This window comes from Dermacentor albipictus, chromosome 4 (genome assembly GCF_038994185.2).
Source record: "Dermacentor albipictus isolate Rhodes 1998 colony chromosome 4, USDA_Dalb.pri_finalv2, whole genome shotgun sequence".
Lineage (NCBI taxonomy): Eukaryota > Metazoa > Arthropoda > Arachnida > Ixodida > Ixodidae > Dermacentor > Dermacentor albipictus.
This window is the reverse complement of record NC_091824.1, coordinates 77286122-77358210: the sequence shown is the minus strand read 5'-3', so window position 1 is coordinate 77358210 and position 72089 is coordinate 77286122. Positions and strand designations below refer to the sequence as shown.

Below are 72089 nucleotides of genomic sequence, written 5' to 3'. Positions count from 1 at the left end.
CAATAACCGCCGATCAGAAGCATTTGCTAGACCCAATTTTTATTTTGGTTATTTACCTATCATGACTTACTATTCCGTACTGGAGTGCAAGTTTTAACTGGCTGCTACATGTTATAGTTACACCAAGTTACGGCATGTACCAAAGGACAAACGGAACGAACACCGCACCGTCCGTTAATTTAGCGTTTTCTGTGCGTAATCATAATCTTGGACAAACAGCAATTCATTAAACTATTCAGTGATCTTGTTAACAAACTACGTTCTTTTTTTTCAGGCATACCATACTACAGCGGCTCTTTCGCTGCTTCCGGCGAATTTCAGCGAACAAATTTCGTAGTGAACGGGATACACAGAAGCTCCGAATTCTCAGTTTTTGAAGAAGTGTACGACAGCACTGAGAAGAGAGCGGCCTTTAGAGTGGTGAAGAATGGGGACGTCATGACCTACATTCAAGACTTTCGCACTAAGCGCAACTACCTGATACGCACTTACGGTGAGACGCGATTTCTCATCAATCTACAGCGTTTGATATTTAGTTGTCTTTATAGAAGCCGCGCGGTGCAAGCAATTACAGATTGTCTTACTTCGAGGTCATTGTCGGTGGGGCTAAACAGTTTAGCTATTAAATGTGCCTAACTAAATATGACAAGAAAACAGACAATGAAGTCAGATTTATCCCCTTATTCTTTTCACTCCATTACAAATGAGCGACGGAAGCACTGGAAGGCGCAGCGCAAGCTCACTCAGAATTATGTCCAGTGGACGTGGTAGAAACAAGCTCGCAGGAATGCTTGCATAATTACGCGTGCTTTTATTATTTTTCAATGCGGCTTATTTTCTTCTAAGGTGTATTTATGTACGTTAATTAGACGATTAAGTAATTAATTAACTAATTGATTAATTAGCACTTGCAGGATAGTAGCACTTAATTAATTAATTAATTAATTAATTAATTAATTAATTAATTAATTAATTAATTAATTACTTAATTATTAAGTAATTATTTAATTACCTAATCAATTAATAAATACATAGATTAATTTGCACTTTAAGTATAGTGTTAATTCATTAATTAATTGCTTGAATAGTTGCTTGATTAATTGAATAGTTGATTGATTGATTGATTGATTGATTGATTGATTGATTGATTGATTGATTGATTGATTGATTGATTGATTGATTGATTGATTGATTGATTGATTGATTGATTGATTGATTACCCGCCGTGGTTGCTGAGTGGCTATGGTGTTGGGCTGCTGAGCACGAGGTCGCGGGATCGATTCCCGGCCACGGCGGCCGCATTTCGATGGGGGCGAAATGCGAAGACACCCGTGTGCTTAGATTTAGGGGCACGTTAAAGAACCCCAGGTGGCCAAAATTTCCGGAGTCCTCCACTACGGCGTGCCTCATAATCAGAAAGTGGTTTTGGAACGTAAAACCCCAAATATTATTGATTGATTGATTGATTGATTGATTGATTGATTGATTGATTGATTGATTGATTGATTGATTGATTGATTGATTGATTGATTGATTGATTGATTGATTGATTGATTGATTGATTGATTGATTGCGCGCAAGCTGGAAAGCATGTTATTTCAGCGATGTTAGAAGCTGATGGCTCCTTGCGCAACATTTAGAAGTCTCGCCAACGCTTTGATATACAAAAAAAAGAACAATCGTTTTTTTTAATGCCCCGCAAATCTCAAGCATATTTTGGCAAACGTACACACATGCGCTTGCACAATTATACCGGGTGTTTTATTTTGACGTTAAGAGAATTTAAAGAACGCCTCTGACATTTAGCACAAACGTACTTGTTGAGCTGGAATACTAGAACATATTTGCATTGCTTACATTAGTAATGAATATTTACGACTGAATAATTAAAAAATATTTAGTAAACTTCAACTAATTAATTAGCGCGCATATCACAATACACGAGTTGATAGCGATGTTACAAGGCGCATCCACTTGTAACCAATTTTGGAAGTGGCACCAGTTTAGAGATAGGCGCAGTCGTACTTGCGCAACAATATACCGCCGTTCCAGTTACTTTTTCAACAAAACGCCTTTCTATGCCTTGGAACTCAAAGGTTAGCCTAACTCATTTAGTCGTTAACTATGAGAGATGTATATTATGAGAGAAAGGCCGAGAGGTCGGCCTGAATCAATGTTCTCACCTGCTACTTGTCGTTGGGGGAAAGGGAATGGGTGTAAAAAGAAAGAGCAGGGAAGACGTTGATTATGAGGATGAAGATGACGCTGAAAAACTTGCACGGTCCAAGACTCTCAAGGTCTCTCGTCCAGTCCGCTCTCTTGCGAGGGTTTGTTGAGAGCCTTCAGGCTATCAGGCTGATGACGAGGATCAGGCGAAGGTCCCAATAGAACCGTTTCAGTCAGTGGTGCAACGACAACTTTCGACAAGATTTCTGTCAGCGATCTTCGCAGTACATCAAATCGCTAACTAGATAGGAGGGCATATCTCGAAACTGATGTCATCCTCAGAATTGTTTCCAAGTGGATATCTCATTGAATGTTGCTTGCTGCAATCTTTAATTCGCAATATCCTTCATAAAGTAGTTAGTGTAAAAGTGAATTAGCAAAAAAGTGTCAATTTTTGGAGCATTCACTTTCATTTTTTGTGCCAATAATGTGTGCCTTTGAGAGTGATTCAGCTAAAGAAGTAGACTTGTGCTACATGTCACGGGTGATTTTTGAAAATTCTTTCCCAATCAAATAAAACGTCTGGCATATATTGGCCTGACTAACTCATAGCCAGCGAGCGAATGAAAGTCAGATCCTAATTAGGCGTAGAAATATAAACTGATAAAAAAATCGCGGTGCGATGCACTGATGTACGAACTTAGCAGTGCCGTATGCAGACCTGTTACGGCGTGGTATAGAACGAAAACATGCGGCCTGAAAAGCAGCAGCTTACCACGACAAAGAAAGGAAACTATAGCGTGCTATTTTGGCATTATCGGGTAGGGGAGTAACATCACCCCGATAATTGGTGACATCTGAGTCGTGCAATATGCCGCTCTATCCCCTGACGCAGATCGACTTGCGTAAGGCAATCGCTCAATTTCCCACGGCAGCTTACCTTGCTTTAACTAAAATTAAGTGTATTTATTGTTTATTGCGGAAGTAGGGGTGGCGAAACAAGCTATATATAAGAGCAGTGGGTTCATACGCCGCTAAAGCTGTATGAACGCAACGGAGCCAATTGATCACGACTTGAGGTTGCGGATTGTGCGTCGCTACCATACCTCACCATACGTCACACGTTTCTGCTGCGCTCACACGATCCGCGTGATGATATTCGCAGTACGCGGGAAAGCCCCAAATCAGCTTAGAGATTTTCAGAAAGAAATACCGAGACATGTGATCCCGAAATGCCTTGGTTGCGCAACAACAATCTTCAGTTCGGTGCGAGTCGGTCGTTGAAACTTTCGCTACCAACTCGTTATCTCGCCTTGTTAGCTAAATTTTCGCGAGTGAATGTGCGGAACGGTCCAACGCTTTGGGGAGAGAAGTAGGGCTTGCTCGTGCGCGTTGACGTCTTTTTTGTCCGCTGTCGTGTGAATGCTATCTGCAAAGTGATGCGATGAACGTCATAATACATGTGATTGATTTCTCCGCTATTAAACAGGAGGGTGTTCGTAAGCCTCCTTGTTAATGCTACTCGATTGAGGAGCTTTGGAAAATACGATTTTTTTTTTCACCTTTGGCTCCGCTCTCAGAAATTATGACGTAGTTCGAGTTGGTTAATTCTTCCACGCCTTGTGCTAGAGCTCAGTGGTTGCAGCCTCGCGAATGAATCCGCTTCTGCTCTGTGTTGTGTGCATGTATACTTTCTGATCCTCAACTCTCGTCGTTCGCCACATCCTTCGCCACATCGTTAAGGAATTTGAGTATCTCAATTAGTACTCTCTTTTCAGTTATCCCCACGTCAGTGCAAATTAATAAAACAAGGTAATCCAGAAATATTCTGAATTTCAAATTTCGACCATTCAGCCCTAAGACTTAATAGTAAAATATTCGGCTTGCTACAAGAAAGTTTGAAGCATTTGCGCGCCCCTCAATTTCAGTCATGCCCTGCCATTGCTTTCCGATATTTATTTTTGTGAAAAGAGCGCACTGTCGTTTTTTTGTCCCACTTAGCGCCCACCATAATTGCCATTGCCTGCATGAGCACAGTGTGTCTCATTAATCTCTTTTGCACTCCTAGTACTCCGCAAGGCGCGCATCAGCGTACCAGAGACATAATCCGTCATTGAATTCATAATGCCGGTGACGCAGTATTTCCGGACGCACAACGGCACGTAATTACTCTTCCACCTACCTTTATGCGCACAGAAATGAACTATATAGCTTCACTTATAGAAAAAAAAAGAGAGAGAGAGAAAGACACAACAGCGCTGGTTTAGAGACATTCACCCTCGGCCTTTCAAATCGCGGTAACTATAGGCTCAAACGAGAAAGGGCAGTGCAATAGTAACTAATGATGTTTATGCAGCACGTGCAATGTGAGCACTCCCTTTCAGGCTTCCTCAGAGACGCTGTCCTTAGTGAGATACATTAATTGGGTTCTATGCACGGTGGCATGGTTTGCTTTCTGTATGTTGTGTGTAGGTGATGTGCACTGTCTCATTGTCTCGTCATACGTATTATCCGGAGTAACACAGGCGTACCGGAGGTAAGCCTCTTCAGGACTCATTAGGCACCCCTCTATCCTTTGTCTGTCCTTATAGGCAATCATAAAGTGTGTATTCATTCCAACTAAACCGGGTGCACCATGCCTACTGCATTTCAGAGGGAATCACAACGTGTGTGGACGCCCCCGAGGCGAATTTCACGCGGAGGGAGTTCCTGACTCTTGTATCGGCGCCGGACGAAAGGACCTACTTTTTTCTCCGAGATCTCCTTGTGCTGAAGTCTTACGCGAAAGTGCAGACCCGGGTAGACGACCTTGTGCGCGGTCAGTTTTGTCGCATACGCGGATTGCACACAACCGACCACAAGATCAGAGGCACCGTGACGTGGACTCGTAAGTAAATCCACCTGTGTCCCTAAATCCACGTATACTCCCTCCTAGAATGGCAATACAAGTTGTCTTGAGGATAGTTTTAGAAATTGTAGGTGACAGGCAGTGTGGCGAAGTTGTCTGTCCGTTTGATTTTCATTTTTGCGCATTTAAGTGGCAGCGTACACAAACTACGTAAGTTTGCAACTGCGTGGTTCATTTTTCCACCATGCCGTGCTTTTATTTAGCAAGCCATTGTTGTGCGCACGTTGGCAGCGCCCACACTTCTTGCAAACGTGTTGAATTTGCCCGTAATCGGCAAATCATTTCATAAAACTGCAACAGGACAAGTGTATAGAAGTGTAGCTAAATTTGCTTCTGTTCCTTTCATTAAAGTATTAATTTTAGAGCGACAGTTTGTAGATGTTTTCATCACTATATAGATATTGCTCATTTTATTAGCGCGAAAGCCTTAGACGTCTCATGGGACCGAAATCCGATGTCAGGCGTTACACCGTCCGGCTTCATGGCACCAAAATTGATGGTGCCACCCACGACCATTGGTGTTAATTAAGGCAAAGCTTATTAAGGCACTCAAACCCTCGACCTTTGGTGGAACCAAAATTCAATGGCACCAAAATTGATGGTGTCACAACCGAGCCGTTCACCCTCAAGCCAGGGAATCTAGAGATCATTTAATAACATACAATGACATTACCAAACACTACTATTTAGGACGCAGGCAATTCCCATTGCCACATTCAAAACTGAACAGGGCTCAAGCAGTCTCACTGCGCTTATTGCAAACGGGTACATATCCCACACCGTACACCATTAATAAAATGTATCCAGAGAGGGAGATTAAGATGGAATGCTATGATTGTAATGGCATCATTGGAATCAGACATATGCTGGCAGGGTGTCCCGCGACTCTCCCCAACCTCGTTGAAGAATGGACACAGTGGGAGAAAAGGATTCAAAGCCCATTGTTTCAGGGCCAACTAAGGGCCGTCCAGAGGGCCCATGATGTCGCTGAAAGGCTTGGCCTGACAGTGCCAACGTGGGAGCGGCCCGCCTTGGCTTAAGAAGCCGATCCTCCGGACCTCATTACAATAAATGTTTTCACACACACACACACACCATTGATGATCGAACCGACGACCACTGGTGTTAATTAAGGCGAACTTATTTAGGCACAGTTAATCAAGATATAGTTAATTAAGGCCCTCAAACCCACGATATTTGATGTTAATGAAGACGACGTTAATTAAGGTACCGTTAGTTATGAAATAGTTAATGAAGGCACTCGAACCTACGACATTTGGTGAGAGAAATCACGTAATAGAAAATAACAACAAACGCATTCGAATGAGAATTTCTTGTGATTTATTAAATTTCTCGTGAGCACTCGGGCTGTAGCCTTCATCATCTTTATTTAGCACATGCTAAAGTGACTGTCAACTTTTTTTATGTCCGTGTGATAAGAAATAGTAATCGCCACCATATGGCGTCAAGCCATCTCTACTTGTTTTAATCCAAATTAAAGAGAGTAAGGTAACTTTATTGCTTCCCCAAAAATATGGGATGTTGAGCACGCAGTGTAACACTGCTATCAGCTTTCAGGGAGAGGTAGACAATAATCAGCAAGTTACGCAACAGCCACGATTTACCACGTACCCGTACCTGTTTGATGCGTATTTTATTTCGTGAGGTTCATGTTTATGCTGTTCCTCTATGGCGTTCCAAATACGTTATTGGCTTAATATGTTTCACGTAATTGGAGCTCAGAACCACGCCCGCGATAACAATCGTTGCAAAACGTGGTACGAGGACTTCCGCGGCATTCTTCCGGCGTGTATACCTTGAGGCTCGTGGCCCTGTGGGTACGAAATCAAACGATACCAATCACCGAGCTTATTTTACATAGAGCCTAAACGACAAACATTTATTCCAATTACCCTTTTCAATATACCCTAAGGCTTCTCCTAGAGTGAGACCCAGGAGGCTCTCTTTCAGAGGTGAAGTGAGGGCAAGCCCTGGCTTCACCTTTTTCGGTGAGAAGCCGAGGGGCTGCCACTCCGGTAATGTTGTTTAACGTTCTTGGTTAAGACATATATAATAATAATAACCGGGCTGAAGATTTGTAAAAGGTGGGCCGCTTTTTATGTTTTTTTTTTTTATTTTTGAGCAAAGCTTTCTTTCCTTCCCGCTTTTGCTGACCATGTCTTGCCGAATAGCTCAACACAGGACAACACATACGCATAGCGAATCGGCTTATAGAGCCATCTGCGCTACCTCTACAGTTGATCCGCTGACTGACCCTGTTCTTAGGTGGTCAATAAATGTCTCCTAAATATTCTTACTGCTGCAAACATATGCCAGCGCATGATCCCTTGTTAAAACGAAGTTTTACTTTTCTTCCTTCCCGGCAAGAAAAAGCTTGATGAACCACCGATAGACCAACCGGGTGCTACACCAAAAAGCCATAATCAACCGAACGCGTCTGCTCGGCTGGTCCATCGTCGAGTAAAGTGTGTTGTATGTGTGTGTGTGTGGGGGGGGGGGGAGGAGGGGGGTGATCCCGGTAGTGCCTTATTTTGTTATAGCGCAAGCTTGACAAGGACAACAGAAGGCACATCTGACACACACAGCGCTACTTTAAACAACAGATTTATTTCTCGTTCTCGTCACTATATATACACCCTCGACCCGTCATACACCACGTGTAACATTTTTGATGGGTCGAGGGTGTATATATAGCGACGAGAATGAGAAATAAATCTGTTGTTTAAAGTAGCGCTGTGTGTGTCAGATGTGCCTTCTGTTGTCCTTGTCAAGCTTGCGCTATATCAAAATAAGATATGCCGTACCAACAAGCCCCTATTGCTATCCTCATCGACTCCCGGTAGTGCATATTGCAAATCTAGAAGGCCTTAAAAACCGTGGTTGAACGCAATTGGCTGAAACGCCACCGGCGACGCTCGATGCCCTTGCAACCGCTGCGACAGTACGCCGCGCCGCCTAACGCATTTTGCGCTAACCTATACCCAACCTAACCTAACCTAGCCTATCATAGGCGACAGGCAGAGGCAATAATTCTCACGGCGTGATGTCAGAGCGTCGTCGGCGATGTTTCAGCCAATCGCGCACAACCGCGGTTGCGTAGGCGCTGTGCCTTCTAGATTTTCAATATATTCAAGCGCGTATTTGGAAATAAAATATTGTACGCACCATGTGTAGGTTGGCATAGCCTTCAAGCGAAACGTTTGTGCTATAACTCGGCAGTTACAGCCTCACGAATCACACCGCATCCGCTAAGCATTTCTGAATATTTACGACAAGTGCGTCGAACCAACCGTTTTTTTTTATTATTCATTTGATCAAGCAGTTGGCACCATAGAGCAGCCTGTTTAAGTATTTTTTGACCCATTTGTGTTACGAAACACTTTGTGCGCATGTAGCAGAAGGTGTTCGATGCACATCTAATAAAATTCTTGTTGCGATCTTCACAGTGAACAATACGACTATGCGCGATCTGAAGAGACCTCCTGCAAGAATAACAGGTATTGAAACTGTTACGGTGAGATACAATAATTAATTCACTTATGACTTTTGTGCTGTAGCCGCAACACATTGAAATGTTCTACACTAAAGTAAGTACGTAAATGAGAGTGAATAAACGCGTAAACGCAACTAGTCTGTGACCGTTTCATGTAAGCTCTTTCTAGAAGTGTCTATCCTGTCTGCTGTTATTCGACGTCTGTAACAATCACTGTTGCTTTTTAACGTCAATCAATTGGTTGATTTCATTTTCAAAGAGCAGAGGGCATAGAAAGTAAATGTTCTACAGAGCTTGACTAATATTGCTCGGTAGTCTACAACTACTAGGAAATTACCACCAAAACTCCTGCAATCGACATCACGCTGCGGGTACGATCGGCTAGCTTCTCTTCACAGCAGTAATTCTTTCACTCATTACCGTGTTGTAACTTCTTGCGATCTAAGCTACAGCTGTGAAGTGCACATCGCTTCCATTAAAAGCGTCCTTAATTTTTCAGGTTTATCAGATGCGATGAAGCTTCCAAGAAATTCGACGTTAGAGGTACCTTTGCAAGGGCATTTTATTTTTCATGGTGACTGGTTCGGCGATGAGAGCATAACCATGAATATTCTGAACTTTGACTTCATTGGGACGACCTTTCGGAACGATCTCCTTGAGGTGGGTCAATGGCTTTTGCAAAAATATATATATTTTAAATAAAATAAAATCAAAGTTTATTCAAAATCAAATGCATGTGAGTGCAGGAAGTGGGCGCGCCGAAGTAAAGAGCTGACCTAAATAGCTTTACTAGCATTCGACTAACCCATTTTCAAAGCAGAAGTAGTGGTGCACGAGAGCGCTGCTTAGAATAGGTCCAATAAGTGGTTACCAAATTAATGGCATAGCAGTAAATGCGAAGGCGGGTATATTTTCTTCGTGATACCGAGAAATCGTCAATGAAGTTCTGAATTGTGGTTTCTTCTAAAGGTGCGTTTGAGGTTAGCATTTTGGTGAGTAAATAATCTTTGCTTTCGGTAGCTTGTTCGTGAGTATTGCACATGTCGTTGTTCCGGGTACCACATTGCGCGAATCGTTGCCCTTTTTTTTCCTCCTGTGTCTTAGTTCTAGTTCTTAGAATATCTGTTAAGTATTTAAGCTCGCACATGCTTAACTTTTTGTGAGCAAAATGTTTTCACCAGAAGAAAATATTTGCGTTGGGCTTGACTGTGCTTTTTACAGCGAAGTCTATAGAGCGACTAAAAGCGCTCAAAACTGTCGTAAGCCTGTTTTCACATTTTCCTAAAAAACAATATAATAAATACAAAATAGATAACTCACAAAGTGAGGTTTTAAGAAAATTGGGGCACTGTTGAAGGTGATTTGCAGGCAAATTTCGAAATGTGGGGTTTATTTGGGGGAGAAATGAAAATAGCTAAACCATCGTTTATGGCCTGCTTAGATGCGTTGTAGGAAATGTTTACAAAATTTCACCGCTTCCCTTGAAGGATCAAGATGGCGGCAATTTCACATTTAGCGAAAATGGGGGCCATACACTGCGTAATATATGCCAATAGCTTCAAGTATGTTGGTAAATAATTTCTTTCAATATAATTGCTAAATATACGTTCTCTCTTAATGCAATGTGTGGAGAAACTTTAATTTTACAGGCTTGATTAAAAATGTCTCAAATAATTACTGAACTCTCTTTTTTTCTCCTATTTTCATGGGTTATGCGAGGTTCTTAGTTGGCTTGCACGGTGTCCTCAGTGAACTAAACAAGGTATTTTTTTAAAATATTCGGAAAAAAAATGAAGGGGCATGGTATGAATAATGTTGAGGCAACGTTTAACGTGTGTGTGTTAATGTTGGCTTTGCAAAAAAAAAAATATGCTTATGCAAACATCCCGGAGCGTTATAAGTGTGTTTCACAAACGGCGCAGAATTTAACCCGCTTCTATGATACAACCATAAACGCCACCATGGTCACGTTTGGTGAAAAGGAAGGGCACATTATGGCCAATGTTCTCGCGCAGTAAAAGGAAATACTGTTTTCATAAAAAAATTTTTAACAAGTGCTCAAAAGCGCTACGTGCGGGCAAGATTTCAAGTGCGCTGAGTAATATGCGCGCAACGTCTAAAGCATGTGATTCAATTCCTGAAATTTTTTTGAAGTGCGTGTGTGAGAAAGAGAAAGAGATAAATGAGATGTGAAAGACGGACAGGTTAACCGGAATGTAAACGTCCTGTTTACTACTCTGCATTGGGGAAGGGGAGGCAGAGAGTGGAAAAGCGCACGTAAAAAAGAGAGAGAGAGAGAAAACACACGAAAATGAACATTGGAAAAAGAACGCGGGAGTGTCAGAGTTTTTCCAACTAGGTCGTTTGAACGGAAGAACCTAGGTAGCGCCGTCGTCTCCCTAAGGTGTGAGGACCACATAAGCCAATATTCCGAGATCATCTGCTCAAAGTGGCCGGTCACCGGGGCTTGTCAGCACTGTAGCGAGTGACTATCTCTGGGTGCTGCAGCGAAGGCAATGACAGATGACATGCTAGATGATTTCACAAGCAGCCATTGCAGCCATTCTGATGCCGCAAGCAAAAGCTGCTTGAAAGGTACACCAAAGCACAGTCGGCAGAGAGCAGTTGTCTCGGTTCGAGAGGGTCCAGATAAAAATACAGTGTTGGAGGGATGGGTCTAGTTGGTGAGATCTCGTGCTTAACAGCACAACACCGTAGGTGGTAAGCCACAACGGCGGTTAGTTTATGGTACAGCTGTTTTATTTCATGCCCTAATGGGTGTTGTGGTCCATGCCGTAGAGCGGATAGCGTTGCAGGGCTGTCTTAGTATCGGTAAAGACGTCACAACTGCTCAAAATTCTTATTGCAACTGCTCGAAAGAAACAGCCCGGCTGGAAATGGGGTTGTGGTTTGGCAAAGTCACACCAGTCTGGCTGTTATTTTTGTTGTATGCTGAGCCTGTTGAAAAAAGTTCCCATCATTTGTTGTTACAACGTGAAAATTTGCAAAACTAGTATATTAGGAATAAATAAATAAAGAGACAAGTCAAGTACCAAGAACACGCCTCTGAATCCTCGCCGATTTTAATTTATGAGTTGGGAAGCACGAAGTGTTACATCATGTGAAAGCTTCTAAAAAAATTTTTTTTTTTTTGCTGCGGAAGTGAATCTAGCTCTTTTCTTACTTGAGTTGTTTGATTCATGCCGCCTGTGGCGCTCATCTTCCTCTAATATTCTGCATTTTACTGTCTTGATGTGCGAACAAGAGATGGCTACATACCGTTGTTCTCTCCTGCCAAGCGGGACGGTATCACAAAACAAATTTATCCCCTTTGATTGCCTTATCCCTATTCAGAAATGCTGAGTTGGCACGTCGTCGTGAAACCATGATAATCGGCTGGTTTGATTGGTAGTAGTAATAGTACTAAATGACTTTATTGGGGTCCTGAGGAGCTAGGCAGGGGGCCTGCTAGGTAGGTCCCTACCCAGCCGTTGGCTGGTCCCATGTCGGAGCAGAGAGGTCATGCCTCTCCGCTCAATCGCGGGTCCCCTGGACAGCCATCAGCTGGACGTATTGTGATCGGTTAGACAAAAATATGAGACCCTGAGTAGAATGCTTGCTTGTGTTCGCATTCGGGCTCATCTATAGCATAGAACGACGGCCTAGGGCCACGCACGTGAAGCTACGGCAGGAAAGCCTCATTATTCGCGAGGCTCGTTTCCCCATTTGACCGGTCTACATAATGTGCCAGAATTGCACTACAGGGTAGCCAGCGGATATATTACCAATCAGTAACCAAAACACGCCAGAAAAGCGCCGTCAACAGCCCTAATACGGGAATAATTTGCATGACGATTCAGTTGCCTGTACAGGCTGACGGCGGAAGGCAATTACACGACAATGACCTCGCCGATAATGATTGTGCCGTCAATAACCAATGCAATGAATGCACAATAAACGACAATCACATCGTCGGCTATTTTGTGCTACAATTACTGGTGCTGTGTAACTAACCTCGTCATTGAGATAACGCGAACAAACCTGGACACAAAGGAGGCACAAGTGCCCTCTGTTTTCTTTGTCTTTCTTTTCTTTCGTTCTCCACTCATCGTCATGTAGCGATAGGCTCAGAAAGTAAAGAGTGAGACCGAGCTGTCAACGTTTCTTTGATGACAAATCTCCCACTTCTGTGTGTCTGTGCTGGCATTCAAAATGTATTAGACCACAGGTGACTCGTGTGTCCTAACTATGGCATCGTGACATCTACGCGGATCGATGTTGTGGTTGCACACCATGCTTCTAGAAAACACTCCGACCTCAATAAATTATGCCCGTGCGTTTCATTAAAATGCGTGCATTAGAACCTAAGAATCTGGCATCACGACAGCAAGGCACACAGGTTTGAGTCATCTAGGAGTAGTGTCGCTTCAGTTGGGCCCCACGCCAACAGACACAACTGGCAACGACGTTATTGTAGCGACGTGGAAAGCCCTCGTTTCTTCCCCTTTCACGCAAAGTGGGTTTCCTTCCTTGCATTGATCACTTGCGCGTATAGGAGTTTTGTTCTCCATTATCTTTTATATGATTTCTTTTTATTTTGTATATAAGTGTCCCCACCCCCTTAGTGAACCGGCTTCTTGTGAGTCCAATTTGACGTGAACCAGCCTTCTCAAAGCTTTTACCTTCCGATCAGGTATCGCCATTGTCAGAAGAGGCGATAGACCCAACTTGGCCTGTCAGACTATTTTTGTTTCTCGTTCTTGCGCTTTCTTTTATGCTGTAGCTACTTCTTGCTACCCATGGCCAGAATCAACACATCGTTGCTTTCTTGGGACAATCACACAAGTAACATTGAAGCCTGTAATGCCCAAACACAGTTTCTCGTAAAGAAATATGGGAACTTTTTCACCTTCTTGTCATCATGCGTACAAAACTAATTAAATGGCATTTGAGTAATAGCTTAGTAGAGTAACTGATTATTAGTAAGTGGTTTGCTGAACCATACGCAAGTGGAAGCCTTCCTCAGCGTATCGAAAATACCACTATTGGCTGTACGATACGTTTCCCGTGCTTAATTCACTATTTTGAGATAACAAAATAGCGTGGCCGAATTGATACATTTGGCATTACAGGTTACACGAACAACTATTTACATTATACAATTATACACAACTCACTTGAACGTGCATAGTTTTCTCAATTTCGCGCACGCTGTCTTTTCGCTCATCGCACGCATAGCACGTACACCGTTTTCACGATATATTTTTCAGTCTTGTACATCTAGTCAGTGTACAATAAGTGAGAAAACTCACTCACTCACTCACTCACTCACTCACTCACTCACTCACTCACTCACTCACTCACTCACTCACTCACTCACTCACTCACTCACTCACTCACTCACTCACTCACTCACTCACTCACTCACTCACTCACTCACTCACTCACTCACTCACTCACTCACTCACTCACTCACTCACTCACTCACTCACTCACTCACTCACTGGCAAGAACGAACAAATCACTTGGCGGGTGCGGTTAGTCTTTCCCAAACCTCTTCTCGCGCTTTTCACTTTCCCGCACAGCCATAAATAAGAAAGGAGCGCCTCTTTAGTCCCCTATACGAAAACTTACAGCTGCCCACGAACATAGAAAAAGAAACTCGCCGTCCCGGCCCTGCGAAAGAGGATGTCCCGCGAAGATGTTGATAGCCACCATACAACTGCTGCGGGGGGGGGGGGGGGGGTCAATGTCACGTAAGCTTATACATTCCTTATATCGCCTATATAAGCTGGTATATTGCAACTGATGGTCCAACAGATGGTCCAACAGATGCAGCTTAGAAAACCTCAATATTTCTCTTTTTTTTTTGCGCGGAGTTACAGATTTGTATATTTGGAGCTTCAGTATTTTTTCCTCTTTAGAATTTTCGGCAATCTTTGTATGTAGATTTCGGGGCCCCAAATTGATGTTACGCTTTCGATTTGTAGAATGTAGCTTATGCTCTTAAATGTAACACATTTGATACGAATCTATGGAACGGTCGTCGAAGAAGAACACTTTTTTTGTTTTGCGTGTATTTGAACAGGCAAAATGAAGTTGGCCGCGAGCTAAAGCTTTCTCTTAGGATTGTGCCGAGGACAGAAATATGAAGCCTAAAGTCGTAGCCACTTTAGTGCTTCAGAGACATTGGCGCGTATGTGATGTTCAATTAGTTACTAGCGCGAATTTCCTCGGCTCTCTTTCACTGTGTTTGTGTTTAAGTCGATAATCAGCAGCATTCTGCAATGAACAAGCACGCTGAACCCTAACGTTACGCGTGGTGCTTTTCTTTTAGATCCCCGACGGAGTGCGATGCGAGGCCAACAGGAAGAGCGGCCTTTCGCATCCCGTGTATTACAACATGCGAGTGTTCAGCTACAGCGCCAGGGTCAAGAGTTCGACCTCGAAGCACCTTCACATTATAAACGTAAGCATAATTTTTTTTTTTTTTGCAAGAAACGTGCAGACAATGTTTTGCGAGTGGTTTCCAGCAGTCAATTTAATTGTTGTTCAGCGTGCTCAAATTACTCAACGAGTTTCTGGATACAATTCCTCCTTAACGGCAACAACCGCTGTGTAATGTGGTCCACTGATGCAGAAACGACATTAAGTTTACAACCTAGTTTACGACTCCGAATTTTGATATCTCAGACGTAATACACCAAAAAAAATTATAGTTACTTGCGCATTATCGAAACCACTGAAAAGTTGCTGGTGGTAGCTGTCGTTGAAGGAAACTGTCTAAGATTTTTTTGGCACAGCAGTTCTATATGCATTCTACATGTTGAATACGTTCTTCTAGATCAAACCGTCATGCGGATTGAAAATGTCCTGTTAATGACTTATTCATGCGCCTACTGCGGAACAGTGGGACTTACGGCTCACGTGGCGAGCGGCGCTTTCCGTGACAGCTTGATTCTCTGCAAGAGCTTCCGTCCAACTGGGCACGCGCAACGGTAATCGGCTGTATGCCGATACAACCACGCACACTAGTTTGAAGGTCACCGCAGTTTGAACATACCCGTGAAGATAACCTCAACTGCAAAGTATTGGCGGATCCCACGCATACATGGAATCAGCAGTAAACGAATATTTTTATTTGCTTAAATGTCCTTCGCTTCTTCGTTTCTGTATATCTCAACGCTCCTGGCTTAATCGACGTTCTGGCCCCGTCTGTCTTTCTGTTTGTCTGCTTGTGTGTTTCTTTCTTTGTTTGTTTGTTTGTCCTATGCTATTAGCTCATAAACGCTTTGGGATATTGACCCCTTTTGTTCACTGAGCTTCCTTCTCCGTGCTCGGCTGCTTCTGGTGCCAACTACTTCCTTTCCGTATATCCTACTTCTTCAAGTTCCTGTTTCCTACTTATTTGCTTTTTTACCTCTAGTTCTGCTTGTCTATTCGGGCATACACCCGTTCTGGAGGATTGGACAAGAAGGTTAACATGCCCAGTTGCCCCTTGCAAGTTGTTGCACAATCGACGAGGCAGCAGCAGCCAGCACCCACAAATGCAGAGAAGAGACAAAGAAGGCTTCGTTTTAAAATTGAGTGCGAACATAAACTACCTGCAAATATTACCCAGAGAATCTACATATGTGGTGCTGAAGAAATCGAGTAGTGTAAAGTCCCGGTTTGAAAACTGGGACCTCCCTCGGCATCATTCCGATGATGATGATGCGACACGTTTTAAATGTCATTACTGATGCGAAAGCGTCAAATGGCCCATTGAGCAATAGAGCCGGCGTCTGTAGGCTACAGCAGTGAAATGGCAATTGAAGTACCATTGGCTGCGACGCCACGTCATGAGCGCGACTCGACGGAGCAGAGCGGGCGAAAGGGAACACCTGCTGGGGTGATAGCGCGCCAGGTGTTGCGTGAGGGGAGAGGGCACCACCGCGACGCCACGTCACCCTCACTCTCGCTCTCGGAAGTCTGCGTTATACGCGCGTTCGTTGCCCATGCAACCTCTCGCCTGCGTTCTAGCTGCGTCTCGGTAAGGCCAATTCTAAACGCTCCAAACTCAAAAGTTATGACGCCACAACGCGTCATGACTCAAAGGACCGCTCAGCGGCGTTCAATTGGACATTGAAGCTTTCGCGTTCCCAACTCGCAAGAAGTGCGTAGGTGTCCTCTGAATTTTTTTTCGGCACGGCTTTTCCTTTTGATGTGATATACTGGTGTGAACAATTGTGCACATGGCGCCTGGAGACGCTATATGACTGTTCGACTCCATAAACAGTAATTTGTTTCTTTCGCAGGGTTTTATAGACGTTAATCGGAACTTGCACAGATTGGACTACAAGTCTTGGAACAGCACTTCGTCGATTGAAAGCACCGTAATTTTTTCTGGGAAGGAAGGGCTGGCCTACCACGTCCCGCGTTCAGGAGCGTGTTCTGCGGGAAACGTCACTGATGTCGTTTTCGACAAGCAGATGATTATACTTCCTCGATTCATGGAAAACCTTTCACCCAAAACATTTTTTGTGGGGAACAGTTCTGCGACCGTTGCCTACAAGAAAATCGTAAGTCCGTACATGTGCACATTTATTTCATGGACTGATTTTGATTTTGAGAAGCTGAGAATCAAATAAATAAGCGGCTTACGGCTACGGCGCTAAAGGCAATTTTGCGCCATAAGAACCACCATAACTATGTGCTAAAAACATAGTTCATTTTAGGGTTGAAGAGATCCTTTTTTTTTATTGCCTGTGACAGCCATGTTCCACATTTTTAGGTGTATTTCTGGTATCAGTCGGTATGTCCAGCTGGCCAATATAAAATATTTCTTGAAGCAAACTTTGACCAGCGCAACGAAACGAAACGAAAGACGAGGAACGCGATGAACACAGACTAGCGTAGACGTGTTCCTCGTCTTTCGTATTGTTTCCTAGACGCTGGTCAAAGCTTGCTTCAAGATCGCAAACCAACTAATTCGCACCAGGGCCCTGCTAAAATATGTCTTTAATACCGTTTTAATTATTCGCTGTAGGCCACATGTTGAAATTGCAAATTTGTGATCGAACATTATAAGAGTCATCTCTGTATAGAGAAACTACTAAATTAAGCACCACTTTCTAGACATACTTGCCCAAGATCTGCTAACGGTGCTGTGGCGTTCCAGTTACGACCCTCTAAACTGCTGGAGGGACCTATTGGCTTTTGGGAACCTGACTGAAACGACAGTACATTTCGTAGCATATTAAGGTGGATATCTCGTCGCTGGTGGCAGTCCTTCTTCTGAGCAGCCAAGAACGTTTCTCTGCTTGGTCTAAATTTAGCAATTGCAACGAGTGGCCTAAAGTGGCCAACGAGTGGTCATTGTCGAAACGAATCATAATCATCGTCAGCCTATTTTATGTCCACTGTTGGACGAAGGCCTCTCGCTTTCATCTCCAATTCACCATGTCCTGCGCCAACTGATTCCATCTTGCGCGTATCCTAATTTCATCACGCCGCCTATATTTCTGCCATCCTCAACTGCCTCGACCTGCCTGTAGTTGCAGCTTCTTTTGCAGGCTGTCAAAGGTGGAATTCCATGCCACGTCTGGGATGTCGTCCGTTTTGACTGGCCTTCGAACGGTTCGAAGACGATGTGGGAGTGGTGCTTCGTAGACAAGGTGAAAACACTACGATGGAAGTGCGCCGAGCTGCTTTGACTCTTCAATTTCCTTCTCTTGCTCTTTTTTTTACAAAATTGCTTCCGTTGATCGAAGTCACATTTCAAACCGCCTCTTGTCCCTTCAGCGAGAACACATTATCCCACTTTTTGAGATAGTCTATAACAGCGAACGCAAACCATGTGAGCAGCAACACTTCTAAAATCTGTAATAACTATTTGAATTGTTATTTCATCTTGTTATCTTAGCCCTGCTTATGTTTTTTCCCTTTTTTAATTTCTTTTCAGTCTTACTTTTCACCATCTTCTGAAGGTACTTCGTCCCATATTGTAAGCTTGGATGTACACGTTTTGGAGGTAAATCTTGCTTTGTAGTGGCATGTTAATAATTGCGGTGTCACGTTATACGCTGCATTCTACGAGTGTTTCTATTTTATTCGCTAGTGCACTCGAAGCCTTAAATATTATAGGCAACACACTTGTTTCTTCTTGTAAGGTTGTCTTGAGAAGTACTTGAAGTTCAACGAAAAGTTGACGTACGGAAGAATGACAGGACAATTGCCTTGTCCTGCAGTTCCTCTGTCTTTCGTGTTTTCGTTGTGCTTTAAATAGTTCTGAAGATCGATATCAACTAACGAGCCCATTTGTCCATCTTGCAGCAAGGTTGTCTTAACTGTTCTGAGCCTTACTGGATGGTATGTGCTAACAGAACGCTCCCAGGGCAGCAGCTTTGCAATTATGAGACTCCATTCTACATTGGCCGTTATAAAAAAAAGAGCAATAGCCAAAATGAAAAATGTAGGCATCACATAAATGTCCTGATTATTGGTGCTGGTCATTAGATAACAGGACTTACAGCAAATTAAGAAAATTTATTTCTTTTATTAGTAAACGATAAGAAGTTAGAAAATCAGATATGAGATCAATGGATCGTGTTTCGAAATCTGTTACTGTTACATTTCGTTTTATTGTATATAGAACCTGTTTCACAAAGTAACTATCTATCTTCGAAACAACGGTAATTTTAACGTATTTTTGCTATGCGCATCTAGTACGCAGTTTATATTGACAAGAGCCATGAAGACCAACTTCCTTCTCGTGCTTCAAAAAAAGAAAAAAAGCAAGCAATAAAGAAATACAAAAAGAAATAAACATAATAGATTAATGGGAGCTGCTAGACAATGAATGCAAGTCAAATTTCGCCGTTTTCGCTTTGGATCCAAAGAAACGTGTTACCAGGGCGTTCTCGCCGGAACGAAATTACAATAACCATCCAACCGTAACTACGTTACTGCGAACCCTCTGGCCCAGCGCCGAAGGAGTTATACCTTTAGAGTTCTTTCTTCTTTCTCACTTTATTGCTAGAAATCTTGTGGCGTTTAAAATGCGCCATAAACTTTATTTCTTTATTACAGCTGCCACCGGCGCCATTCTATGGCTTAACGTTAGGAGAAACGCTCTCATTCCAATTCTTCGACATCAATAAGGAAGCTTCTGAGCTGGTCGAACTTCATGGGTTTGACATTTCGCCCTGTTACCAAGAGAGCTCGTCTGTGAGAAAGTTGGTTCTTACGTTAGAAGGTACGTCGACATTGTCATCTTGTAGTTCTAACGTTGCACGGAGTTAGGCGTTTCGCAACCGCTCATTTTACTGCTGCTGTAGACTCACTCCCCTAGTTTCGAAGTCCACCGGTGTCCGCAACTGGAATTCCACCGTGCTTTCCCAAAATTTTATAAAGAAACAATATCGCAGTGATCTGCCAGAGCTCTAATTCTTCAACCACAGATTGCGAATTCGAAGATTCGACCTTTCATCCACTCTGCCGATGCTTCAGGCAGTTGGACAATCCTGTGCCTGGCTTCATGGAGCGCTAGCGCAAGTGCTTGTTTAACGCCACGCTTAACAGCTTAGCCCTAAACCAGCAAAGAGGCCAAAGAATATAAAGTCGGTGGAAAGAAGCAAAATACAGGATAGAAAAGACGAGAAGGAAAGAGATGGCGTCTCCCCGCTTCTCCGTCACCGAGGAGTGCCATTACCACAAACGTAGATGGCTCAGTCTAGAAATATCATCGATTAAACTTTATTCTTATTCTTCTTCAAAAAAGTAGGTTGCTCCCAAAGACCTGAAAACGATTACTCCAACTCAAAGTTTCACACAAAAATACTTACAACAGGAAACTTTCGCACTGCGACTGTTCAGCCGTCATAGGAATGATGGAAATTACAGGGATTTGTCTGATTTTCGCGTTTGTGGATATAAGCGCGCTTTTTTGTTTGTTTCGGATACCGACATATTTGCCTAATAAACTCTATTCCAGAAAGATAAAAATTTTAGAAAATAAGCCGCAAGTCTGTCACGATATATAACTGAAAATTGTAGCACCGGAAAGCGTATAAGGTACACTTGGTACGGGCCGTTGCAGAAGTTAGGACATGTGAACGCCAGCCCATGGTAATGCGTACCTGGTTCAGATTCGCAGTCGATTGGCAGTATAGTCTACGTGAGCTTCTCCAGGTTGATTTTGAAGGCGAAAGCCTTAAGTGGCTCATAACCCTCGATGGGCTGAAAAATGGCGACGTGCGGTACAGGTCACGTGAGCTCGTATCGCGCAGACACGCGCTCGTGCCACTGCTCGCGTGTTCGTCGTCGTCGTCTTCCACAGCTGGCTCCGACGCCACTCATCATGCCAAAACAAAAAAAAAGGCAGAGTCAATTAAGATAGGGTTCATTCAGGCACTCGAACCCACGACCTTCGGTGGGTGTCGAATCCTTGAAGTTATGTGTAAGTCGAGACCACGACCTTTGGCGTTCAGATGAAGTTAATTAAGGCACAATTAATTAATATAGAGTTGACTAAGGCATTCGAAACCACGACCTTTGATATTAATTATGGCGGAGTTAATTAAGGCGCAGGTAATTCAGGTAGCCTCCATTACGGCACTCGAACACACGACATTTGGTGGGAGAAAACAAGTAATAAAAAGTAACAACGCATTCGAATGAGAAGGTCAAGTATTTTAATGAATGTCTCTTGAGCGCGCAGGCTTTCGCCTTCACCCTCATTTGCGTATGCTAATGTGACTGTCAATTTTTTATTCACTACCGAAGATCCGTCATGCTGTCATCATCCATCTATAAATATTTTGCGAAGATTAGGACAAATATACCTGACTTTCGTTTTATTTTGAATAAGCTTACCTTAATTATATAGCAGGCAACACTGTCTTCGTCTTTTCCAGTTCATTGCTGAAAGTGGCAGATGTTAGTTACATGGCGAAGTGCAACAGTTAGTGAGCTGGTTGTGAAACCTGCACTAATGAACTTACCAATTATTTACATTAGTGCACGACTTGCAATGGCAGGTCGTATGGTATGTAAAATTCCATCGGCAGGCCTTCTCACGCATCAAATTTGCTCTAATCACAGTGGCTGACCTCCTGCTAGTTCCACAGTTGAATTGAGAAACTCCCTTTACGAGCTCATATAGAGGGAGGAAACTACGATGACAGGAAATGTCTCACCAGACCTTGCGTTGGCGCCTTATTCATGATTCCAGTCCAAGGCCCGTCACCTTGGTTCGAACAAGCGAGGTGTATTGACAATCGCACTTGTGGAATTTCGCATGTCATCTATTTAACAGAAGTACTCAGACTATGGCACCAGTTCGGAGACTGCTCCATTCAGTCCTCAAGCTCGTGTTGCACAGTGTGCTAGTAAAATGTTTCAAGTACCATAAATTGGAACGCCAACAATTTTTTTCACACTCCTGTCTATCCCTCCATGTTCTCTCCTGTCGGGATTCACCATTCCCATGCCCTTCTTGGGCATGTTCTCACGGTAACGTAACCTGTTAAAAGGAAGTCTGTGCTTTATGTTGTGTGCTCCTAGGCACATGCCAGAGTGGTGAAATTGCTTTGGTTGGCATCCTCCTAACCAATATTGTGAAGGGTGTGAAATATAATGGGGCAAAAAGGATATATCCACCAACATTTTGTCCAGAGATTTGTGATTTAGGGCATTGAGAGATTTTTTTTATTTCAGAATACAGTGGAAAAAAAGAAAGTTAGCAAGAACGTAACTCAGAAACTCAGAAACACACAGTTTTCATTGAATTTATTCGGACAATATAAAGCAGACAGAACTATACTCTATATTTGTCCGCGTTGCACGATTAGCACAAATACAGTTGGCGGAATTTTAATGCCATGTGTTTCTTTCCATTTACCGTCATTTATATATTTTAGATGGGAGGAGGGTACAGAACTTTATACTTCAATTTTGAAGTTTACCAATTTCCGCCGATCTTCCTAAATACATACCAGGTGATAAACTGAAGTTCTGCCTCAGCAGTCACTAGAAGTTTGTTTCTAAATACAACACATGCTGTTCAGATTGCTTCAGCTGTTGTCTAATGCGATAATTTCTGCATTTTATGCGTGTTTGAATATAAGAATAGGAACTGGCCCGAGTTATATTTTCCTCTTAACACCTCATCAATGAAGGAGGAGCTCAACACAGACTTTCAAGCAATCGCCACCAGTGATGGAACAGTGTACAGAACAAAACTATGATGGAACAGTGTACACCTAGTTTACCAGTGATTGGATTTTGTGAAGGCTGTAAATTAAATTCAAATAACTGCTATAAAGCTTGATCGAGTAGTAAACCACTACGCCTCAATTTAGTGAACATGCCTGATGACGTAACAGAAGCGGAAGCGGCTTTTATTGTTACGAAATAAATAAATAAATAAATAAAATTATTTGTTTATTAATAATTAATTAATTAATTATACAATTTTTGCATACTTATTAAACGCGTAGCAGAACTCGAAGAAACTGCATGCACACCGGTCAAGGCAATGACATAATCTGAGCGTTTTCAAGCACCGCCATAGCACCTTACAAGTTGGAACGATGGGCAGCTGTAACGCTAGTTAGAACCACGCAACAAAATGAACCCATAAAAGAGGCAAGGTACGGCAGAAGTTAAAAAACGACTTCGAACGTTACACGGAAGAACCAGCCTTACACTCAGGCTGACTTACTAGACATCTTGGGCCACAGTGCGTCTACATGGGATGCGAAGCAGAAGACACACGCGTTTCTCTGGAGCAAATAAAATGCTGTTCCAAAAAACACTTCGAGAAAAGCTTCGTCCCCCACGTAGAAGATTCAAGGCGTGTTATTCACACATCCAGTGGGCGTTTCCGAGTCGCAGGAATGCCTTTAGAACAACTCGAGCCAATCCTGCTATCCCAATGAAACCATATTTCCCAATCTCGACGCTTACAAGCACGCCGCATCCTCGCACTCGCAGTTAGAAGAGCGAGGGAGCTTCTCTAGAAACACCCAATAAAGACGCACCTTCGTAGGCCTCTGCAACACGATGATGCATTTTGCTTTTCTTTCTTTCTTCCTTTCTTTCTTTCTTTCTTTCTTTCTTTCTTTCTTTCTTTCTTTCTTTCTTTCTTTCTTTCTTTCTTTCTTTCTTTCTTTCTTTCTTTCTTTCTTTCTTTCTTTCTTTCTTTCTTTCTTTCTTTCTTTCTTTCTTTCTTTTTCTTATGGGATGCCGTAAGTTTGTAAATCAAGCAGCGTGGTCTTGTCCCAATTTATCTTGCGATTGTTTATTCTTGCGCTTTCGCTGCCAATTCGAATGGAGTAAGTAAGCAGCCAGCAGCGTATCATGAAGTCAAGTCTTCATTGAGACTCTTCGCAAACAGGTTTACGCGAAACTTTGAGCGGTTTCAGCTAGAGTACCTGTACCTTCAAGCAAAACGTATGAGGCAGGCTGACGTCGAAGTCCTTATGCCTGGAATAGCGCGATAGCGTGGGCTCAGTACGGAAGCCGCTGGTACGGCTATGCCATGTTTCACTACTGCTGTTACAGACGACGCAAACTCAGAGACAGCTCATTCAGACGGACCTTCGATCGAACGCAGCACCGCGATATATTTTTTTTTTATCTGTGGTAACTATTCTAATCTGGGATGCCGAGAAATACGTGTCATGACCAACGCCAAGTGTGAGGACATCGCAGCAAAACAACTATCTGATTTATTTAATTTTAATTTTTTTTTGTGTGTGTGTGTGTGGGGGGGGGGGGGTATCGGCATTGAAGACGTTGCCGTAGTTATTCCCGCCGTATCTCCGAAGCTACGGATCCACTCGTTTTTATTCGAACCAAAGACAAAAGCATGTAGCAGGATATCACTTGAAAGAAATTATGTTATTTTAGTTCGCAAATTTATTCAATAGATGTAACCGCGGCCGTATCCCATGTGAAACAAACGAAGGGGCGACTGGTGGCTTGCCCATTAACTGCATCTTCCTATGAATTATTCGTCCTTGTGTGCCTGCAGCATTCGGCAACGTGCCATCAGGCACTGGCATAATTTTCCTCAGACTTCTTGTTCCAATACGCCGTGCTTCCAAGTCAAGTGAGGGGGTTTTTCCTTCTTACCGACTGCCAAAATGACTTGAAATTACTAAATTTTCGCGCGAAAATTGCCAGTTTCGCCCGACGGGTAAAGACTTTTTACAGCGCTAGCGAGCGTGGCCTTTGTGCTTCCTCGTACCGCCTTGAAGAACACTCGGTGTCGACAAGTTGGCGCGAGCCAACACGAAAGGCAACAACAGCGGTTGGGCAACAAAAACAGCGCCCTGGCAGCTCATCACGCCAGTGCCCTGACGTGACGACAATCGCAGGAAGTGGCGCTGCCACGCGTCTCACCACGATGGCTCGCGATATGAGACACCGACGGAAAACCGTTGGCGTTTGTTGGTTTCCATGGAAATAATTTTAGGTGGCTTGAAGCTTGAGGTCTCTTCCGTTCGGGCCACTGTGTGCACACGACTGCGCAGCAGAAACGCTGAAGTGCGCATGCGCAGAACTGCCGTGCCTGTAGCTCCAAAGCAGAACGCCTATAATTTATCCGTATTACTTCCATCGCAATTATAAACGGTGCACTTATACTTGTCATGGCGGACTAATTTGATTTCGCAGCGTTTATCTTGCGCTTGCTATGCCGCATCTACATTTATCCGGTTGAGGACTTTACGCTTGCGAGAATAAGCGGGAGCGCTGCGTGAGCTGCAGCGCGTGCTTGCAACTCGTAGAAAGAGTTATGTAACAACCATGTATACAGGGCGTCCCAACTAACTTTAGCCAGAGTTTTAAAATATGCGAATTGCACTTAGCTGGACAGAATCAGGGTAACGTTGTTTGCCGTCGCATGGAGATACTCGTATTATATATTGCATTCGGCCTATATAACTACATAGTTAGTCCTAATTAAGTAATCAACTTCTCAAATATTATAGCTGGATGAAATGTGCCAATGAGAATATTGAGAAAAGAAGAGAACATAGAAAAGAAGCCCGCGAATGCATGCGAAATTGGCGCGCGACTGGCCGCTCGAGGCACTTTGCGTGTATTCGTGGGTTTCTTTCGCGCTCGGAAAAACACTTTTAGTAGCACCTATTGAGCAACAAAAAGCTGTGTCGGGAGTTTTTCAACAATTTTCTCATTGACACTTTTCATATAATTATAATATTTAAGAAGTTGATTAGTTAATAAGACTAACTATCTAATTAGGCTGATCGAAAAAATAATTTGAGTATGTCCAAACGACGGCAAAGAACATTACCTTGGTTCTGTCCAGCTACGCGGCATTCGAATATTTTAAACTCTGGCCAGAGTTAGCTGGGACACGCTTTATATCTGAAGGACAAATGGAAAAATTTAGGACGTGTATGCACATGAAGTCGATAGCGATAAAGAAAACAATGCATGCATTCTGTATAAAGACATTTATGTTTACTTTCATCTCTTGTGCAAATTTTAGCCTATTGAAAATAAAGTTAAAAAAGGTAATAAATTTGATAACCTGCATTTGACCATTCCAATCTGAATATAATATGACCTTCGTTTATGCACTGCGTCTAAGATCCATAACGCAAATATATTCGTGTTGCTGTACACGTAGTTTTCTGCATCAACTCCGTCTCTTTACCTCTGTACTACAGAGAAGGATGGTTCCAGAGCAGTGTACAAGAAACCATCTTTCATCTTTGCGACACAGAAAGCTGTCACATACGTTGCGAAACTACCTGTCCTTCATGTCAAAGTTGCCAAGAACGATCAGGTATGTTGGAAGCGCCTAATATAAGGTGGATTTTTTTTACAATACGCGGTAAGAATTATGCGCCGGTGGTTAAATCGCAGCATTCCACTCTAAAAGCTGCAATTCTTCTGAAACGTCATTCTGAATATTTTTGGTTCATCTATTTTAATTGAACGTAACCTTGATCGCAGTAGTGCATTGTCATTTTTTAAAGGTTATTCTTCTTCTTTCAAAAAGGCCTATTTTGTTACCTCTTAATCGCTTTTCTTTCCTCATTTACTGTGACGAGCGCTCTGGGTATACTAAAAGCTAAAAGTGCATAGTAACAATAATGCTTCAAGAAACAATAATCCTCCGTCCAGGCTGATCGAGGGGTCGCGTTACATTTAGGTTGTGTGCATCGTGATGTAAGTATTGTGCTGGATATGATATAGTGCCTATGTGGCAGGCAAACTGCACAGAAAAAAAAAGAAAAAAAAAGCTCAAAAAATGCTAGCAGAACCCACACTTGCGAGAGTATTTTTGTTCCAGGAGATTAAACTAATATTGCATATCAGCGCTGTGATCGTTTTCACTTGATTCGCATTGTTTCGCTTCATGATACGCTGTCCGCCCAGAAGTCTAAATCGCGTGATCAATCTGTAATGATAACCTGCCGCAATTTCTCAGTAGGTGTGGCGCTCTAATGCAGAGCGCAAGGTCGTGGGTTCGAGCTAGGCCACGACGGTCATGTTTCTATGGGGGCGAAATGAAAAAAAAATGTATACTCCAATATAAGGAAGGAAAAGGGAGGAGAAGGAAAGGCAGGGAGGTTAACCAGCTTAGCTCAACAGGTTTGCTACCCTGCACCATGGGAGCGGGATGGGGGAATGGAAGATGGGGAGGAGAGAGAGAGAGAGAGAGCACATAGCACAGCACACACATCATTATTTTGGAGTACCCCACTACGACGTGCCTCATAGTCAGATCGTGGTTTCCGCACGTAAAACACTAGGATTTTACTCAATATTTCTTTTTTTTCGCCACGGCGTCCCTGTTTGCCCACTGTGAAGTTGCGAGTTGGTAAAATCTCATGATCTTAACGCTAAGTGGAATGGTAAAATGAAAAGTGTTTCAGCTCTGACAAGGATGCAGGTAACGGCAACCCACTTCTTACGGGTCCCCGGGTCGATCCCCATCTCATTGACCTGGAAGTGTTTGAAGTCAAGTAAAATACTCTCGGTTACGCTGCCTACCAGACTGCGTAGCTCGAGCCTAATGTGGCTTTGGCAGGTCTGAATGTATAGTGTCTCTTTTCGAGCACTGTGCAATACGATGTATTATAATTTAATTTATTTATTTTAGCGAAATTTCGTTGACCACGAAAGGGTCTTGACGTTTACTCTCTTGGGAAGTACAAATGGGAGCCAAAGCATTGAACTGGACTCGGCGATTGGACTTCTACGGCGGGCCGTCTACAGGAAGTCATTGAAGGTGTTTCACGAAAAGGTAATCTGTGATGCAGCGAAAGGTGGCTTCTGTTTTCTTCAGTACCGAACTAACCTTGCCCTGTGTGTGCCTAGCTTGTTTTGTAAATGACGCAAAGAATCCCTTGAGGGAGAGCTCCCGCTCCAGAAAACATTGACACAGCCGGCACACACTTGCGCTTCTACATATTCACAGGAAGCACGCAACGCAGAGCTGCAGGGGGCGGCGGGGGGCGGCGGGGGGCGGCGGGGGGCGGCGGGGGGCGGCGGGGGGGTGGGGGTGCCTATTTTCAGCAACGCAAACTGCAACGGGCACTATAACTTGGCGCGCTTGACTCAGGTTTGTCATTAGGAACGCCATACCATTCCTGCTCGCATTAAGCGTGTTGTTTGCTCCGAAGCCATTTTTTCTCTATTTTATACTTGGCGCGAACTCGAGGTTAAAATTGCCTACATCTTGCAACTAGTCGCTGTGCAGAGCGTATGTGCAAACACGTTCGTCGGTGCTTTCGCAGTTTGTTTACTGTTCTGTTTAGCGTTTTGAGCATCCCAAAGCAAGCACTAGTGGTGGATGTTAGTCAAAAGAGTTTTATCACTTATCCCCAATTTTTTCTTCTCTCTTTTACTTCCAGGAATTCTACATGGTGGAGCGATTGTCTTTATTATGAAGCAGAACAAATCCTTCCGAACGAAGTTTCAAGAATACTTACGAATTAAAATTCTCAGAAACATTACCGACTTTTGAAAATAATGTCCGATGTATTTTATTTCCGTACTTAATCTTCTGAAACTTTGAATCGAAATGTACTTTCTATGTAGAGCACATTTCTGTTGCCATATTAATCCTCAAGTGAATGTTAGCCGGTGGCGTAGCCTATGATATTAAACAGATCTGCGCAAACATCTTGAAACAAGGAGGCATTTTAAACAATTCGTTTAACTGTCTGCCGTAAACGCCTTTGTTATTTGATTTCAGTTGTGTCGATTATGATTGTACTGGAGTTGTGCATATCTTCTTAGCTTACAAAAATATTTCCCTATAATTTTGTCAAACCTGTCAGCAGGTACTTCAGCTTCCAAATATTTAGTTTAAATGACGTGGTATTTTATACATCATCATCACCCCCGTCCTGGTCATCCTGTTTTATGCCAAGTGCCGGACGCAGTCACTCTCCCAGCAATCTGCAATAGGCGGTGTCTCAAACATGGTGTCTATGACGTATTTCCGGCTCTTAAATCACTTCCGGCGCATGCAGCCAGCAAAGGCATACCCTTTGAGATTGTTCTCTGTTACATGGAGGAAGCCGTCGCAGGTACGAGTATTTGGACACCACCCATTACCCCTGTTTTGCGTCAGCTGACTCCATCCAAAGCCTGTTTGGTTTGGAAGGGGGCTGAAATCAGATATTTTTTCTTGCATCCTCGATTATGCAAGAAGGGAAGGGATATTATGTACGACGTCATTAATGGAATTTCAAGCACACAACCAAACTAGAATGATCCACATTCCTCGTTATTACCACATCGGATGGTGTACAGTGATCTGAAGGCGAGGTTACGCAGTCGGGAAATTAAGTACAGGGGAAAGCCTGATAATACGACGGGCTGGGGCTGCCGCAGTAATTTCTCAGGCTGCTCAGGCAAGCACACCCCCTAGCGCAGTCCCATCTATTTAAATCTTAAGGTTGCATGCCGACTTACACAACGGGGAAGACTTATGCTGCCGCATATTGCAGCATCCGCGTCCTAATTAGCTGATATGTGACCCGAACGAAAAAAAGTCAAATATATTTGAACGTGTACAATGCTGGCCGACCATCGGCCCCATTTATTGTGCTACTTGGGTTGTTGAACACTTGGAGTTTTCTTAGAATTGTTTATTGCTCCATGAATTCTACGAATACAGACGCCGGCGGTAACTTAGTTATTGTTTCAGTCGCTAAGCCCTGCTTACGTTACTTCAATACCGTTGACACCAAACAAGTGAGAAACAAAAATGCAACATTGAACACCTGACCTTTGCCACTGCAACCCATGATGAAAATGTTCCATTTCTCGGCGACAAGGTCGAGCCACAAGCGCTTGTAGCGGTGAGCGCCAAGGCCTGTGACAGAAGGAAGGTCAGTAAGACGCTTTTGCTATATTATTTAAGCCAACCCTGGGAAATATATCAAAAGTTGGTGAGCGAAAGCAATTCTACGTGGCATCGGGGGGCAATGTGAACTGCAGAACGGGAAGACAGCGCGCAAACCCATTGAGTAAGTCTTTCATGGGGTGACTGTTGTCGTTACAATGAAATGTTGCTCCCAGAGATACACTAAACAACAATTCTTGATAATTACGTGCCAATGGCGATGAACGACAAAAAAAAAATAGAATGTGAAGCGCAAGCTCCTCAAAACTTTACATTTTGCTCGTGGCCGCGCAAGTACGGCGGAAAATATATTTCTGTAAATGCATGCGCAGTAATACCGATGGACTACAAGCACATCTTTCATGCTGGAGTCGATGGTGGTCCACAGGACACAAGAAGAACTAAGTTTGTTGTATTTTGTTTTACTCAGAGGAAAATAAATATGGTTATAACCCCAATGCACCACTATGTCTATCTCTCTGTCTATCTCTTTATCTATCTCTATCTATATGACTGAACGTGCATCATCTTTCAAGAATGTAGGCGTTGTTCTTGCTCTACTGCATTAATTTCCAGGAACGCGTAGGCCGACTGCGTGGGCGCTGTCGTCTTCGAACACGTCATCGAGCCGCCATTGAGTGCCTTTTGGCTTCCATTGCCCGATAGCGGGCGACGTGCTCAGTAAATGATGCAAGGCGCTGTTTCCGCTTTCTGGATGACTTATTATTCTCCGAGGATGCAACGCTATCAGCCGAAAGCGCTAACCGAACGTTAGTGCCGATGATCATTCACACAGGGACACTCTTTAGCTTTAGATACTGTTGAGCAATTACTCCAAGTCGGCGTGTGTGCGTGTTGTAATGAAACAATAGCAGATTGCACGAACTTCCTTCCGTTTTCTCGTAACAGCAGATAGCTCTCGTCCCCTCAGTAGTGCGTTATCCGTTGTATTGGTGGGTGTGTGCGAGCATTCTGCTGATAACATCTTCTTCAATGCCATTAAAGATGTATTTACTATCTTCACTGCCTCTCGCAACCATCGGTACTTCTGAAGATCCATGGAGATGTTTAACTAGCGATAAAATTTGAAGTTATATATCCTAAGCTACGCTATCACTGCGTCAGCTTATCGGTCACCGAACTGGTTATTCGGATACAAAAAAATGGGAGTAATTGAATTCCGGCGCTCAAGGTACCCTGTTGTTTTGAGCGACGACGAAACTGTAGTCCGTTAAGGATGTTTTATTATGCATTACGCGCACAGAACGCAATTTGCTGCCAAGGTTTGCTGCTAAGCTATCAAAGTACGCCAGTTCCTGTTGCGACATATGTAATTGAAGGCTGGTGAAGGCAGTCCACATCTTTGATTTTTACGTGAGGAGCTTCAACTACTAACCTCGTGTACTAATCCTTACGTTTAGACAGAATGCAAGTTTTAGCGAACTAATGTGAGCTTTATATTAGTTCTCTACATATCTACAAGATCTCCATGTTACTTTGAGTACGTGCGTCAATAAGTCTGTCTAGATTCTTGGATATTAACTTGAAAGCTCTCGTAATACCTGGATAAGTACGTTTACTGTATTCTTGATCTCGGGCGGAGGGATTTGGCTTCATTAGAAATAAGGGTTTAGGAAGAGTCAAATCTCGAAAATAGAGCTTAATAAGCACGAACAATTTATTCTTCAAAACAGACCTCAAAAGCTCTGCTGCGACTTTTTCAGCTTACCGGACTGAGTGACCGTATGTAATATAGAGCAGAGAACTGTTACTACGTCGGTGATATCAAAGGCTGGCTTTCTTTTCCTCTCTTAATATTTCCCTCCTCCTTCTCACTCCCCCAGTGCAGGGTAGCCAACCGGATTCAGACCTGGTTAACCTCCCTACATTCCATTTGTTCATCTCTCTCTCTCTCTCTCTCTCTCTCTCTCTCTCCCTTAAATCAACAACCGGCTACATATTTGCTCTTTGAGCGCACGTCTGCGTTAAACATTAAGGAAAATGTTTGAACAAAAGCCATGTAAAAGGTGAGCGAGTACTTCCGCAATTTATAATTTTTTGTACTTGTAATGTATAGGTGCACTCGATTACATTTTCGTCTGAATTAGTTGTAAGCATGATGTGTTAGTTTTTACGCTAAGCATTTATAGCCGGCCACAATATCTTTCGGAACATGAGTTCCGCCACTTATATACGTTAATTTCTACTAGGTTGAGGCACAATGCTTCTCACATGAGTTTGCTGCTGTGGCTACTAATGGCTTCATCTGCCCAATTCTGATTGCAGGCCGTCTCGCGGTATTAACTTTTCAGCCGCCTCCTAAAAATTTAACATATTTGGTCTATGTATTGGGAATACGTTTATGCTAATAAACTTGAAACTTGAAACCACCAATGTAATGGATCACTGCGTACATCTCCAAGGTCACTACGCGCAAAAATTTTGAGTACGAGGCTATATGTCAATTTTGTGCATTTGCAAATCTCGTGTCCCGTAAAGTTTTGGGGCTGACCGCACATCGCTGTTGCTTGTCCCGCAAGTGAGCACGCCGTCATTGAATGCATATACTGTTTAAACCTGGATGACCTCACTGCGGGCCAGGACGGGCTGGGCCATCGTTTTTCTAGGATTGAAAAGCAAACACTTTGCCTTTCGTTCATGGCAGAGTCACACACGTGTAATTTGCTTTGTTGAATGGTTTCCTAAACATAAAGCACGTTACTTAACCCTTCTGTGTCGTTCAGGTTTTGCGAGAATACGTTGTTTATTTGTTAAGCTACCTGACAGGTGACACTTGGGTGACATCTTCAGCACGTGTCAAGGAAACCATCAACAGTGACCTTTGCTTTACTATTCAAGACGGCAGATCCGTGTTTTATAACGATTGTATCGCACTCTGGTCATGTGTCACAGACTGAAGGAGAAAGTAACAAGATAGCTTTCTCCCTTGTTTACTCTAGCCACTTTCACAGTCATCCTGAATGCCGAGCTTTTCGGGTAACGCCCTTGTTTTCTCCATCCCGCTTAAGTTGGACGTTAGTGATTATAGCTTGCGTGGTAACGTACGCTACTTGAAAGCATGTAAAGGTCGCGTTCAGCTTTTGAACGTTGCATTGTAATCTCATTGTTTACGGACTTTGCTCCATATTGTTCTAGTCTTTTGTGTTCCAGGTGAAATTAGAACATTGCTGCCTTTAATCAAACTTAAAGCCTTTCATTTATTTTGTCTCCTGCTACATTACCTTAAACATTCGATGCTTTTCAATCGCCCGAAGAGAAGCTAAACACTTACAGCCAGAATAGCGCAAACAACTTCAACGACCTGCGCAAAGCGAACTTCCCGCATCAAAGTCCACTTTTTTTTTCGTACGCTTCTCAAGTCGCGCAATGAAGAAATCAAAAGCCGTCGGAGATAAAGATGCGCGTACAATGCCCTTGCGTGCTCCCGTTAACAAAGTCTGCGATGAAATAGCCGTTCGCTCACTCTTATCACGCTTATCGATGCTTCGTTCTAGTGCCGGCGTTATTGGGAAACATGAGCTGTGCCACATTCTCGGCGATGCGGAGAGAAATGCTGTGACGCCCCTGTGCAGTCGGGAGGAAAACGGGTGCTACCGTGTGTTTACTCGACGGATATGCACACGTCAAGATGACGTCCACCTTTCTTATTACCGTTCTCCTAGGGGCTGGCTTATTTTTGCTTTCCTCCACAAGGGCCGAACGAGTACTTGGTGAGTGGATTTCACAAGTGCGAGAGCATCGGTAATGTGCGCTGGCCTGCATGCTTGGTGTTCCATAGCAACTCTCGGTGAGGCGTGGCTCACGCTACAGGAGAGAAATCTGGAGGCATTATAGGTTGTTCATAAATAATACAAAAAAAGAAATATCGAACATCTGCTCAGTCGCCGAAGCGTGTTTTATTGGCAGATTTATGTTACGAGTTGTAATTTGTAACTCCTGTACGATATCGATCAATGCGGGGCCTCTGCTTAGCCATACACAATCTCATTCCACGTAAGTTCCACTAAGCAAGTTTAATGTTTCTGCGTTAATATGCTACACTAACTTAGCGGAACCTAAGCTGAACAATAATATCATGCTTTACTGACTTAGCACAACATATGCGAAACCAAATTGAGTGTTCCATAGTAGTTGCGTAAAGAAGCTCAACCGAAGGGGGAGCCAACGCTCAAGCAGGAGTGTCGTTCCGAGAAGTAAATCTAGAAAAATTTGACCGGATCTCGTTTAGCATTGTTTGGAAAATTACCACAAGGACTGAGCTTACAAACATGCGTTAGTGAAGTAAGGTAACCATTAGCATAACTTCCAACGTAAATTTTATATATATATATATATATATATATATATATATATATATATATATATATATATATATATATATATATATATATATATATATATATATATATATATATATATATATAATTTTTGATAGGGTACGAAAGATGACGGCTTCTAGTAAAAGGATGGTGGTGCTCTGAAAAAAAGAATAATCGGTACATGATGGAGGCGATTCGAGTCATAAAGCGTTGCCTTTCCGGGCACTACTTAGACCACTATTTCTCACTTGCTCTAAACAGTGTCATTATATGGGGAGATAATTTTTAAGTTTTCCGGAATTTTTTTTAAATCGCCTGTGGGACTTAGCATAATGCTTGCCCTTGAGCTGGATTACTTGCAGAGGCGTACACAACCGGCGCTGTCCTCTAATGCGTTTGCCAACACTTGGCCAGTATCCGCGCTGCGTAGTAGTCTGTCACATTGCACAACAACGTTGAGAACATCAGTGGTATTACTTATCTTGACAGCGATGGAAACGAAAAAGAGGGGCAGGCTTAGCCAAGATGTGCTTGGCTAAGCCTGCTGATGTCTGATGTCCGTGGGATGGGGATACAATAGGTACGAGGTCCTCCGAGGTATGTGGAAAGGGGTAATGGTTCCAGGACTTACTTTTGCAAATGCGGTTGTTTGCTTTAAATCAGGGGTACAATCAGGACTCGACGGGAACCAAAGGTCAGTGGGTCGCCTCGCATTGGGCGCTCACGGGAAGACTACAAATGAAGCTGTGCAAGGGGATATGGGCTGGACTAGTTTTGAAGTGAGGGAAGCTCGCAGTAAAATTGAGTATGAAGAACGGCTCAGGAATATGGAGGAAAGTAAATGGGCTGGGAGAGTGTTCAGGTATCTGTACAGGCAAAACATTGATTCACAGTGGAGGAAAAGAACTAGGAAGCTTACCAGCAAGTATGCGGCCTGTGGGGTGGGCAACACAGCCACAAAGAAGGTCAAGCGGAAAGTCAGAGAGGCTGAATTAATCTCATGGGTGGCGGCAATGGAAAAGAAACCTGCCATGAGTAACTACTTAAGGGGAAAAAAGGAAATTAGGAAAGAAACCATTTATGATAACTCAAAGGGAAGCTCATTACTTTTCGAAGCGAGATCGGGATGCCTTAGAACACGCACGTATAAAGCGAGATATAAGAAGGAAGAAGAAGCATGTGCTTGCTGCGGTAAAGCTAGGGAAACGACGGAGCATATTTTATTAGAATGTGAAGACATCTATCCAGCGGTCGATTTAGGCACCACTGGCCTCCTTGAAGCCCTTGGGTTCAGCGGGAGCAGTGGTAAAGCAAACAGGTCCGCAATAGACATCAGTAAGAGGCGATTGGAGGATTGGTGGAAGAAAAGTAGGGAAACGACAAAGGACGGAGACGTACAAAAGCACAGTTCGCAATACGGTATCAGAAAATTTGGACGTGGTAGTTCATAGTGTGTTTTTTTTTCTCATGGGTTAACCTAGGTAGGATATTAGGCAGCATAGTAGCAAGAGCTTGGTGGCGCAAGCCACCGCCCCGTTCCAAAGGGGACGCTCATAACATCCATCCATCCATGCGGCCGTGTTCCTTTTTTTTCCCCTCGGAACAGCTTTTTTTCCCGCTGCATACCTGGCAAAGATGCTTGCAACTGCAGCTTTTTCTTTTATTTTCTTTCACTAAGATATAATAATGTACAATGACGTATTCGTGATTGTTCTTCGAAATTCAACTGTCCCGCGGGTAGCGTGACCTGTTTGGTGACCTTGTAAAACATTATTCCTTTGCGCGTGACCTATATTGATATGTTACGTAATGCTCCTTAATCTGTGGAGGCTACGCCCTAAAAAAGTTGCACTCACGCGTGCGCGCGCGTTTGTGTTGTGCGTGTGCGTGTTGTGCTCGTTAGTGTGCAGGTGTGCATTAAGCGTGTGTGTTTCGAAATCCGTCTGTTTCGCGCAGGGCTATCTCCCCCGTTTTACAATGGTTCGTTTCGGGCGCTCGGCGAGATCATCAGGATGAGTGAGGACTCCACCGTCAAAGAAATAATGATTTTCGAGGAGCTCTACGACAGCTCGAATCTCAGAGCGGCGCTCAGAATTCGCTCAGCTAACAAGACGTTCACCTACTTTCAAGACATCGAGACCAGACAGACCTTTCTTCATACGTCATCAGGTAAGAATATACCGGGTTTATTTCTTTCAGAGTCGACTAAGTGAGTCAATTCATATTACGTGCTCACTTCCTCGACGCAGACAAAAATGCATTTTCTTGGCGACGATTTGATAGTCTCGGTTTTCTGGCATGTCTCAGATTCTACGACCGTCCATGTGACGGGTGTGCTCCTATTTCAAGGAGAAGAGAGCAGTTATCGTGAGAATAGATCCAACCGAAACCGACAGAATTTCGTTGTTGTCTCTCGAAAAGGTCATATTGGCTTGGTCATTCCCTTTTCACAGGAAACATTTACCAAATAATATTTGTGAAGTTAGTAAAGCATTTTACGTAAAGGCTCCTACAAAGCGACCCTGTGGATCAGCAGCAACTAAAACCAACGTTGCTACTACAGACATTGCAGCATTGATTAGGAAAACTTAAGCCCAGATTTTAGATTATGTGGTTACCTGTGCAACATTGTCTCATGGGAACTCAGGTATGAAAGCAAAGAACTGCACCTCACTATCAAACGTTCTCCTGCAAGGAGGCACTTTAACAGCCTTTTTGAATGTGGCTGTGCATGACTGTTAGGAGTGTTTGTATCTTATAACAAGTGAATTTCCAACGAGAGCTATAGCGTGGGTGGCAAACCAAGGAACATGATTATTGGGGCATCAACGAATTAACTTCTTTTCAACCATGGATGCATATCAAGAAGGAAAACAATAGCGCTTTGATATCGCCACATTGATACGTTGTAGGGATAGATAGCATTGACGCGCATGCTTCACCTAATGATCTGAGATTGGCAGATGTAAAGCTTGTAATGCACTTGCTGAATGCTTATTAGCCAATAAGTGAGGCAGTGATAGGAAATTTGATGTATATATTGAGAACACGGAATTACTAGAACAGCGAAAAGAGTTAATTACTGCCCTTGTACGTGAGATTTCAGGATCGCCGATACCACTCTGTTGTTCCAAACAACGCTCTTTGAAGCTATAAGGTGATGCCATCCGGCAGCCACCAGCAAAGATCTTCTGTTCATGATGGATTATTATTGATGGGGTATTTGCGGGTTGGGAGCACAGCCTGAGGTGAAAGTTTATAGTTTACATGAGCCGCAAAAAGGAACTTCGTTGTTCAGGATTTAGAAAATGATACTTGAAATCATGACTGCGTCCTAATTTCATGTACAAACGTAAGACACTTGTAAATTTGAGGTTCTTGGCCCAACAGTTTCCGAAGAAAGGCACTATTTTCGCAAATTTTCGCTTCTGACTAGACGCATACATACATACATACATACATACATACATACATACATACATACATACATACATACATACATACATACATACATACATACATACATACATACATACATACATACATACATACATACATACATACATACATACACACACACACACACACACACACACACACACACACACACACACACACACACACACACATACATACATACATACATACATACATACATACATACATACATACATACATACATACATACATACATACATACATACATACATACATACATACATACATACATACATACATACATACATACATACATACATACATACATACATACATACATACATACATACATACATACATACATACATACATAGTGTTTCAGCGAACACACAATTTTTGGCAGCTAGATAGCTCAATTATAGTTTATGAGCCGGTCTACTCGAAGCCGTGCACACTATACTCCACAAAAGAGTGAAATGCAAAAGCGACTAATTAACAAGAACTCGCTAATTAACTTTTTAGCTAATTATTATATGACCCATATTGCAATTGACAAATTCTAGCAGTGGAGTTCGCAAGGCGGATCCACTTGGAACGAATTCTCAGGACGACACCAGTTTCGAGATTTAAATTCCCAAACTTTGCGGAGAAAGGCATTGGTGTTCCAGTTACCTGTGTGCTTCAGTGCATGAAACGACGTTTTGTTAATAAATTCCTGCTTAGTTGTCGTATGAACTGATAAATGCTTTGAAGCATAAAGACTGTGTGCACGGAAAGGTGAATGCTCACAAGATAATAAGTGGTGACAGCAATTTCGACTCTTTAGAGCTCTTTGCAAACGTCGCTACAAGCGAGATCGCGATTCGTATAGCGATCCTGAAAAAGGGCACCTCTAAATGGCTGTCTGATATTTAGATATATATCTGGAATCGCTTCAGTAAACGCGGAGAGTGTTTTCCTCTGCTTCACTCAAATGGTGTAGAATTCTCAGCGGTGGTTGACTGTTGTGATGCTCATTTTTCTTCAGTGTAAATAAAGCTTTTGATATCAACAATAGTACCTGTCAGCCGCAGGCTTCAATTAAGTTGCCTAATACAGTACTGTTCGATGAGAAGCTCATCCATAAATGCATCCGACGTTTGAAACCCTCATTATATTGTGATTCAAGTGGCATTCTCTCGGCCCTTTTAAAAGGTAATGGCAACATATCTGCGCCGGTATTTATACTCTTTTAATAACTGTCTCAATATTTCCACTTTTTCACGCACTTGGAAAACTGCTCGTGTTTTCAACTATATGTAAGTCTATTTCCGAAACATGTCTTGAACAACAGGCCCATTTCACTCCTCAGTGCCAGATTCGTGATTTTTGAGCTTGCCCTTCATACCGTAGTGTCGTCTAGTGTAAAGAGCTTGTTAACTGCAAACCAACACGTATTTCTCTGTGGTCGCTCAACAGTCACCAATCTCGCGAGCCTCATGGCACAGACCTCTGCTCCGGTATTTCAAATGGCGCAAGTTGGTGCCGTGTACTGCGACCTCAGCAAAGAAAGCTTTTAATGTGGTCAGCCATCCAATGCTCCTCGCAAAGCCTACCCGTCATGGTGCTGATTCTTCAGTTGTTGCTATCCTTCGCAGCTATCTTCTGGAGAGGTCCTGCTACGTTATCGTCAATGAACAGTCATCATCCCTAAAGGCTCCGTATTAGGACCACTTTTGTTCCTGGTATTCATCAACAATGTTTCTTCCGTTATTACTATGATTATTATTACTATTGATGACTGTCGAATTCTTCAGTCTAACCTGTTGTAGTCTGCAGAGCGATTGAAAAATAATTGTCTCAGCCTACACTTCTCAGACAAAAATTATGACATTTACTCGCAAAATTGAAAGTTTTGCGTTTTCTTATTGTGTGGACTCTTCTCCGCTGAGTAGGGTTGCTGAGGGCGGTGATCTCGGTGTACTGGTTAATGCCTCGTTAAGCTTTCCATCTCGTACTGAACGCCTCGCTTTACGGGGTCTGCGTTCTCTAGTATGCCGCCCCTCACGCCAATTGATATCTCACACTACTTTCCTAATGCCGTATGAAGCTCTATGTCTATATGTTTCCCCCACCCCAAATACGCATCGGTGGTGTGTAATGGCTCTTCCAAATTCCACAGCGATAAACTAGAAAGAGTGCAGGAAAAGTGCGTAACAATTTCTTCAATTCAATCGTTCTTGTGCTGGCATTGGTCAATCCTGCAAGTCTTGCACTTCTATGGGTCGCTCGCGCAGACCTTCCATTTTTGTACAAGCTCCTTCACGGAGATCTGAACTGCGCTGAGCTACTTACTTCGAATTCCACAAAAGGTCACAAAGGAGCACCGACCATTCTTCGTTCGTGCTTGCCACAGAAAACATTCTGCTGTGTATAGAATTCAAAATCTGTACAATACCTATCTCGCTGATCTTTGATTTTTTTTTTTTCATCACCCGCTTTCGTCGTTCTGTTCACAACTTCTTACGGTCGTGTGCCAGTTTTTCTCCGTATACGTACGTGCTCGCTTTCGACGTGTGATTTAGTACTTCAGTTTGCCTGGCGATATGTGTGATGTTAAAGAGGCATTTTTGTTTTTCTTTTTCTTCTCGTACATTTAATGTCATCAGTGCATTGCATTTACATGTATTTAAAATTAATCGTTTCCCCTTTATTCACTTACAGCGGTAGTTTCCTGTTCTTGTCGTCTTTCATTGTACTTTCTCACTAAATTTCTGTTCATTTTCGGTTTGCCTTTGCCAATAGATAGGAGCTTGTTTTAGCAATTTTTCGTGTTCTTGGCTGTGTGCCAGTATTATGCCCAAATAGATTTTCAGTACATGCATCCTTTTCTTTTACCTTTATATCCTTTTTTAAGCTATACACTATCTTATCTTTAGATTGATGACGATTGGAGTTTATTGGCGCAAGGGTATCCGTAGATTTCCTGTGGGCCAGTTTTAGAACCTCACGATTTTTTTTTTTTCGGGCCACATAATCTAAAGGCTGGATTGATTACCTTATTTTTCTTGATTTTCACGCATAGTTCGTGTTTTCATCCATCGGTCTCCTATGAATTCACCTTGGCTTTTGCTGATTGTAGACGGTTCCTTTTCATAATTGTTGTTTTCTATTTCATGTTTTTTTACTGTGTTTGTATTTTTAAATTTTTTTTTACCGTACGCCAGCGCTCAAACCTTAGGGTTGTTCCTGGTCACGTTAAATAGCCAATTGATTGATTGATTGATTGATTGATTGATTGATTGATTGATTGTTTGATTGATTGATTTATTGATTGATTGATTGATTGATTGATTGATTGATTGATTGGTTGATTGATTGATTGATTGATTGATTGATTGATTGATTGATTGATTGATTGATTGATTGATTGTCATCTGCCATGACTTTCTTGTAGCGCACAATGCAACGTGTAACTTAATCGGGATGAAGCCGAAGGGCGACATCTTCGGTCCTCTGGTGACACAAGACGGATGGCACTACTTCTACCTCAAGGATCTACTATCGTCTATACTGTGGAAAACGACACCCGATCAAGCCCACTATCCCGCACGAAACATGTCCTGTGACGTGTGGGTCATAAACACCGAACACGCCGGGAAGCCTCTCATCATCGCCATGGCAGTAAACTGTAAGATGTCAATGTGAAGTTCAGGTTATCTTCCCGTTGCAATCTCGCTATACCTTTAGGAAGAGGGGCGTGCTAGAAACCCGCGTCTGTGAAATCAGATGCTTGGCCCATTATTTACTGCATCTTCGAGAGCCTTCGTTTCCCCCGTCAAGTACTAGTCTTGCAATAATGAAGGAAACGCTAAATCTTTCCGCCATTGATTTGCGACGCCGTGCTTCCCCGTTAATATACATTTAGTAGAATTTGATATTGAAATGAGAACCTCTAAAATACACATTTTTTTTCTCTTAATTACATACCGTCGTGCGCTGATCACAGTCACAATGCTAGTACCCCATCCCGTAGAACCGCACAAGTACCCTGAATCTTTTATTCCCAAGGCTAGCGAAAAATGAAACCATCTGCTCCCCTCCACCGTCTTCGTTAGGGATTTCACCATGTTCATGCATTATAGAATCACTGAACCTAAGCAGACATTGGCATAAGGTATTAACGTTCCTGCTTTGTTCTTTTTTTTTGTCGCACAATCATTTGTTAGGTATATAACTTTCCACGAATTATCGTTGCTATATGTTGAATATTACTTTTCTTTGTGAAACTCTTTACCCAGTCTTGTGTGGTAACACTTAAGCTGTCTTGAAAGTACGTAAAAGGAGATGAACTACGTCTCAGTACAAGTTGTGTACATATAGTCAATCTGACGGCACGGAAACTCCGCAAAATAGACCTAAATATGGCAGAACCTTGTCTTCAGCTTCTCTTAATGCGATTAGCATGCTTACGATAATTCACACACTTCCCGGTAACAGCCTTGTCCTAATATATATTCACACGCGCGCCACGCGTGTACTTCGTGGCCGCGACGCTAGGTGGCGCAGCGTGTCCCGAGGGAAGCCCGAAAGAGGAGCCCGCCGGCGTGCACGCTTCATACATGACCTGTCTTTAATTGCGTTGGCAATACGGTGTGTCGCCATATTAATTCAATGCTAATCGCATTAACGTCGACGTTAATCCTGAGACGAGTTCTGCCGGAATTCTTTTCTCTGTTCACTCCTTCCTAAAGAGTAGGAAGGCATTGTGCCACTCTCGGTGGCAGTTGCCAGACTGCTCCCTCCTTATTTTCCTCTGTACGTGTCCAATGCTTGCGTGCGTTTTCACATTGTCGTTCTGTGTTACTAATGTTGTAATTCCGGGCAAGTGCATTGTGAATCTCTGAAATCCCAACAGTTTCACAGGTATCCGTCAAAGTGGAGTTAAATTTTTCGTTCTGTGCAAGCAGACGAGCAATAACGGGTGTAATAACGTTCACGAGTACGGTGAAAATCCGCACAAGTGTGGACTAGGCGCTGTAGCTAGATGTACAGAAATGTGTGAACACACGCATCACTGTTAGAGCTGATAAATAAATTATGAATGGTACATCCTAACTTTCAATGCAAAATGGCTCCTCCTTGCCGCCTGCAACGTACTGCAAAGAGTACCGAGTCGCTGTATGCTTATAACAAGGACTTTTTCTCACATATTGTTTCCAGCGACAAGCTTAACCTTAGTTTTCATAGATGTGATAATTTAAATTGGAGGATCACTGCGCTAAAGAATATTAAGAAAATACTTTTTAAAAGCATATTTACATTTACGAGAGCGTGTGTACTAATGCCTTAGGAAATATATCATTTTGATGATTGCACATACAATTGTAGTATGCCATATGTAGTAAATATATATATTATACGTGAAGACCCGCGCCTTCGCGCGCATCACGCACGAACCGCTCCATTGAGAGTCCACTTGAACTTATCTTCTGAGTTATTAGGTTGGTCACCCAAAATTTGATGTTCACCCCCAAAACCATACTGTCCTGGCTATCCGCCTCTGAAAGAGAGCCGAGGCAGGGCATCCCAGTTCTCTCAGTAAGAACTCCCGCATGAGGTTTCTCTCTATATATATTTTTTTCATGTATACATGCACCCTATATTTAATGCATGCATATCTACGGGGCTGTATTCACCTTCAGTTTGAAAAAGTTTGCCTAAATGATATGGAGGAAGCCAAAAGAACTTGGTCGCAATGTATTTCTATTATGGTTGATCATAATTCTAGTCGCGTATGCAGGCGAGAACTGCAGAACAACTCTGAGCACGCATAGTTTTAAGATAGCGTGTGTAAGCAATGCCCTCATCCGCGACTACATCGGCAGTGCCGCAAAACTGCTACTCGTACTCCCTTATTCAGGGTTGCATCTTAACTTGAATCCCATGCTTGACTTGAATTAGATGACGCCTTTCGTGAACGCGCCGGTGAAATCGCAATGAACGTCTAGGGCGCGTTCACGCCAGGCGTCATTTAGATCAAGCAGAGCATGGAATTCAAGTTAATATCCATCTATGAATATGGGGGTTAGCATATATGTGACAATTCGTTTGCTGCGGAAACGCCTGGGCTCAAACATTAATTTCTGTTATCATGTGTCGAGCATACAGTGCGCAGTTGCTAATATTCTATCACGCTATAGTCGATGACAACGCAACAATTACAAACAGTTCAGCTTCACCCCCAAAATCATAATACCCTGGCTATTCACCTCTGAAAGAGAGTCGAGCCAGATGGAGTCCGCATAAAAGTTTGATGCCCTTCCTCTGTGAATGTGAAAGCTAGGCTAAACGGAAAATCAAAGGTAGTGGTTGCGAGCTAAAATTTTATCATGGGCCAAGCACTGATATCAGTATTCTTCATAAAGTTCGCGAAGACTTTCAGGTTCGCTGATAAAAACGGTGACACCAAGAAACCTCTGTATGGAGGAGACGGCCATTTTAGACACGCAAAGCAGCAAGAACTCGCGGAAATAAGTGAACCAAAATGGCTGTCGCCGCACATGTGCGAATTGTATTCGATTGTTACCGCGCACGGGTAAGTTAAGTAGTGTAGTGGTATTGTGTCGTTATCGCGGAGCGCAACCTTCGTATTGTCACATGAGAGCAAGAGAGCAAGAGCAACAAGAGAGAGAGAGAGAGAAGAATACAGGAAGGCAGGGATGTTAACCAGTCAATAGTCTGGTTGGCTACCCTACACTGGGGGAAGGGAGAAGGGGAAGAGAAAGAAGGGAGAGAGAAGGTGTAGGTACGCGTACGGACAGCACTTCAGTTAAAGTCGCTCGAGCAAACCAGAAGTTCTGAGAAAACACAAAAGTGCCTTCACTGCCTTCTGAGCCGATGATCGGTCGGGACGGTGCTCTAATATTGTCTGTTCACTTAGAGGACGATCGTCTAGTTTACTCAATGTGTCGGACAAATACTGTCTTTGGGCTTGAAATTGAGGACAATGGCACAATATGTGGTCAATGTTCTCCTCGCATGCGCAAACATCACATGCAGGACTATCAGCCATTCCAATTAGTGCTGAGTAGGCATTCGTGAAGGCCACTCCAAGCCATAACCGACACAGAAGAGACGCTTCACGCCGGTGAACACCGGCTGGAGGTCTGAGTTTAAGTGATGGGTTTAGTCGGTGCAGTCTTGTGCGTCTTGTATGTACATTATTCCACTCTGCTAAGGAGATCGTGCGTGCCAGAATGCCAAGTTGTCTCGCGGCGTCGGTCCTTGAGAGCGGAATGGGGACGCAGCGGTCTTCTTGGTTTGACGTCCGAGCTGCTTTATCGGCGTCTTCATTACCAATGATACCGCAATGACCTGGTATCCACTGAAAAGAGATATCATGGCCTTTTTCTCCTAAGTGATGGACAAGTTCCGCGATTTCGCACGTGAGCTGATCGTGAGTTCCATGTCGGAGAAATGAATGCACACATTGCAAGGCCGGCCTGGAATCGCAGAAGACTGCCCATTTTCTAGGACTTTCAGTATTTATCACTTGAAGCGCGTCGCGGAGAGCCGCGAGCTCTGCAGCTGTAGACGTAGTGACATGGGAAGTCTTGAACCGCTTGGTTATTCTCATTGCTGGTATAACTACAGCGCCGAAGAGCAACAAGAGAGCAAGCAAAATCAAGGTCCCGAACTCACTCACTGCGACAGCAAACATTCTCCCACCTTGATTCAGCAACAAGAGAGCAAGCAAAATCAAGGTGGAAGAATGTTTGCTGTCGCAGTGAGTGAGTTCGGGGCCTGAAGAAATCACTGAAGTAATCCGATTTCTTTTTTGTTTTTCGTTGTTCATGTTCATTTAGCAATATCATGGGGTTCAACTACCGACACTATACAGGCACCTGTGTCTGTTCGCATACGGTATGCTAATAGTCAAGACGAAGACCAGACTGAAATTAACGTATTCAACTTCGCCGCTCTGGGTGACAGCATTCACAACGACCTTCTGCAGGTACGTATTTTGCACGATGTTGCCTATGCGCGTCATTACGTTTTGTGTGAAATCGCGTAGAACCTCAGTATCAATGCCTTTTACTGCGAATGAGAATACGAAATTAGGCTACTTGTTTCATTAGATAGCAAGACGAACAGTGCTGACAATATGCTAGTTCACAAGAGTGTGGTATACAAGACGCTTACTGCATGTGTGCCCCAGCTAACGTTAGCCAAGATGTTTAACGGCAAATAAAATGCTTTAGAAACCAAGATGCAAGTTACAATTATAATACCTACGGCGTTGGATCGTCAGAGGTCTGAGGGCCAAATAGCGTAGGTTTTAAAATTGTATCTTGTGCCATGTTTCCTAAATCTTTTTGTTTTCGTTCAACAGCTTGACTAACATTAGCGGGGACACTCTGCATAGGGCGAGAGTTCTTTAAGAGAATAAAGTTTTTCATCCATCCATCCATCCACAACTGGGGCACAGCAAAATTACAAAATTAGGTTTTCAAAGTACTTTATTAGCTTTAGGTTGAAGCTATCGCTAAACGTACGTTTTAGAAAAATTGGACTTGCAAAGCACTGAAGAACAAGTTCGTTCACTGCCCAACAGCAAACTTAAATCCCCAGGTGCTCTCTCCTATTATGACCTTGAGGTGGCTTTCGTGCAGTGTGAAATAAATATTAATATTTCCGTACTTTATAACTGCATACTACCATTTAGGGCAAAGAAAGTAGGAAGCACAATTTAATAAATCTGCAATAAAAAGAAAGAAATATGACAATACATCATTATAGCCCACCAAATAATCACGTAGAGTTAAGGTATACCGGGAAAAAAGTTCAGTGGCAATTAAGCGGTAAATGCGAGAGAACTGCGTTAACATTAGGTCATCCCTCTATGAGCTACCGGGCCCCTGATTTACACACGATCATCAAATTGTAAGGTGTTGTCCAGGCGCTCACTCCACACACGAGTATTGAATCTTCGAGGAACGAAGTGCAACTGACGGTGGCCCGGAGCAGACCACCATCCATATCAATCAATGCGTTTAAGTACAGATTCCTTTGTCCGTTCTATAGAATTATAGAATGCTCTGCTTGGTTACGCAAGATCTTTATCACTTGATGGATTCCTATTGTGTATTACTAATCATTGATGTTCAGTGCTCTTCTTGTTTTTACATGTATTGTATTTCCCCACTCTTGCGATAGCCCTTAATGACTTCAGTATATTGACATAAATAAATAAATAAATTAATTAATTAATTCTCACGCAACACAGCTCTCGAGGCAACTTCTGTTGATCAGCAGAAACAGCGCCATGACAGCTGTTAGGCGTCTCGCAAAGCTGGCGTACGCTAGCAAACGGCAAGAAGCGGTCTGTGTCGAGGCTCCTTTCGCTGACGTAGATTCGGAGCGCTGCCACCGGTGCTGCAGGTGTCGCACCTCAGTGGTGCACTGTGTGAGATGAGAAACAAAAAATTAAAGCCCGTTTCTTAAGAAAGATGGTTGAACGCGAAGCTTTCCCCCAATGCAAGCGGTATCAAAGTCAAAGTACAAAGCCAACGACCACACAACGAACCTAAGAAATGCTGAGCGACCCGTTGCTATGTATATGCGATTTGATTGCTTGTTTAGGATTGTACTTTCTGAACGTTGAAGTTGAATGAAGACACATTTCGTTAAGTTGCGTAGCCTTTATTAAAGCGAAGGTTTCTACGGCTCACTGATTCGTGCGTGAGCGCCGAAAGCGCACTGCGGGAAAGCCAACTTACACATCTGCGTAGAGCTCTAGAATTTACATCCGCAGCATACCGCGCCAGCATCGACTGGCCGGCCGGTCAGTGCCTGATAACGGCGCGAAGCGACGAGCTCAGCACGAGTGGCGCATGTGTGCAAAGTTAACTGGAAGCGCATGTCGCTTCTGCTATGCATGGACACCTCCCCTGTCGCGGTTAACGGAGCCTCCCTGCTTATCGGAGACAGCAAGTGCGCGTGCGCACACGCTCGTCTTCTTACCTGGAAGAAAAAGAAAAAAGAAATCAAAACCCCTCGTCGTAAAAAATTTGATGTCGGCGTCGGACGTCGCTTGGCGAAAAATCAGTCCAAACCACAACCGCGCAGGCCCTCCGCGTCGCGCAGATACGTCACTGAACTAATTGAGTTCCTGAAAGTTCAATACGCCAGAAAAAACGGAAAGTACGACCTAAAGACAACCTACCGACACGATAGCGTGGAACTTTAATTTGAATTTACCAAAAAAACTTAATTTTGTTACGCGAAAACTCAAACACAAACTCTTTTTCCGAGCGGTGCTGCCCGCTCGGTTCCTTGCAACGCCACCATCGCGATCGGCTCCGCGCAAGCGCAAGAAAGCTGCAGTTGCCGGGAAGCGTGACAAGCAGTCGGGGACCTTTGAAATCTATCGCGTTCCACTCTCAAAGGCGAAGCTTATGCGTCCTCCAATTTTTCGTGCTGCGAAGAAGGTCCAACCACCGCCGGCCACGAAGACAGGCGTGAGCCAAACTATTCGCTTTAAAAAAAACAGCACCGCCTTGGCGCTCTGCGGGTTCACTGCTTGGTGCAGCAATTCTAGGTATAATTCGAGAAACACGAATAAAACAGATTAATGACGAACACGTAGGAGGAAACCTTGCTGTATACTGACGCTTCTCCCACCATTATTGGTTCTGCCTTAATTCTGTGGCATTATGTAGTACAGCGTAATATATATATATATATATATATATATATATATATATATATATATATATATATATATATATATATATTACCATTTGCCTAACATTTTCCGGTACTGCGTAGCTTCCAGATGGTGTCTTCTGCGGCGGATACAAGAAGGCCGTCTCTCTGCCTCCAATTCGTGATTTGAAGATTTTCAACTACCGCGTGGAGATGACCTCATCCCGAAACAATGCCACACTCTATAGTGACGTACGTAACAATTTCATTCATGAGTTCTCTGCTGCATACTTCGTTGTTTGATCATAGGAACGCAATCTCACGTTTTGGGTTCCTTTTCTGACAGTTCCTCCTGCAACATCTTTTTTTTTATCATCTCTCTCTAAATATCTTCTTTACAGGTTTGGGTCGATCTAGACCGCAAGTTGTACCGAATAGATTACACGCCCATAAATGGCACCTTTGTCCGGCGTAGGAGAGCCCTTATCGTATCTGGAAACGAAGGTGGGTAGCATGGAAAGGCAGCATAAGTATGGCGTGCCATTTATTTACGGGGGCATGCATCTGCAATGCTACACCGAGTTACAAATATGAGAACATTGTTACTTCTCTCATTCTCTGCATGTTCCCCAAGTTAAATCGCTTCGTTTACGCTGATATTACAGTGAAAAAGAAGTTTTTGCCCCATGAATGCTGTACGGCTTTGCAGGAGGCGTTTTATCGTAGTGAGTGAGGCTGTGTGTGTACATCAAGGATGGTTTTGAATCGGCGGTAGAATTATTTATTCTTTTGTGAACAACCCTCCGTTTTTCATAGAAGTGAGAAAAAGGCAGTTTCGTTGAGTTTTGTCCGCTACGTAAAACAAAAAGGAAATTTAGTATCAGCAATAAGAAAATTCATTCTGCGACAAGTTCTCACGTCATCATCGTTGAAGACACTCTACACCTTCAAGGCGGTTATTTTTAAAAAATTCTCTCCCCGCCTTACTGAAAAGAACCTCGTCAAAAACTTATATACAAGTTCATTTTATCAGTACGGCGAAATGACACGTTGCTGGTATAAAGTCCTAATGCATTCGATAAGAACTGAAGTTTCGTTAGATATGCGTTACCGAAGACACTGTAGAGCGTACATTCCAGTCCGGCAAAAACATGTGTACACTGTGCCTTGCGGCCATGTATTATGATATTTCAATAAACTGACCCGTCTCCATGCAAAATACGTGTCTATGTGGTGATGGTATTGCGAATTTCGCCCCCTTTCGCTCCCGGCTTATCCATATTATTTAGTTGCCTAATGGATGCGCAGAAGTAGGAATATTCCTTAGGCGAGCCCATACTATGTCAAAACTTATCCATAATGGATATATAAGCCAGAGTGGCTGGTGCTGGTCAGGGTGCCATTCTGCGTGTTTTCAGAACTTGTAAAGAGAGACCACGTAGCAGCTTCCAAACATAGCTCTCACGTCTCGGTAAAATGCTAACTTCTCACCTCGACGCTGATGTTCGAATGGAAATACCAGCAAAATATGAGTGCTAGGTTGTCTAGTTCGAAGCGCAGCAATAGAAGGTTCATATGCCACAGCCGTCGCCAGACAGTTCGACGACATTGGCACAGGCAAACAGATTCACAAGTTACGGCATAAAAGCAGCTGCATGCCACCATTCATAAATCGGCCCCCGCTTCATTTTAACTCTCGCTGTGGGGCGTATAAATATTTTAAGCTTCATAAAGATATCTTGAGATGGAACTTGGAAGACTGCCTGGAAAATTATAAAATTATCTGATAGAGCGTTTTCACTGTGTTAGAAAGTATTAGGCAATATTGTTATATTTCGTGTCGCAGTACAATGAAAAAGACACCCTTTGTTTATTTATTTTACTCCTTTCTGTCCTTTAAGGCATCGAGTTTATCTCTATGTGGCAGCATGTTATTTTGAATAGCTGCTCACTATAACCTCTTCCTCTAATTTTCAGACGCAATCTACCAGAAAATTCAGAAGGACAACACACGTTGCCATGTTAAAAGCATACTTGACTTGGAATACGATGTGCAAATGATCGCCGATCCAAGCTACATCAAGCACATGACACCGGCAACGTTTTTCAGCGGTGACGACAATGACATAAAGTTGACATACAAGAAACAGGTTAGTCGCTCATTTACTTGTCATATTGGAATTAGAGGTTCTCTACATCACGCTTTCTTTCACAGTGTCGCGCCTAAGAGTGGTGCGTCGCAGGCACTTGAAGGCATTGTGTAGTCGTTTTTTTTCGTATTTATTTTAGGCGAAGCTTTTATCATTCTATTGTTTCTCCCGAGTCGGTCGGTTGGTCGCTAGTGTGGATCTCGCCGAGTAGATTTGCATACACTTAAAAAAAAGGTTAAGCTCGTCTAGCATCGAGACTCGAACATCAGCCCCTAGCGTAGCAGTTCGATGCTGTAGCCATTAGTCCGCAGCCGCACTTTCTTTCTTCTTATTTGCATGGACCTATCAGTATTGTCATACGAACAGTAATTGCATTGCATTACGCAGACAGGAAAAACAAGCGCACGCCTGCTACACAGCCCAAGGAAAGTTCAAAAAACGGGCAAACAAAGACAAGCGTCCAGATGCGAAATCCACTCAGGAAAGGGACAGTACGTTCGAACCCACACAACGCGCTAGAACAGTCACTTCTAGAAAGACAGGCCTTGTCGAGCGAGGTGGCTCGGCATGTCTGTCAATCGCGCTGTTCTCCGTGATGAATTAAGACCTAATAACATAAACCAATAGTATAGTTTATCACTGATTGTTCTTTATTAAGAAAGGAAGTGGATACCGTAAGATGTCAGGGGAAGTTCTTTGTACACTTCTTCTGTGTCAACGCCAGCTAGTCCTTTCAGATGATTGCGGTGAGATGATTGGGAACTGGCTAAGAAAGGTCCCGGTACGCTTAAAATAAGTAAGAAGCACTGTAAATAAATGCGAGCCTATGTAATGTTTGTCACATTATGCAGCACGGGTAAGCGAGAGCACGTGCACTCGCGAGGTTCCAGCATGCCGGGGACGTGGAAACACAATGGGCAAACTTAACACAACGAAAACAATTGTTTCTGATCAGTCTTCAAGGGCTCGGGTGTTCAGGTTGACGTAAGCACGGCGCGCACAAACACACACCCAAGAACCACAGGGACACCGTAATGTGGGCGAATACGCGAAACACGAAATGTAGCTCCACGATTATGGTTACAGTAATAAAATTGAAACCTTTTAGATATTCCCGACTCTTCAAGATTCTATATCCTAATGTAATGCACTTGCTGCCCTAGGCTGCGAGGGTTCTGATGGCCGTGCATCCGGGATTTTATCTGTCCTTAATGGCCTCCTATCCAGAGCACCTATCTTCGCAAAAAGGCTGTCACGATGAGTATCATAATTTTTGCAGCGTAATAGCAGGTGTTCTCTGTCTTCATCAGCACCCTCACTAGAGCACACATCGCTGTCGGTTTGTCTATACCTTGTACAAGAAGCATTTGGTAGAGGCTGTGCTACTCCGATATCTATGAATTGTTGCTGTTGAGCGGCTGGTGTGCATAGGTTCGGCGAATTGCTTGTTAGGGTCTATAATTTTTCTCTTTCGTGTCCTTTAACACTAATTAGCAAACTAAGCACACTGCAAAAACTCTTTCTGGTAGCTCAACACGACTGCGACAATGTGCCGGAAATGTTTATCTCCAGTGCATCACATTACCTTGGGTGGGTGGGTGGGTGGGTCGCAGTTAGGTCAAACACTGTACATTCTTCGATCTGTCTGTGCGATATGCCAGGTGATAATTTTTAAGTTTTAGAGAATTAAAAAAAAATTATTTATGGCAGATAGCACAATTCGGTTCCTTGAGGTGGATTATTTGAAGATGTAGACATTACTTGCACAAAAATCGAAACACATATTCGCCTAATTAACCGAAATTCGCTAAAACGAACACCTCAATTAATCAATTAATCCAATTGTTTTAAAAGTGACTCAGACGACAGTGAATTTTTACTGCGACTTTGATGCCCCATATATCGAAACCCGTGCCATCTTCAAAATTTTTTTCTGGTAGATATGCCTCGCTAACTAACTCACTACAATTTGTAACTTGCAATATGTGGAGTAAATTAATTAGTGAGAAAGTTGCGCAGTGAACTTTAGTCAATTAGTTGATTATGTGTTTCGATTCCTCGTGCAAATAATGTCTGCTTCTTTGAATTTTCCAACTCAAGGAATGGAATTATGCTATCTATTAAAAGAAATTTTTAAAAATTATCCGAAGCATCAAAATTATTAGGCCGTTTAATGGGTAAATAGAAGTTCACATGTACGAGATACGTGAATGGGAGAGGAAACAGTGTATTTCTTTGACCCAGTGCTGAAATAAAAAATAAAACATCATTTGCATCAACATGAGAACCAAAAAGACCGAGGGAGCGTTATTGTCCATATTGGCGCAAAGTGTACCAGGAAGTATGCGCTCCAATGCAGCGTCAGAGTTTTAAATGCATAAGCGCTTCTATTCCTAGCCAACTATAAATTTGTTCGGCACGTAAGACAATGAAGGACACATACGCCCTTAATCAGTTGCTCATCCCCACGTAATGCAGAGGCTACAAGCGCTCAGCAAAGTGAAGTGAAGAGTACATACAATCATTGAAATCACCCATGCAGCACAGAGTAAAGCGTACGTTTCAATAAAGAACAAGCTCAAAACAAGCATCCGAACCAACAATAAAGCATTACATATCCCCTTCAGCAATTGTAGTGGTGGTTTAACAAAGGCTTCGCTAAATGAACGCTAATTCACCTTAATGAACACCAATATGACCATGGGTTCGAGTAACAGAATAAAATCTATCTCAATTAAACCAGCGTCATCAGGTTCGCTATCGAGCATGATAAGCGAACGACCAATGAGGGTTTATAAGGGTTTATACTGGTCGGATCAAGTTCCATAACATTGATGATGATACCGGGCTGCGCGGAGATGGGCAAGTGGCACAATGCTTATGCATACTTAGACAAGTACCAGAGGAGGTCCTGCATGATTTTTTTTACTTCTAAGACAACCAGAGAACTAACACCTGAAGAACGCTACGTACTGCTATGCTCGAGATACCCGCCACGTTTCTTGTACTTGTACGTGTTGCGCTGCTGCTATTATAGCTGATTGAGATACTGTGAAGCATAAATGACGGGAAACCAGCAAAATAACCGTCTAAATGGCAAAAATAGAATAAAAAACAGTGGAAGCAACCTCACAGCGAGCGCTGGGTTGCGGGCATGAGTGGCTGGAAATGTAATACGTGCCATAAATTTCGGTGCGCATTGATCACCATGTATAATTGGTCAATGGGGTAACGCGAGCGTCAGAGTTCGGCGCCGTGATAGAGCATGTTCTATCTCGACGTCTATAGAGATATATCATGCATAGATCATGATGCGTGGTCAGGACGCGCTGAAGACTTATCCCTAACGAGCATACTTCCCCGGTAAAACAACCTACAGTTATTAAAGGACTACAGTGTACAAGTAAGATTGAGAGAAAGTACTTGAAACGCGTGAGCTCATAGAAATAGTTCGCTGCGATTTGGCTTTTATACTGTTCTTAATTTTCTTGCTGTCAGCTTGATGCGGCTTTTGCTATGCATTTATTCCTTGTTGGTCATGTGCGGGTACGGTACACCGTTCTAGTTCCTTTCACACACACAAGATTAGACAGTTTGGAGTTAGAGCTTGTGTTTGCTGTTTTCGGTTCTCTATGTTGCCTTCTGGTGCTGCGACGCCATAAAGCGACTAGCTGGAACCTTTACGGTGGTTCAAACCTTCAGATCAGCCGCCATATACTATATTTCTTCTCTACGTCTTGCTGTTCCATCTGTCTGCAGTGATTAATTCGAGGGGAAAAAAAGAAGCGCTTAAAGTATTTATATCCGCCAGTTAACTGTTGTTTTAGGAGCTTTGTTCTGCCAGGACAAGGATGTTATGATTGCTTGCCCCTAAAAACCCATTGATCTTGTTTCAGACGGTGAAGCGAGGAATCCCGTGTCATATGTGGGAAGTACTGCGCACGGACTGGCCTCCCGACTCGGACGGCATCTCCACGCTGTGGGAGTGGTGTTTCGTGGTGCCCGTAAGTTGCTCTACTTGACTAGGAATTGACTACGAAGCAATAGAAGAAACGAGCAGAAACCCCTAATAAATAGCCAGCATGAAACACAAAGGGCACCAGTTCCTCTTTTCCATGGTGCTCGAGAACGGTCACCCGATCGCACGCCGTTTAAGCCACGAAGCGCGGGTGAGTTTCGACGGGCCTAAGTGTAGTGCAGTGGTACGCCAGGCTGCTTGTGCACTGAAATAGTTCAGTGTACGTACTGCTTCATGTGTGACACCTGCTCAGGGACGATACGTGACGGGGCCCATACGAGAGACGACATGGGAAGTATACCCCGAAATCGTGGTAGTAACATTGTAAAACTCCCTGGCAGGCGAACAGTACGTCGAAATTGGACAAGGTCGCCTGCATTGTACAAAGTACAATGGAAATTGAAGGTGTGCACCCAAGTACATAAGAGAACCACGTCGCTTGCGTGGTATCGCGCTTGGCCGTGTTGACAACAAATAGTGCGTCAAACAAACAAAAAAAAAAACGATCCCAGTTGATGTGGGATGAGTTCATGTGCAAGGTAATGTTGTCGCTCAGGGTGCGATTGGCCCGCTACACACACTCTTAAATTGTAGGTGATTCACGGATGTGGTTACGTGCAGTATCTCTGAGGAGCTAACAGCAGCTTCGAACTCTTGAGACATCAAACGCTTGGCTCTATCATGTCGAGACGCGAGATGACGGTGCAAGAATTCCACGGCATGGCGTGCATAAAGCGTCACGAACTGCTTCGGCCTCGACCCATTGAGCAAAATGGCCCCTGACAACTAACACGTACTTTTTGCCAGATCTAGTTTCTGGAAAAGGACCCACTTAGTCCATGCCCACAACTTCAAAGTGGACCATTGGTGGCTGAAAGTTTTGCATCGGTGGCCTTGAAACAGTTGTTGGCAATTTGTTTAACTGGCATGTTTTACAAGCGGCAACGTAGGCGTCGACATCTCGCCGCATGTTCCCTCACCAGAACCATTCGCAATGTCGAACATAGGTTTCTTTCGCATCCACAGTCGCACCATGAAGTGACGTCAGGATGTGTGAATGGAGGGTCCGCGAGACCACTGGGAGCCACACAGAGGGGCCTGAACTGAAGTACCGAACACGTAGCAGTAGTCTGTCGCCCACCCTATGTTGTACTGTCCCTAGATAGTATTCGTGCATAATTTTAATGCTATACTTTATCAATATAAAGGCAGGCCCTCAGCAGTTTGTCAACACGCCATAGGATACGTAACCACAATAACAGAATGCGATGTTGAGTGCGGGTGCGGGGTTCGCATGTTGATGCCGGCGAGCGTCCCAGGGTGCGGGATTGACGACGTATTGGATTCTTGTGAAATACTGTACGCAATAAATTCTTCTGTATTTTTCTGTAATACAAGGCACTGCTTCACCGTCGTCTCAGATGCACAAACGCCTCGAAACAATGCCATGCTCGTGCAGGATAGGATTGTCCATGCCAGAACCCGTCACATGAACAGCCCTGTTCGCTCACATTGGCCAAACACTTTCGCACCGACAAACAAGAGATGAACTCGCGATGGTCATCCATTTATGGCAAATAAAGTGTTTTGACTGCGGGGCAATTGACGAGTGCGAACTCAAGCTTTAAAAGATCAAATAAGTTCATTAGCGGAAAGTGACAGTGTTTCCGCCTGTTGATACGTTTTTCATTTATTCTGTTGATTTATACTTATATCCAATTATTTGTCCATCTTATGGTTCATCTATGCACGCATATATGCACGAGCTTACCATTTGTGTATTCATCTTCCAATTTGTGATTTATACTTACTTTTTAAGTTCTATTTCTTTTTCTTCATTTGCTTGGCTTGCTGCCTGCATATTTCGGTGCACATCGCTATCAAACGTCTTGTAGTGCCCACTACTTTGCTAATTTATTTGAGCATGCTGACGCTAAGTGCACGTCGTATTTCATGTCATTTCTAGATATTCAGTAGACAGTCAATTGTTGTCGAACAGCCGGTGACAAACGTGGCCAACATTTTCCTTATCATCAAATAAACCAATTTAAGCAATCCCAAGACATGGCAAAGGCTGCAAAATCCTTTCTATAGCGGCGTGTATTATAAGCCAAACCCAGGTTGGAACTGATATACGATGGTATAAATGTCTCTTGCGACGAGTAATACGAGCATACTGTGTGAGCACGTTGACCAAAGTCGTAAAAAGTGCGATGTAAGGTCTTAAATCTCTTCTTGAATCGCCATAAGCGCAGTTGACCTTTGTAGAGCGGGCCAGCGGCATGGTAGCTGGCGAGGAGCGTTCTCAAAAGTTGATAACAGTCACCGTGTAAGCTTCGGCAACTTTGTGTCATCTCTGTCAAGAATGTGGCATCAGCTAAATGCTGTACTTGCACATCTTTGTTGTACTTTAGGGGTTCCCTCTCACCTGAAATGGTTCTTGACGTAAGTCTACATTGCTTATGTTACACGAGTGCTTTCAACGGCCGTTAACCCCAACGATAGGAGGCATCAGCCTCGGTTGAGAGTCGTTACATGGCAGATCCAACTGGCGTCTACAACATAATGGCGGTCGACTTCAGCTGAGGCCGGTGATCGCGCTTGAGTCAACTGTCGAAATGGTGGCCTCCAGTGCGGTGTTCTTTTATAAAAACGTACTCAAGTTAACTTCTAAGTATACGCCTGTACTGAATTAATTTCTACATACTTGTAACGCCCTCTGGATCTCGAGGGCAACCAAATAATTCATTAGGTATTTATTAATTAAAAGACTTTGGGGACAACATTTATCACCAAAATAAAGTAATGCAAGTAAAGACAGATTTCCTTTCCTCTAAACATGCACTGGAAAAGTGATCACGTGATCTGAAGAGCCTGTCTGAACTGAGTTCAAAACGTACCAGCCGTGCAATGGGGCCAATACAATCCGTTCAAAAATACGTTCAGTCGAAGAGCCATTGAAACTATCAATTGCTGCTGCGTTCGACGGCACTTGGCAGTATTCGTGTAAGCCGGGCATCGCCTAAAATATTTTTCATTGCCTATGTGCCCGTTGAAAACAACAGAGAGCCGCATTCTCGGTCGACCACCTCAAGGAATACATTTACTTGTGTCTGACGTAACGTCAAACTAGCCAACACCTCAATATATGGACTGCCATTCTGTCCGCTATCTTATCTAATGAGGGCGCACTGAAAGGGATAAAGCTGTAGGAGCATCGTTATTGTTATGCTAATAGTCATTGTCCCCTTTTATTCATTTATTTATTCATTTAGTTATTTATTTATGTTCATTGTTTATTTTCTTTCAGTAGAACACAGAAAAATGCAGTAGCCGAACCGCTCTCTGCCTCAATTTCTCCGCATTAACCAATGCCCAGCAGAAAATTTATTTCTTGACGTGGTTGGCCGAGGCCACGAACCCTGTCACGCCTGCTCAAAGGAAGCTGCCGATCGCGGTTTCGTCTTCAGTGACGCGAACCAACCTGCGCGCCCTCCAATCGAATTTGCGCAAATAAAGTAAAGATGGCCGCAAAGTGTCGTAACGTTCAGGTTGGAAGACCCGTTTTGCGATAGCACAGAGATGGCCATGCAAACAGTGCAATTTCATTCCTATCCTTATCCACACGCAATGCTGTCCGGCTATTCGTTACCGACCTCTAGCTTTATATAGCATTGCATTTTTTAAAAAGTGTGGTATCATACAAAGAACAACGCGGAATATTTTACTTGTCCCGTGTGGTGCCTCGTTCACTCGCTGCGAGACTAGAGGCCTGACCTAGAAAGAACGCTGATAAAAGGCGTTGTTATCAGGAGGAGTGGAAAATAGTTCCCTGCTAGATTGTGCTGCGTAGGCACTGTGAGAATGGTACGCTCGATAACGAAACATGGGAAAAAAAACTATCGTGTACCTGAATGTTAGGAAAGTTGGATTATTCCCGCTTGTAATTTTTTGATGACTTCTCCCCGATAGCCGCAGTATTCCGAATACTTTTGTCTAATTATTTTTAGACGAACTAATATTTTACTTTGTGTTTGAACCTGTGTCCTAGGTTGGGCACTACGCAAGGATCATTGTAACCTCCATATGCCACCGGCTATGTAAAATTTATCAGTACGTGCCAGTTCGCTCTTCAAGTGAGTTGTACAGAGTTGGTGTCGGTGAAAGCGTTCATCAATCGCACCTCTGGAATCTTCAATTTTTAAAAACCGCTACAGCCCTAAAATTCGTCTTATTGCGGCATTGAGATGCACATGGGACAGACGACTTCGTTTTTATGCAGGCAGCTTTCTGCTGCATGAGGTGAACATTTAAGCGTCGAGCAACTTGATGCTACTGCATGTTGTGCCGTTGCCTTTGCGTAGTGTGCGGCCAGTGTTCTTGGCACACAACACCACTAAAAAAATAAACGCTATGTGCCCTTCGGTTATGACCTAAAATGATCACCTTGTCCCGTTCTTTGCAGAAAGGGCAAGAGGGAAAGCGTGCATCTGGCGACACATATATGGTGAGCCTCGACTTAACAGTGATTAGGGTGAGTACGTTTACTACAATGATATGCCTACCTTTCCTCCTTCGTTTCTCTCCCTCTCTATTTCTGTCTGGATTGCAGCCATTTTTGTTTTACATTTTGCTATTGCAATGCCAAAACGTAGCCCGAAATTCTCCTTCACATCGCGTACGAGATGGATGCTGCATTTGAATATATTAGATCAAAGGGCATACTTCGTTTGCCTACATAGGATGACTGCAGGGAAAGCGACGGGGTCACAAGTGTACTAACATTATAGCCTTTAGTAACCAAGCAGACACGCACATAATGTTTAACTTTTGCCTTCTTTGTCGATTATTTGCAAGTCATACGAGCAAGACGTTTAACCATGCAATTTGGATAGCTTTCACAAGGGACGGCACATTCCAACGAGCAACATACACGGTGGTATAGTGACGTAGGTCAGCGACATCATGCGGAGCCAGTTCAACGCCATTTTATTGCGCCCATAAATCAGACCCACGTCGCTTCCACAGAGCTTTCGACTATTCCGTATAAGTAGAACGTCTTACGGAGATCTGGGAGCGCACCGGAAAGTAAAGGTTTAATAATATCAGTGTTCTAAACGTTGCCTTCTTGGTATAGTAAAAGAAGTAGCACTTACAATAATGGCATTTGTTATGACTGAGGGCTGAAGAAAAATGCCTGAGACATGGCTGCCAGGACATTTCTTGCTAGTGTAGGGAAGCCCGGGGTGCCTTCGTGATATCAAGCCGTCCTTGGAATGACATTGGGAGGTTGTTGTTCGTTGCCGTGGTTTGCTGGAGTATAAGGTCTACCCTGCATGCGACGGAAGAATGACCCTTGAAGCCTACAAAAAGGCAAAGGACCAAGCGGCCGAAGACACAATTACCTCTTAAGAGTTGTGCAGCACACGAGCTCCTTTTCGAAACGCTACATCGATTTGTGCAAAACTCGAAGCTATATATATACATAGCTCCAAGGGAACACGAACACAATGAAAGCATAAGAAGAAATTGTCGGAATTTTCATTCTGCTAGTATGAAGACATGGCAACGAAGAGAACAATGCAATTGCTGGCAAACTGTACTGAAAGGTCCCTTGGTCGTCAGTGCTTCGTTGAATGTATTAATTTCTTTCTTCTACGAGCATTCCTGAGCAATGGCGTAAACAAAATCATATTTAAAAGCTCCAAAAAGCACCGCGATTTTGATTTCTGTCTGGAATTGTGATCGAAAACAATGCATAAACGCCTAACCTTCTTTCTCTTTGCAGTTTCTCCAAGTTGTGAAAGAATATTGAAGCAATAAACTTAACTAAGGCTACAAGTTATATGGGGGCTCCTTCTGGCCTAATGACAAGGCTTGTTTCTGCACTATAGTTGCCCCGGAGGTAGTGGGTTAGTGTTAACTGTAGGTGTCTGCAGTATTACATCCATAATAGTTTGTGGCAATAGTTATTGAATAAACGTACACTGGGAATATGAACGAAACGCTGACAGCTTCATTTTTATTTTTTAGATGTAACTCTAAGAAAGTGTCATCTTCAGCACATTTATATGCAAAAACAATTTAGTTTGTAGGTCACACAACACTAACCGGGCTCCTCTTTTTTAGTTCACCTAGTCAACTTCTCGCCCAAGTCAGCATTCCACTGGCACTACGAACACCTCTGCTTCCCCTTCTGACTATTTGCTTTGTGCGGAGCCATTCCGCGTAGGTTAAAGTTTGTGGGTCACAGCTTTGATGAGCGAAAATGTCGCTTTCGCGCATCTCCTGGAGCTCTCGTGGTGACAACCGTTTTCCTTGCTTCAAAGGTCTCGAGCGGCGGCGAAAACCCCTTGTCTCTCGAGGAAGGCACTCGCTTCAGCTACAACTTGTACGACTCGTTCAAGAATCCGCCGGAACTGATCAATTTGCGTGGCTTCGACATCTCGTCTTGTTACAAAGGCAACGATTCGGTGGACGCCTTCCTCGAGGTGGAACGTGAGTGTCATCCACGAAGTTCGTAGCGGCAGTTTTATTGTCGGCGCAAAGAAAGAATCGCACCTGACTTGGATGTCAAACGCGGGACTCCGTGTACGCACGATGCCAAGGGAAAGCTTCTCGTACGTGACTCAGCTCGTCACAGCATTTTCTCTTCAATATAAACCTAAACTTTATTACCTTTTTTGAAAGCCTGAGTACAAATTTGACAAAATGTAGTTCCTCCTTTGGCATCACAATATTTCTATGTTCATTTTCAAGGGTATTTTCGCGCTGTGGTCATTACCACTGCAATAAATGTTTCCCGCATGCCGAAGAGAAAGCGATGGCCAGTTCGTTTTTGCCGACAATGGCTAGTTGCAGTTTGCAGTTTCCTTTTTCTTTATTGTTTTTATTTGCGATAAGATCTACATATCAAAGAGACTTCCAGAAACAGAAACGTTGAAGCCACAGCGTGAACGAGAAATCTCGTTACTTCTCCAAATCTAACTGCCTGCTCATATCCGCCAGGCACATCTTCTTTTTTTTAACTTGTCCTCTTTGTCCCATATCCACTAGAAAGGCGGTCTTTGAGGAAGCAAAGCACACACTCAGCTGAGTAAAAAAAAATGAAAATACTGCCACAATCCCGAAGGAAAGATGGGGAGTGAGACGCCAAAATCACACCGTTATATATGGCACTCTCAGAGTTAGTGCCATACAATTCACAATACGTTCTAAAGTCAGGTTTGTCGTCGCTACCTTCTAAACACGAGAAATGTTCTTACGGCACTGGCTAGCACAAAACGCAGAGCAAGGCCAAACGCACCGGTGGCGAAATTACTACGCATCATGCAGAACTGCAGCCTCCCCGGTATTGCTAATATGAAGCTCAAGAGGAACAAGGCTGCAATGTTTACAGCTTACTATCTGTATATTAATTCAGACAGTTACTTAAAATTGCTTGTTCCAATTGCTGCTAAAAATCACTGATCCTATGTTTATCTTAATTTCTTATTCATTCTGTCCCCCGGACAGGACCAATAACACCGTTTTCAGTAAATAAATACAAGAGGCTGCCATACGTACTTAGAATTCCGAAAGAGGAAAATTTTACTGCCAATTGTACTTTTATGTAATTAAACGCGTTCGCGTTCTGTAATCATGGTGATCAGTGACAGGTGCACAGATTCCGATAAGGTAGACCTTCATAATTTTCACTCGGTACAATACACAATGTAATTCAAAAAATACACATCTCTGTCAGTGTAAAAAATGTAGATCTAAAAGCATCCGCCGTAACAATGTATGGAAAACACCAGCGCACAACTTTCACCTTATAATACTGCTTCGAGAATAAGGGCCGTTGCATTGTGCCATTGTTTAGCGTACGAACACAGATACGAACTTCTCAGATGAGCATTTCTGATAACCTGTCACTAAATAACTGATAAGAATGAGCTATTCAAATCAATCTAACAGGACACGAATTGCCACGGGTACATACATGCTCACTGTCGTAATATTGCGTTACTTACTTGTTAATCGCAGGTATCAAAATTGAACCCAAGCTGAGAATGAATTACGTACATTTCTCTAAGAAATACCGAAAGGACGAAGTTGCATCTTCATAGAATTAGATTACTCTTTTATTGCCTGCTGTTTTCAAAGATCCGGTGTGGCGAGCCTCTCACCTTTATGTCTCTCCCTTCAGTTTCACCTTCTGACTATACAACGCTGTCATCTTCCTCTACACTCAACGACCCTAAGTTTCTGTCTGCTTGGCGTGAAGCGCTCGACCAGGCTTCCTTTCTTTCGGACCACTCCCTGCGCATCACGCACATCAAAGGGGTAAGCATACGCCTGTAGCATGCTGACTTTGAAGTTGAAACATTTTTGCTCTTTTCTTTGCGGCCTGACAACCCTGACTTGGGAATAAAAAATCGACACTCGTCAACTTCAAAGGCATTCCGTGTCTCAGGGAGCAGAGGTAGAATTAGTAAGCGTTATGGACACCTAAGTTCACCGTTATTGGAGCCGAGCTATGACCATGGCAGGACACTGGGGTGCTTTAGCGTCGTATTGAGAAAGAGCTAATAGCTACACGAAAATAAAGATCAGTACGAGCGTAATATGGAGAAAGGGTCATCCAGGTTAGAGGGAAAGGCACTACAGAGGGAGGTAAAAGAAAAAGAACACTAAGTGGGGAATAAAGTGCGGATAATTGTAAGGTAAACGAAACAAATAATAGTAATATTATAAAGCGTGTCAGATGTAAATACTTCCTAGAAAAATAGCGCGTGCCTAATAGAAAAGGCGTGTTTTAGCACGTATAATTTAAGTGTTTGTATCCATTTGGAACATTTCGATGTTTCACTGCATTCAAACAAAACACAAAACAATCAATAATTAAAAAGCGCTGAACTGAGATTAAGTGTGACGTTCTGAAAGAAACGAGCAGAGGGCATCACCATGCATAAAAACACCAAACACCATGCATAAGCTTGTAGGATGTAGTGTTCTTCTATACTCTGCTCTGTACGTGTGCATAGCGCCTGGGCCTTCTAGAAAACTCTGAATTAAAACACTGATTTCTCTATCTTTTCGCATTGCGCGTACTTTGTACATGCATTACTTCGTTTCGGCTGCATTGTTGCCAACTTTATTATACAGTGATGCACGCAAGCATTGGGAAAAAGGGTTGTCGCCACGTAATCCCCATTCGCTTGAGAAATACCGGTGCTTCAGAAAAAAAAATTATAGAGTTTAAGTTCCAAAACGACGACCTGATCATGAGGTACGCCGCAGTGGGAGACTCGGGAAATTTGGATGACCCGGGGTCTTTAACGTGCACCTAAATCTAAGTAATCGGGTGTTTTCGCATTTTGCTCCCATTGAAATGCGGTCGCCGTTGCCGGGATTCGATACTGCCACGTCGTGCATAATAACTGGTATAACCCACTATTCTTTAATGTGCGATATATTTGGAAGCGCCCTGTTTCAAACAGTTCAGACTGTTTTTTGAAGGTCTAAACGCGAGCCGTTTAGACTAGCTCAATAAATGTGGGAAATGGTGCCTGGAGTGATCCCACGGAAGAGGCCGAAGAGAAGGCTAACTAGCATTATAGTTACTGCAAGAACGTTACACGCACAAGAATGCGCGTGTTCTGAAGGTGTAGGACAATGTATTTTTTAATATATTTTTTATGTATTAGAGGAGATTTAACAGAACTGCAGTGTACAGTTGATGCAGTGGCGACTACTGACACGCTGTTTCTTAGAGGTTGGTTCTGGTTTACTTGAACCTGCAGTAAGCGAAAATTGGCAACCATGACATAGTTCAGGCGCCTGCAGCATGCACTAGAGAATACGCGATAGCGTGGAGGGGTGTGTGCAGCGCACATTGAGCCGTGTACTTGTAAAAGCTAGCTATAGCTCTGCGTGGGCCGGATTGGTAGTCTGGCAGCTGCAGTTGACCAATTGCGAATACACTGCGTGTACTTTTCTCAGCTTTCGAGTCTCACTGTTGGCTTCCATATATAATCTCCCGTCACTATTTAGTACCTAGTGAACAACTTGTCCTTCTATCACTTTGGAGATGTAATCAGAATCAAATTAATTTTATCGAGACGGGGCCCAGGCTGAGCCGCTCCCACCATCCCATTGCAAGGCTGCGCCCGCCTAGAGAGTCAGGATTTCAAAAAATGAGCGATCTGAAGAAAAACGTTTTATTGTGTCAGAAGAACATTGGAAAGCAGTTTCGTTTCACACTGTCCACCGCAAACATTTGTAGCGGGCTATTCTGTACGCTGCACAGGCAAATAATACGAACAGTCTGTCAATATATTTTTATTCGCTTGACTAGAAATACAAAATTAAGCGTACCTGCTGACGTCAGCGTGACATCGAAAACAAATTTTCTGCAAACGAAGTCTGAAATTTTTGAAACACAAGCACGTAAAACTAAGAACCAGCGCACTAACTACTATATATATGTTACCATCACTGCTGCCGCTTGGAGGCTTCTTCCGCAGAAAGGGGACCTATTAGTCCCCGTTGTACTCAAGATGTTGTTTATAAATTTTACGTTATTTTCAGGAGATACGAATTTGGACAGTTTTTCAGGTGCTCAACAAAAAAAAATTGAAAAAGAAGTTTTTGCCGACCATTTGCTTTATTACGTCCGCCTACATTTCCCTCCATCCCCTACTTGCTCTAACGCTTAAAACAAGCGATAAAAAATGCAAGCCAAGCCAATTAGCCGGAATGATGGGGGCTCAACCTTTCAGGCAACGGAAGTGAAGGAATTATGAAGGTCAACTTCTTCTAGCGCACGTGTAATCCCAACTTGAGAAGCAAATTTCCTCTACAGGCTTTCCCCTATCGCACAAGAGTTGCACCTTAAAGAAGGTTTTTTTTTTTTTAAGAACTAATAAAGGGTCTATAATTGGGCTCTTCATTTGCCATAGCATTTACTTAAGGTAAATATGTCTCTTCCAAGCTATGGAAATTTAATGCTGTGCTGTATTTTATCTCTTAATAATCCGCACATGTAGCATGCATGCACTTCATTTCGCCACTGAAAAAGAAGAGGGAACTAAGGAATTCTTTTTAGCTGCACAGACTCCGTGCATATTTGCGCATAACCTTCATTCGTAAAGCTATTTCTAGCTATTTGTGGTAGTGGTGCTCCTCTGCGATCTGCACGCGATGCTAGGATCTTCGAGAACAAACTGTTACATTCGATGACCTGGCATGCCAGTGGCATCTTTCTTTTTTTTTTCAAATACATGTAAAATTATGTAAACCTTCCGTTGAATCAAAGCGGATGCAACAGCGGGGATGTCAGCGCTTGTTGCTATGTCTTGCCTCTTCTCCAACATGTTTCTTTGCGTGGTCACATTTTCCTAATGTTTGTTCTCTTTGCTCCAATGACAGTATTTCTCGGAAGATGGCACACTGATTGTCACCTTCGTGTTGCTGGACCGATTCCCTGCTAACGCGAAGGTAGGGATTGAGGACACACAAGTCAGCATCGAGGAAATGGAAGACAACTTGAACAAATCGGTCAGCGAAGGCAGGCTTGGAATTACGTACAAAGGGGTAAGCTGTACAACATGCCCTCTCTTTATATATATATATGTATTCTTTTTTGCATCGTAGAGAACGAAGAACCCATCTTACCACTCGTCCTCCATGCCGTATTTTATTGTCGCCTCTGGCCCGTGCTCACAAGAATGACAACCTTAGGTCGTCAGAATAAGCACATAGGGAGCCCTACTCACTCACCAATACTCACCAACAGTTGCTACACACTCACGTGCCTATGATCGCGCCTTCTCTCACTCACAAACACTCGCTCGTGTTCATAGTCACTTTCATTCAAACTGCACCGGCACCCACTCAGGCTCACACTCGCGTCTAATGTCCCTCACAGGTCCCTCACTCACACGCACGTCCATTCACATTCGCTGACAGTCACTCACGTTTGCTCAAAATCACCATCACTGACCTTCTCGTTCTTTTACTCGCGTTAACAGGCACTCGTGCAGACCTGTTTTGTCTTTACTCACATTCGCTCAATGTCAGCCGCACTCACTCCCGTTCACACCCCTGTCCATTCATTCACTAACTCTCAGGCTTGCGAAATCAGTGTGCAGCGACTAGGAGTCTGAGTACTAGTCAGTAAGAATGCCGACTTGTGCTCAGCGGCATTGATTGCTTATCGCCAGCATGTTCGGCTTAATTTAAAGTGCACTTTATTCGCCACGACATTCATGTAAACTGACATGGTAACTGTAAAAGTTACTATGTGCAAATAAAAATTGCACGTAATGAAGCTCTTGGATAATATACATTTACATTAAATTTTTATATATGCGTATATATTTAGATTATTTACCTTTCTTTTACGTTCTACATTATATTTACATTACGCCTGATTGTATTTTGCTGCTCAGCAATATATAAAGATCGTGTATTCACCAGCAGGGGCTGCTTTTGGATAGGAACGCAGTGCAAGAAAGCTGATGCACCTAGCGTTGGGCGCACGTCAAAGAACTCTGGTCGACAAAATTATTCTGGAGTTCTCCCCTACGGCTCCCTCGTAGCCCCTACGTAGCCACGAGACATTAAATTTCATTTGCGTATTCGTAATAGTCTTTGTATTTCTCGTTCTGATTATAGAGGCGGTTGGCGTACTTAATGCGTTGTATTGGATTATTCGAATGCGCGGCGAATGTCCGGGTCCGGAACATTTCCCAGCAGGCCAGAGAAAGAACAAAAAAGAAACACGGCTGTAGCAACGTGACCCTAATTTCCCATTAAACTGGTTTTATCGAACTCGAGCGCCTAAGGACTGCTGTCCCTGCGCTTTCTGCTTGAGCACCAAGCCTAAAGACAACATTTCCTTGTTGCCCCGTACAACTTCCTTACTTTTCGGGAAGTGCGGGTAATTTCCTCGGGTGCCCGCATGTTTCAGAGCCTATCTGAAGATTCCTGGTTACAAAGAAATTATGACACATCAACTGTTCATATTAAATGTCCTACAAAAACTAGCTCTCTAAATTCAGAAGCGGCAACGTGATACTGAATACCATCGAACCTAACTGCGCATCTAGATCACAAAGCATTTCATACGTTTGGCGCTAAAGGTGAAGAAGAACAGCGTCGACTGGCCACCCTGGCGGTCGATATGCTCGGCCTGTAATTTTGGGCTGAATAAAAGTCTTATACTACTACTACTACTACTACTACTACTACTACTACTACTACTACTACTACTACTACTACTACTACTACTACTACTACTACTACTACTACTACTACTACTACTACTACTACTACTACTACTACTACTACTACTTAGTTCGTAAAATAAAGTGACACTGACCAGATGTCGTAGCGAACATGCTTAGCGAGTGCGTCCTGCCAATCACAAACACATTTCCTGAATGGACAGCTTGGCGAATTTGGCCACTGATAGCCACGAAAAGAAAGATGATCTAAATAAATGTTGACGCTAAAGTGCATTTTTCGTGCTACATGTGTTCCATGTAACGCCTAATGGACAGAAAGAATGCATAACATTGTGGGAAGGTTAAACGGAGGTATACTGGTTTACTACCTTGCATGAAGGGAGTCGTAAAGCGTCACAAAGAGAAAGCTAAGAAGCAACAAGAGCCCACACAGTACTGGAGCGGCGCGCAGTGTTTCTAAGAGTCTGTCATGTTAAGCCTAACTCCCACATGGAAAAAAACGGTTGTCGCCACGAAATGTGCTGCCAGAACTCCTTTCGCCTTTAGAGTGCAATGAAGTTCAAATCCATGACCAGGCGGACAGTTAAGGTATAAGTACTTGAAGATCTGACGGCTGAGCCGTGAAATCAAGCCTGGCAGTTGGTTTTCAAACCAGGTAGACCAGTGATATCAAGCTTGTGTCAGGTACCTCAACGCTTAGAGAATACTTGGCTCATGACGGGCTGCATAGTTGCATACTCGAGTGGGGCGGGTGGAGTTAAACAACGCTTTGGTATTTGAAAGGAGGATATGGAGACTAAAACTAAATGTCCCAAGCGCTTCACAAAAATGTCGTTGGGGCTTCGTGTTTGGAACCTTTACAATCAGCCTCCCCGTTCCAATATAAATCAGAAAGTCATCTTCTCTGATGCAGAGGCACCTAACAGGTTACGCGAAGGGTTTACGCTGTGTAGTGTAAGTTCTCTACCCCTAATGGGAAGTATCTCACGATGAGCAAATAGTGCCCGGCGACGTGTGATCGTAGAAGGAAGTGACTAAGTATCTGCAGGGACGCATTAACGAGACCAAGCGAAGTCTGTCTATCGCGCGAAAAAAGTGTAATGCCTTGTATCTGCACAAAAAGGTGTAATTTGCGAAGTTAAGATGTTTATTCGTTGTAATAGTGTAAATATAAAGGATAGGTAGCTTCATAAGCGATAAGAAGCAATTGAAAAAAAGAAAATGATCAGAGAGAAAGCCGTTCTCACCAAGCCAATTTGAAGGCTTACTTTCCCGCATTGCGTTTGTACGCAGAGAAGCCTGCTTTCTGGCTGCTCAGTATAAATACAAGAATAACTGATTGGTACATAATAATAATAATAATAATAATAATAATAATAATAATAATAATAATAATAATAATAATAATAATAATATAAAAATAATATAAAAATAATAATAATAAATTATTGGTTACGTTAAAAGGAAACTAGTGACGTCGCCGTCGCCGCGTCAAAGTCTTCTCAAAAATGGCAGAAAGCTGCGCCTAAACCGGGTGTGATGGCGTTCCGGCTCAATTGATACGATCGCTTTGAAGGGGCCATGCGGCTTCCTGGCAATTCATCTCCACACCGTTCAGTACACGGGTTTCGTTTCTTTGGCACCGGAAAAACAGTGGGTGGACACGCACAAGCTAGGGAGAGCAAGTAAGCAAAAAGCGAACAGCCGAGCCAGGGAATGTTCACGCATCAGTAGTCAGTACTCAGAAATTATGCTTATTGTGTGTCGCTATGCAGCCCGCTTGTGTTGTTTGTAAATGAGTAGCAGTAGCAAAACACGCCACCAATTCCTCAGAACAAGCCCGCTTCAGAAGTGCACTCGTCAGGAACATCCACTGGATATTGACAAGCAGGCTGAGCGAGTTCTGATGGATGCACGTTAGTCCTTGGTATCGCGACAGCTGGCCAGTGATGAGGTGGAGGAGGTGCAAGCAATTATGGTGAGATTAAATTTACGTAAATATCGCAACGAATGGTGTGATCAGAGAGGCTGTTATGTTCATGTCGTACTAATAAAGAAAGTACTAGTTCATAATTACAGCTTTTGCATAGTTTAGGGTTCCATTCTTTATTGGAGCTCACTTATTTCTCTTGGTCTCCCCCTGCTAGTTCTAACATTGAGAATGCAAGTACAGGTGCAATTTGGGCCACTTGTTGTATCAGAGTCATTTGGTACTGGTTTGTGCATTCCTTGGTATAAACGCGCTTTTTTGCTTAAAACCAGGAACTTCAAAATGATGTGAAACACATACCACGCAGAACGCAAACTAACAATTCAAACATTTGTCAGATCGCGTTTTATGGTGTGCGTTCGGTCCAGTTTCGAAGTCGTTCTTGGTTTTACGCAAAGAAAATTCGTTTTTCAAGTGCAACCGAAAGCTCAACGCATCTGCAGAGCTGTACAGTGTGAGCGGCACCAAACAATTTTACGATAACGATTAAAAAGAAAGGCAACGAGTAAAATGAGGTGCCACATCAGCGTGTCATGCTGATTAGTCTCGACGGCATGTCGCTGTTTCAGGTGAACCTTACAGCGTCGTCTTGGGGCTTCGGACTGCCCCTAACGCCGAAACCGCAACCTGTGCCTTCATTGACAACCGCGACGCCTGTTCCCACGCCAACGAGCCTGATAACTACTCCGACCGAGGAAGTAAAAACTCCGGCCGAGGAAGTGACTACAGCGGCGTCTTCGAGCGCGACTTCTGCCAGCGCCCCCACCACACCTTGGGAGATCGTCACCGACCCTGTGGTTACGGACCACACGCCCCATGATTGGGACACTACAACGTCTGCGTTCCACGTCATAACCGAAATTCCGATGGCCTACTCCGCCTACGCGACGCGCTACTCTCCTGGTGTAGTCGGGGGAACGACGGCGGGGCTCTTCGTGCTGGGAGCGCTGATCGGGGCGTCGGCTACCTACGCGAAGAGCACGTTCTTTCCGACCGCTTCGCTTCCCACGACGGTGTTTCACTGAGCACCAAAATCTCAGTGACCGCGCAGGCGCTCCAGCACAATATGGCCAATGTCCACCTCTGAGCTGTTCATTTATGGAGTAAGGAAATTGACACGAAAGTCCGCACACCTTAAAATTAAGATGAGATTGCGGCACTCAATGTAAGAGAGGCTAAATGGCTCAACCTTTTGCTGCAGTACGCTGCTTCCTTCTACATGCCACGTATGTAACCATAGGCCACTGGTGCTGCATATTTGACAGACTTATTTTTGTACATTGATTAGAGAAAACAAACTGGCATTTCCATAGGGGGTGGGAGGGGGGGGGGTCCAGTTTTGAGTCCAAATATCCTTTTCGTTCCCTTTGCAGTATTTCTGCTTTGCAGATACGTTAACGTTAAAAGAAGCAAACGTGGACGTTAGAGAGGCAAACACGGAACAAAGCAATGATTTCGCTACAATGTTAAATAGCATTAGAAATAAAATCGAGCTGAACATACAAGGGGGCAATATGACAAGCGACATTACACCTCCATAGCGCTCCCAATTCAACCGCCGAGCACGCCACCGCAGCAGGTCCCTGTGCGCCACATTGTTGCTGCAGCCACTTCTCTCCCGACGTTCTCAATGTGCTCACTTTTTACATTCTCATCAGCAGTCGAGTGCCCTCTGTTAACATTGCCTGAAATTTGTGCTCATGCACCAGATGACTTTACACTTCGGAGTTCCTATATATCCAGGTTATATTGAGGTTGAAGCGATAGCGGATAAATGATAGAAACGTTTTAAGGGACATGTATGAACACGGGGACTGCCCACAAGAGCGTTTCGCCTCGCTTCACACTTCATAATTATGGGAAGGCTGTGCTGGAACCATGAGGCGCGTTAGACAGAGCGTCGGAAATAAAGATGCATGCTCTACCCGTCTCTCTCTCTCTCTGTTTCATTCTGTTTCTTATTGTACATAACTAATAACAATATTGATCTCCATTAGCATTTGTTCTTGCCTGAAACGGTGCCTCGGCAGTTTACTCTCTTCACCAAGCTTAATTGCCACTTGGGCTAATTGCTTTCCGAACGTCCGCCGATTCTTGTAATCTTCCACCTGCACGGAACATTTGGACTTGTGCGAGCGTAACTTTCGGTGACGCAGGGAGCATGACGTCAGCTAATGATACGGTGAGCGCTTCGTCCGTGCATTCCGTTTGTCTCGTCCTATGCGTTGTTACTCCACTTAACTTTGACATATCCCAACT

The 72089-nt window shown here is 43.4% G+C and overlaps 2 protein-coding genes across 6 annotated transcripts in view; both read left to right on the top strand.

Moving 5' to 3' along the window:
• The window catches only part of LOC135916458 (uncharacterized), a 152460-nt gene extending 123873 nt beyond the window's left edge, over window positions 1-28587 (top strand). For all 5 annotated transcript variants that reach the window (XM_070537166.1, XM_065449820.2, XM_065449819.1 and 2 more), the window contains 12 exons: window positions 275-493; window positions 4820-5053; window positions 8542-8592; window positions 9088-9248; window positions 14926-15057; window positions 16886-17149; window positions 18143-18244; window positions 18532-18600; window positions 19659-19824; window positions 26273-26391; window positions 27715-27858; window positions 28469-28587. In XM_070537166.1, the coding sequence (XP_070393267.1) occupies window positions 275-493; window positions 4820-5053; window positions 8542-8592; window positions 9088-9248; window positions 14926-15057; window positions 16886-17149; window positions 18143-18244; window positions 18532-18600; window positions 19659-19824; window positions 26273-26391; window positions 27715-27858; window positions 28469-28504 (1697 nt within the window). In that variant the 3' untranslated portion in view covers window positions 28505-28587. The remainder of the gene's footprint in view (window positions 1-274; window positions 494-4819; window positions 5054-8541; window positions 8593-9087; window positions 9249-14925; window positions 15058-16885; window positions 17150-18142; window positions 18245-18531; window positions 18601-19658; window positions 19825-26272; window positions 26392-27714; window positions 27859-28468) is intronic.
• Window positions 28588-33485: 4898 nt separating this feature from the next.
• LOC135916434 (uncharacterized) lies at window positions 33486-71127 on the top strand. The gene is made up of 13 exons (XM_065449786.2): window positions 33486-33701; window positions 36267-36479; window positions 41185-41418; window positions 45596-45744; window positions 48561-48689; window positions 48839-48941; window positions 50415-50587; window positions 54484-54591; window positions 59071-59139; window positions 60935-61103; window positions 62797-62933; window positions 66021-66185; window positions 70400-71127. The coding sequence occupies exons 1-13, from the start codon at window positions 33620-33622 to the stop codon at window positions 70853-70855; spliced, it is 2187 nt and encodes a 728-aa protein (XP_065305858.1). The 5' UTR covers window positions 33486-33619; the 3' UTR covers window positions 70856-71127.
• Window positions 71128-72089: the final 962 nt, after the last annotated feature.

Bases quoted from the DNA above. Each gene is read 5' to 3' on its own strand.
- LOC135916434 (XM_065449786.2), top strand. From the start codon at position 33,620: ATGACGTCCACCTTTCTTATTACCGTTCTCCTAGGGGCTGGCTTATTT. The intron at 45,745-48,560 runs GTACGTATTTTG...GGTACTGCGTAG, and splicing joins TTCACAACGACCTTCTGCAG to CTTCCAGATGGTGTCTTCTG. The intron at 50,588-54,483 runs GTTAGTCGCTCA...ATCTTGTTTCAG, and splicing joins AGTTGACATACAAGAAACAG to ACGGTGAAGCGAGGAATCCC.